Source organism: Psittacula echo (genome assembly GCF_963264785.1).
Source record: "Psittacula echo genome assembly, chromosome: 4".
NCBI lineage: Eukaryota > Metazoa > Chordata > Aves > Psittaciformes > Psittacidae > Psittacula > Psittacula echo.
The window spans coordinates 12,325,864-12,396,547 of record NC_137738.1 but is presented as its reverse complement, the minus strand read 5'-3'; the positions used below and the strand labels follow the sequence as shown (position 1 = coordinate 12,396,547).

Genomic DNA, 70,684 nt, shown 5'->3' with positions numbered 1-70,684 from the left:
CAGCAGAGATTACGTACCTCCTGAGGAATCTGAAAGGAAGAGAAAGAACCAATGTTAAAGGGCTGCTACATACCTGCATCTGTCATTAGGGTAAAAAACCCCCAAACAAACCGACTAAACAAAAAGCACAGATAAAGCCTCCTTCAGACATTTTTTTTATCATTTTCATTTACAACCACATATTGCAGTATCAGTTATACATGTAGTTCTAGCTTGTGCAACAGCTGTTCCGGAGGAAAAACAGGATCTTCATCTAGAAGAATCTATACATTTAGTTGCTTTACTCTCGATATGGTGGTGTCAATGATACTATTGGTTGGAATTATTTGGGTAAGCCTTTAAACGTTCAGTCAGGAAGGCCAACAAGTTAGCCCCACTTTGCTAACCAAAAGCAAACTAAGGATTTATCACTACACACCTAGAATCTAAAGTCTACTGTTACTGCAATATGATGAAAATAGAAGGCCAGCGTCACTAGCAATTAACCTGAGGATGAGGAGATTGTTGTAAAGCAATTACAACAAGTAACAAATTTCATGATTTGGCCCTTCCTAAACTAACTACATTGCTGTGTTAATTTACCTACGAATACAAGGTAGCTTTTCCAAAACCAACTAGTTGTCTTGAAAGCACAGACTTCAGTGAGAGCCAAAGAGAGAATTGTCCCAAGTCCCAAAAAATCTTTTGAAAATAGCACCCACACAATCATTGTGGAGCCTGAGACGGCTCCTGAAAACCTCAGGTCTTGTTCCTTAAATTTAGCATAGTAGAAGGCCAGGAGCTTGGTGATGGACACAAAATTATTGTCAGTAGGGAGTCTGAGCTGTTTGACTTACAGCATAAGTAAGGGCAGGTGGACTTAAACATCTTTCCACTTTCCCTTGCAGAGATCTGCTTTAGGTCACCATCCATGCTGTCCTAACTGGGCCTCCTCAGCCACAGCATCAGCTGCAATGATGTAAATCTATGACAGTGCATGACCCAAGTAACATGGATCATAGCTGGATGCCTAGCGGAGATAACTTTGCAGCAATGTCTTTCAAAAGAAAGTCTTTATCTTGTTAAGAGTCACCAAGTCTACCCTACTATGGAGAAAAAGTCAGAGGAGGCAGATGGGATGAAATAGATGTAAAGCACAAAAGCTCTGCTAACTTCTCCAGGGTTGTACTCAATGATACGAGCAGACAAACATCCTAAATGTGTAAATTCAGGATGCCAATTGGCCAGGCTGGTTGGTACCACACAGATGGCAACTCAGAAATGTGCTCAGTGAGAACCATTTGTGTATGCAGACACTTAGGCACTAGGGAAAACCTTTCCTAGTTTTGAACCATGCTGCACAAGATATATTAGCAAAAGTCAGCCATCCCATCTGCTCCCACCTGTGCTGGTTAATAACCTTCATCCAGTAAGAATCTATACAACATTTAATTGCTTGTCTCCAGATATGACATTGGGAATGATACTACTGGTTGGAAATTTTTGTGTTTTCTTCTCTCCTATCACATCACAGAAATTAGAGGTGATATCGTAGATTTTCCCTACATCATATTTTTAGAGATAGAAGCAACAATGGAAGAATAAAAAAATCCCTCTTTTGCCAGAAAAAAGGCAAAAAAATACTGAACCAGAACAATACCATGGAAGACAATGAATGAAAACAGTTTTTAAATACGAGAGGAAAATAAGAAGAAAAAAGAAAGTGACTACTGAGCAGTAACCATAGGCTGTAATCAGAAACACTTATCTGGAATTGCCAGGCCCCCTGAGCCTGCCCCCATTCAGATTTTGTAAGAGAAGGCTCTCAATGAAACTTGCTAAATTACTGCCTCTAGTTTTACACTGCTCTCCTGTTTAACTGGGACAAAAATTGAGCCTAAATTTATCTGAATCTTCCCATATTATGTGGGTCAGGAAGAAATGAGAGGATTTGAATCATCTTGCAAAATCCAGTTTTATTGAAGCGTAGTGCTGAGTGTCAAGATGTAGCACAGTGCTAATTTTTTCCTGCATAACTGAACAGGGACTAAAGGCTTCAAGCAGAAACAAACTTTACCTGATAGAGCGAATAACCAATACTAAGCAGAGCTTCTCCCATCTTCTTCTGTCTCCTGCGGTATTTCTGCATCAAGCCTACCAGTATGGTACAGCACGGCTCATTCAAACTTCCTTCATGGTCATCATCTGGTTCTTCCAACCGAATTTTAAACTGGGGATTGGTCCAGTATGTTGCTAAGAATACCCAAGGTGAGACATAAAGAAGAAGATTTTGATGTCATTGTAGCCAAGATAGCTGTCACTAGGATTATAGAGAATATCTCTTTGGAAGGACTTTTGCTTGGAGTTTTCCCAGCCCTTTCCGTTACGTTATATGAGGTTTTGCTGAATATCAGTTTGAGCCGTGACAAATCAAAGCACCAAGGTATTTTCTGGGGACTAATAACCAACAGGGAGGAGTTGATATCATTAATTCCAGACAGTGATTTATCTCCAGGAAACATCCTTGGCCAAGGCTGTTATTATTGCAAGAGAATCAAAAGCCAGACAGCCTCTCCTCCAGAGATCTAACCTGAGAACCAATGGAAAACAACACTGCCACTGAACTGTGACACCTCCCTGGCCTGCCCAACCCTTTGGGGGATTGCTCCAGTCAGTAGCAAAAGCCACGTAAGCAGGAAAAGCAGATAGAGAAAAAAGAAAAGAGCACAGCCATGAATTAAGTGCTTAGAGGGTTGGTAATCCCCGATGAGGAAATAAGTGTGAATTAGATCTTCATTTAGACTGCCAAGCTTTTGCTTACAGTCTAAACCACACAGAAAGAGCTGTACCTCTAAGCCCTTCCCATCGAAGCCCCTTCCAGTTCACAAGCATCTATTTTTTTTAGTGTTTTGGTTGGTATTTTCACCACTTAGCTGGGTCTCCACCTTGGTAGTTCTGGCAGCCCCCAGCAGTCGAACCCCGTCTCCACTGTCCATTAAACAGGGTCAGGTCCCATCTATTGACCTCGTTGCTTGTCAGTGTGTCAGGAGTCAAGTTGCAGATCTCAAGCCGGGTGAACTGCCTTTGAAAATCTGAAAATGCCATCCTGGCACACAAAAAGACCAAGGTTAGTCCATCAGCCTCAACAGTCAAGGCAACTGCAAATGGATGGCTCTCCCAATAGGGGAGCAAACATCAGTACTGCAGAGCTGCCCAAAGCCACATTTAATTGAACTCTGAATCTTGGAACTGGCTTTTGGGAGACAAATTTCCTGCTTCTTTAATGAGCTGTGTCTCCTGGAGACAGTTGCCAATGGCTGTTACACATATTGGGCTCAGTCATACCATTTTCTGTCATCGCCAGCAGTGGACAATCCCTTATGATCATGCTTCATTTACTAAAACTGGTGGGAAAAAATGTGCAAGGAGGTGTCATTTAATGGGAGCAAAAATTGGCCCTTATGAAAGTGTCACGCTGTAGAAGAACAGTTTCAGTTTGGTGTTGTGCTTTAATTCTATTGTTGATGTTTATTTTTAGCATTCCTAGTACGTTTGCATGAGTGACAGTCATTGATCACTTCATGCCGCAAGCAGAGGTCTATTCTCATTTCTCAGTGCCTTATGGCTCGTACAGCTGATTGCACTACAAGATGGTGGCCATTTATCTTCCCAGTCTAGGACAGAGTGACATGAGCTCAGGACTGATCCATATAATCAACTAAGTGGGATGGGCTTTCCATTAGGTCTGGGTAAACAGACTCTTCCCAAGCTGGTAATCTAAACCTTTTCATTAGTGTGTAGCATTTAGGCAAAAAAATAAACTTCAAAATGTAGAGCAGCTGAGGTTCATTCTTGCCACCTCATTAATTTTATTACCATCTGGTCTCTATATTTTGTATAAGCACTGAATTATGCAAGCTCTAATAAAAGGTAATATTTGAATAGGAAGGGAGATAAACACGAGTCTAACAATGCATGCATGTTATTATTAACCCCCTTGGTGCCAGCAGTTTCTCTCCACCCAACTGAAAGGACTGCTTAAAGAGCACACATGCATGTAAAATGCCCAAAAGGTTAATCTAAATAAACAGTTCTCACCAAAACTCTCCATCATCTACTTGCTTATCCAGAGCTTGTTTTTGTTTGGGATCAATGTAATTCCATTCAGGAGCACTGCAGACAAAACGCAAAAGCAGCTGTTCAGTTGTGTTTCATTCTACAACAAGATCAGAGGGTTAGGCTCTCTCTTTGGTTACAGCTGACAAAGGAGCATGTATTTCTTCAGCAACTAGACCTTCTGCCCCTCTCAATGGTAGTACACACCGCAACCTGACTATATGAGGCTGGAATCACATTGCAACCATATATGCAGCAAATAAGCCTTAAGCTGAATCATCACTGCCAGGAGCCAGAATGTACAAATATTTCAGACTGGCTGGATTAGATAACATGCAGCCTGAAAGTCAGGCAGAGCTTCTCCACTGTAAGATCTATTGGGATGCCGGAGAGTCTCCCTAGGGAAATGACAGAAGCTCTGCTGCTGGGGCCACAAAAGAAGAAAGCAAAACAGTGGAATTAGTACTGCAGAAAACATCACTGCTCCTTTCCCATCCTGATGTTCAAGCACAGCAAAAGCTGGCTTCTGCTCTGATCTGCTCCCATGTGTCCATGCAGTTCTGTACCTGCCACAGCAGGGTTGTCTCATGGTAAAACAGGCATAATAAAATCAGGATATGGCATGTGTGCACGCCTGAGGCATCTTAACTTGGGGCTGAGCAAAGCAGCTCTGGTAAAGGTAAGAATAATTGTAAGGTTTATTTCTATTTTCTGTCCTTAAACATGATACAACATCAGCACCAGGACTGTAGTCAGTCAGTCAGGAGAGGAAAGTGGAGTCTCTGAATGCTGCATGAAAAAATACATTGTGGCCTCAGTTAAAGTGAAATTTACGCCTTTGTATATACAAAAATAAAGAGGTGTTGTCACTGCCAGTTTCCTGGATTCCAGGATAGTGGAAACCCGGACAGTTTCTGAGAGATTTTCAAACTTCTAGGTCCTTTGCTTAGTCATCATCCTCAATTTTTTAAGATTCTCCAGTAGAAACTGGTCTGCTTTAGAGCCAAGCAACCTTAGAGTTGAAGCACAGGCACAATAATTTATCCCTGCTGTAATACCCAGGAATGGGATTGGTTTGCGTATTCTTCTAAGGTCCTGGCACTATTAGTAAGACCAACCTGAGAAAAGTTATCTTGCAAAATGATGTGGATATGGCTTGCGTTGGTCGGCTCACAATTAAAACATGGGCTGTTTGCTCTTATTAGATAGCTCTGCCTGAGGCAGGGAAGAATGTCCGACAGGCAGAGCAGATCAATATCTAACCCTGCTAATAAATTAATAGTGTTTTATTCCAACTGATCCAGTATCTCTCCTAAATGTGCTTTGTGATTGGATTAACTCCATAGTCCCAATTTAATTTTTAAAAGATACCAAAATACACTGAAGAGAGAGAAGCAGGGGCATGTAAAAACCTACTTATCACTCCAAGCTCCAGTCCACTCCACTTCACCCCAGGGATTTCTAAGCCTCACTAGTTTCTCTAGCCGTCCTCTGTAATATACCTAAAAGATCCACAACAAGCAGAGCGTGAGCACTTCCATTATTCCAATCATCACAGGACAATTGCTTTTCAGACTGGATGAAACATGATTTGTACTTGAGTGATGCAGTCAATTACAATTTGCAGAAGTTAGAAGACACATAGATACCTTCCACCCTTATTTTACATTATCCCGTGCCACCAAGCGAGCCATTAGCTGCAGCACTCACCGTTTCATATAATGACAGCAACCTGCAAGGAAAAACATCAGCTACAAAACAGCAGAATATCTGCATCCTCAAAAGCAGGAGACATCACACAACACAGCAAGGTTGGAAAGAGGTTATTTGGCATGGGCACCTCTGTAAGGATTTCGGTTTCAGAGGAGCAGGAGTATCCAGGGCTCACTGTGAAGGTGAGACTAATGGCACAGCTCCTGAAAGAGGCTTTTACTCCTTTCTCATTAGTGCTGACTGGCAAAGTACACACTCCCACTTCATGAAGTACAAACATGGGGAAAAGGCTGCCTCTTCTGTTTCTCATTTCTGTACCCTCCATTTCAGTTACAGCTTGGCCCACCTTTACATTTTGTATTCCAGTTTTCTGGTACAACACAAGTTGAAGACTGCATTCTATATATACTATACTACATATACTATGAGTATATATATACCATATATACTGTATATAACTGCCAGTACAGAGCTTCTGACCTAAGTACTGCAGGTACTTTCCTTTTACTGTAAGAGGGTGCATCAGTGAGCAACATATTTATTTAGTCAGTCACACAAAGACATCAGAAAGTTGAAGGCAATGTAGTATTGCAACCCCAAGCCGGTTGGTATGATGGCCCTCGAGAGGCTGGCTTACCTCTTCTGCTCCAGTGACAGAGTAAGCATGTCCCTTTACCAACTTCAGACTTGTGATTGCTTCTATTTCAGATGCAGATGTTATCTGGGGCGATAAAAGTATACTCATTTAGGACTACACACTGTGCATGAACTCTGCTTTCATGAGCAAATGAATATAGGGGAAGATATCCAAATCAGTATGCATAATGAATATCAATATTCTTGATGCAAAGTATATTAAATAGAGGTGAAATCCACAGCAGAAGTCCATCTCTACAATTCCAGCCCCTAAATATGCAGTCCTAGCACAGCAGAAATTCAATGTACAATGAAATCTAAATCCAATTCCCACCTCAGGTAACAGACTCAGTCACCTGCAAAGACATGTTCATGCGAACTACAATCTAGTCTGCCTCAGCTGAGATCCAACATATCAAAATTCGAATAATCTTATATGCCATGAATCCGGATTTCAACCAAGATAAGGAAACAAGATGTGAAAGGCGTGAAGTTTCAGTAACATGTACAAACATCATCTGTAACTTGAGACAGTTGGTATTACATGTGTTAATAATCCTTAGGACTGAAAACCAAAGGCGGAGTCAGACTACAGGCTACAAGAAAGTGTCTCAAAGAGTTTGTCTCTGGCAGTCGAGGGTCTGGAGCTGAAATTACACAGAATTTGAGTGAGAAATGGTACGTGGAGAATGAAAACAGAGTGGGAAGTCCACAGTTCATGCCATGTCTCTAAGTATTATCACATGCTTGTAAAAAGGGAGGCATGATGAGAGTTGGTTACTTAGAACTTAGTCCAATGTTTTTATAGCTGAAATCAATAAAATTCTCCCATTAATTAGACTTTGATTTTACTTCAGACCTTCCTACCTAAGTCTAACATTGGTCTGAGCTTTTGTTGCAGTATAGACCAGAGTCCTGAGAAGAACAGCAAGGAGAGTAAAGCAGCAGCAGGGTCTTACATCGATGGAACAGCCAAGCAGCGACCCAGCTCTCAGAGCCTTCTGGATGATTTGATACAGGTTTGAAGGAGCCCTCCGCAGTTCATAGGACTCAGAGATGCCTCCAGTAAAATCCTCAAAGCCCTCTATAGTGGACCCTCCTATGAGAGCTTCGTAAGAGCTGTTCAACCTGGGGGAGAGATGACAAGAGCTTTATCAGGGGCCATCTCCACCTGTAAGCATTGGCACTGCAAAAAGAAGGGTTTATAATTCAGTATCAGACATCAGTGTGACCTGGAGTACCAGCAGTAAAACCCCTTGAAACAGACAGTTGGCAATACCCTTTATGGACCTAGATAAGTAAATAACGGATGGAACGGAGGCTGCATTTGAGTGTAGTGCATTGTGTCTAACACCACAACCACCTCGGCAGTCAACTTCTGCACACCCAGGAGTGCTGCTCCTGCTTAGCCACCGTACTTGGCATAGGCCTTCTCCAGCAGTGCGCTCCAGAACTCATTGCCTTCCTCCGAGTGCACGAAGAGCAGCTTCCCGTTCCTGGTGGGCAGCCGGTCGTCCACCACGACGTCCACCCACTCCCCGTACTGCCAGAACTGATGGAAAGAAGACAGGAAAAGATAATGGAGGCTGGTGTGCACATAATAGCTCCATGCTACCATCTTCCTATCCCTTTGCCTGTCATCAGCTCTCCCTGGATAAGTCACTGTAAGGTTTCATTCCTGTGTTGGACCCCTCTCCCTTGTAATAGAGGCAAACCCTTCCCAGCCCTGTGGAGCACTGAGCAGGATTTTAAAGTATTCAATTTTGCTGATAGGTAATATTAACAGCCGCTTGTTGCACATTACACTTGGAACACTGTCTGAGCTCCATGGTGGCGAGTCCAGAAAGCTAGTGTGTAGTAATAGCTCTAAGTGCTGGTTCCAATTCAAATCAATTCAGAGTATCCAAATCAGAATACTCTAAAGTGCCTTTTCTTGTCTACTTTTTTAAGGCCCAATCCAATGGAAAGTAAAACAACCGTGCCCCTGTAAAATTGCTGCAAGGAGAGGTCACCCAAAAGGGAAACACTCAGTAGTGCCAATCCCTTCTGAAAATACTGGGAAATGCTAACTTTTTGCCTGAACTCTAGAAACACTCCATAATTTGATGCAGTCCTGAAAGGAAATAAGATAACTCACATAATAACCCCCTCTGCTGAGATGAGCTGATGAAAGGAATAGGTGTGTGCTCTATAACATCTGTCCTCACCAAAACACCTCCTTTATCTTTGCAGAATGAATCCATATTGCTCATGCCTGAGCCTAACCTCCAGTCAAAGCAGGTTGCCTCAGTCCCAACACACCGGGTCTACAGGTTAGGAAATCCAGGCAAAGCCACAGGGAGGGAAGGGAAGGAGAAGGAGGAGCAGAAGGAACCACATCAGCCTGAATTCACTCTTGACAGTTGGCAGTGACAGAGTTTGGCTTGACTCAAGCGGCATGATGGTTTGGCTCAGTTTATAAACCCTGTATAGCTCACCGAGCCCTATCAGCTGTAAGACAGCAGAACCTAGCCAGTAAGCAGGTGTCACTTAGCATTATTTAACTGTGGTCTTCTTTTCTTCCCCTCTTCCCCACCAATTTCACTTAAAAAGTTTAAGTCTTGAATATTTAGCGTGTGCCAAACACACACACACACAAAACAACCCTGGTTTATCTAAATACTAGAATTTTCCTTCTTTATTCTCAATACCCTGATCATATAGGTACCTGAAAATGAAAGATCCCAGCGTAGTCCTTCTGGAAACTCTGAGCTTTAGGAACAACGCGGTACAAAATGTCTGGATTCAAAGTGAGAGATGCAATGGCAGCCAGGAGCCAGCAATCACCTAAAACCGCATACGATACATGGCAGAAAAGTTCATTTATAAATAAGAGTTTGCTGAGTTGAGCTTTACACCATTATATCACGCTTCCCTCTAGACTTAAATGCCAGCGTTAAGAGCTTTGCAAGGTCCTGCCAGACTCAATATTGGTTCTGCAATCCATTCTGTTTTGTTATTTATCTCTTTTGCTCGTTTTCTACTCACCCAGACTGCACAGGTATCTTGGGTCCTCTAAGGCTGATCATGGTGGTAATTTCAAAGATCTAGTTTGGGCTTTGCTATTTTGATTTTTTGAATGAAGCTGTGAAAGTAGGCTGCTTATCTAAGCTTGTTAATACCCTCAGGACATCAAGAACATAGCCAGAAAGAGAAGGCTTTTGGGGTATGTGGGTTGTAAAGCCTGCTGGGCACCACAGTGTTAATGAACTGTGGTACTTTAAACACAAGCTACCACACCTGGGAGAGGCAAGGGCTTAGTCCAGAAGAGGGCAAAAGCTCTGGGCTGATAAAAGGATGATGGGACTTCCATTTTTATCTTTGGAGATGATTTGATGGATAGCATGAAAATTTGGGTGGCTATTCCTCCTTAGCCCATTTATCAAAGGTCTGAATTGGAACCAGCACTTAGAGCTATTACTACCGATTTGCCCAAGAGTCTAATGGAAGCTGAAGTCACCTGGGAACACTGTAGGGAGGTGAGTCTTTTCTCTGGCTCATTCCTTGTCCTGGTAAGGATGGACACTCTCCCTGGAGGCTGTGCATCCTGCAGCTGCAGCTGGAGCTGTTTGCAGGCTTAGTTACCTGCTTTTGTGGATTGGAGGTTGGATAAGTAGAAGCTACTATCATATGAAAGGTGGTGCCCCTGGGAATCTCAGTGACTCCTGGGTTTTTTACAGTGTTTGCATGCTGCGAACATCAGGAAGTACTTTTGTGATTCTGTGTTACTTCTGAGGTGTGCAGAAAGTCTGGGAGAAAAAAACTGCTCTGAAGGTCCATTTTCCTGGTTCCCTGTGGATTATCTGTGCCAAGATATAGTTTCTTTATGCATGTGCATATCCTGCAAAAGGAACTGGCATAACAGCTCTTGCTTCAGTGGAAATAAGCTAAGCAGAGAAACAGAGGAAAGAGTTTAGTCTGTAGCATCATTTAGTATCTTAGAGCAGCAGTTAACTCTTCATATTGACTTGGGCTTTATGATATAGTGCCATCATGAATATAATTGTATAAGCAAGATATGGGGACTTGCTGGTGCTCGTGCTCCCTGCTTCCTGTACTCACTGGGTGATACCCAGGTACCTCCTACAAGCTGAGCAAGAAACAGATGTTTCCAGCTGTGCAAGCAGAGACTTGAGAAACACCAGCAAAGAAGTGCCCTGGTGTGATGATCTATAACTAACCACCGGAGCTAGCTCATTGGAGTATGGGTGCAAAAGAGTGATCTACCCAGTGTGCCAGCCAGTTTCCATCCTGTACCCAGTGTTTCCCTTCTGTTTCCAATCAAGAGGGAAAACCTAGTATTAGTATATGAGGTGCTGCTTAAGCCTTGCCCCCGGATTTCTCTGTGTTATCTTGGCTGCCACATTCAAGAAAGAGCATTCAAGGTACAAAGCGGTAGAAAAATTTCTGGATTACCTCCTTCTCCCCCTCCACCTGCCTTTCTTATGAGAAGAGGCTGAAGTTTTGTTCTGCTCATCTTACGCAAGCTCAGTTTGAAGAGGAAGTGTGAGGTAGGTTGAATGCTACTTTGCAGAAAAGCTGTTTGAGCCAAGAGCTCTTACTTGAAAAGTAAGATTTCTTTTACAGGAGTACAGACAAATTAAACTAAAAGGGTTGTGATGTGTTTAAACTGGAAATGGGAAAGAGTTGCTGCTGTGCATATAGAAAAGAGAATCCAAAAGCCTCAGCCTCTAGAACAACTATGAGCAAAAACCTTCAGTTCATCTTCAACCTAATGATTTTCAAAGTTCTTTTGCATTCTGTGGGAGAGGGCTCAACGCCCTGGTCTGGAAGGTTCTTCCCAGCCTTAGGTATCTATGTATAAAATAAGCAAAATTAGGAAAGCACAAGGCGGGGGGGGGGGGGGAAAGGCTTCAAGAAACTCCCCTCCCAAGAAAATGTAGATGCAGCAAAAAATGAGACAGAACACCCAGATCTGCTTTGTATGTATTTTGTTTGGGCTTTCCTTAGTACAGGTGTATTCCTTATGCTGTTATAATCTGTCCTTTTGCTTGGAGAGATAGGAATAATGGTGATGTCTGAGGAATGACTCTTCAAAGGAGGAAGATGAAAAGCCTCATAAAGTTATAAATTAAGCCCCCATGTTCTCAACTACCCCAGACTTTCTTGCTGCCCTGGCTGTTCCTGGCATGCTGTGGAGCACAGAAGGTTGCAGGGTGGGGGTCCTGGTGTCCCTGTGGTGTCCCTCCACTCGCGGTGAGACTAGAGAAGGTCAGCAGCAGTGACAAGTTGGTGCTTTCCCAATGTGCAACATCTGTAAGGGTTTTCCCTTCCTGGTCCAGGCTAGGTTTCTACAGCCAGTGAAGGGGAAACTACTCTGGGCTTTGCTGAGGATAGTGTATGTTTAATGCACAATTATGCAGAAGAGTCAGTGAAATAAGAGGGATTTCCTTAAATACGTTATTTACTTCCCCGACTCAGAGCTAAACAACTCCAGAATCTCAACTCCATAAGATGCCAAATGCAGCGTGAAATCCTTTACAGCTATCTTACAGTATGAATTAACTTCTTGGCATCTGGGAGAACGAGTGACATTGGCGCTTCTGCCTCCTGCAAGCACACCATGCAATCTAACCTCCTAGGGAAGCATTAGGGGCAAGTCTACACAAAGTATGCATGGAAAGAATTGTGTTGGAAGAATTGAGTTGGGAAAATACGCAGAGTACTATCTCTAAACCTTGCTTGGGAGCCTAATATCTTTGGCTGAGCTTGTGGCTAAACAAGCATCAACCATCCGCTCCAAAAGGAACCAGATGGGAATTGGCTGCTGTGCAGTAACTTGATAAAAAGGAAGGTTTGCATGGGGTGCCTAGGAGCACATGGTTTGAGAACATATTTATATACAAGTGATGCATGACGTTCAAGCTCCTGTGACGAACTAAAGAGGATGCAGGAATCTGTATCAAAGAGCTTCCAGGATGGAGCCTAAACTGCACAAGTTGCCTCTTATCTTTTTGTACACCACAATGGGATCCTGGCCTACTAATAAGTTTTCTCAGCTCTACCGGATAATACATTGCTAGTTCTAAAAGAGCACAAGTTAACAGTACATGTTCCCTTCTTCAAAGTTCAGCAGCGTTTTGCCAGCAGCAAAGTTCAGTTTTGTTTGTGGCTGTGCCTACAGGACAGTGCAAAATCACAAGCTCCCTAGAAAGGCAGCTTGTGTAGAACAACTCAGACTTGTCCTGACTCAGCTGCAGGTTATGAGTAATGTTTCAAACTAAGGAAACTATTTGGTTCCTTTCCCAAAAAGTTAGTTTTTGAAGGAAGAGGAAAATGAGGCCAACTGGCCAACGAATTAAATATTTAATTAGAATGTATTTCCAATCCAGTTATAGTCAGAAGAATGCCAATATCAGAAAGCATTTCTGCTCACTGTATGTGCTTGAAGTTGTAGCCTTACAGCTCAGTTTTCTCACCATTAGCCCTGCAAGGCTGAATCACCTACAGGCACATACACTGCTTTGTGTTCAGCCTCATATTTAATGAACAGAACTTGCAGACAAGTGCCAATTACAGTGTTTACCATTGCTGCTGAATGTGCTAAAAAGAAGCCAGCTTGATTCCTGGATCTGAAGTAATTTATAGTGTTGGTAACACACAGTATTTACTTATTTATTTATAGATTGAAATAAGCATTTTTGACCTTGAGTTTTCGGTGGAAAGGGTAAATGTGAAGCCTCGCTCTTTCTGTGTGCATATATGTATACATATATATCCACATGATCTTGGAGAATTACTGTGGCTTAGTGTGCTTGAAATAAAATCACTTGCTGCTCACAGATGTACAGAGATGGCTCGTGTTCTCAGTGCTACACAAGCACCTCCTGGTTTAGAGAGATAATCGAATTGCTGCAGAGAATTCCGAATCCTCAGTGGCCTGGGAGCTGAGTGACTCCTCTGTATTGATGATGTTTACCCAAGCATGCTGCACTCACAGAGGCCAGAAAATAAATGAGAAATCTGATTAGTTTCAGTTGCTACAGAGCCACGCTCGGTTTCTGGTTTAGCTATCATCAAAGTGTCTAGACACAGAGCATATAAACTCTTCAGTGACCTAGTGATGGTGAGTTTCAGCTCAAAGTCCAAGTGTCTGGTTCAAAGATCTAACTGGGCAGTAGAATCATAGAATGGTTTGGGTTGGGAAGGACATTAAGATCATCCAGTTCCAACCTCCTGCCATAGGCAGGGATGCCTCACCACAGATCATGTCGCCCAAGGCTTCTGTCTGGCCTTGAAAGAAGTATCTCTCTTCAGACGGCACCCTGGCTTCTTGCTATTTCAGAAGGTGTTCAGAAGGGACCCAAATACTCTACTGTGTCTCATGCTTCTCTGTTTGTCAAGCAGATTTGATTCTCAGCTTTAGCCTCCACTGGAAGCCCTTCGTCAGAGCTCATAAACCTAGCAGACATCAAAGAAGCACATACAGCTTTATCATTTCTGGCAGTAAAGGTTGTTCCTGTTTTGGCATTTCTAAAGAAGGCTTCCTGAATTTTTCTATGGAAATGAATGAAGCTCTGCAGCAGTGTACAGAAAGGCAAAGGAGCATCCAGCAAAGGAACAGCTTTTCCTCTCTTTGGGGTCTCAGAGTTGTCAGTGAATATATTTTTCGAGATGTAAGGCATGTAGAACAAGGATCTCCAGTGCCCATGGGATTGAACATCAGAAGACATATTAATGTCTATAGCAAAATAAATTAACAAACCCAGGACTACTAAGCACTTTCCTGCCTATAGGAGTTCCAAAGGCTCACTCAGAAGGTATCAGATTTATCTCAGAGCTCTCAGGCTTTGGTTTGTTCTCCAATCTACCCATAATCTTCTCAGATTTGCCCTTAAGACACAAGCAAAGCATGGATGGTGTGGGCTCCTCAGCTGGTGTGAACTGGTGCATCAGTGCTGGCTTTAGGGGACTTCTTGACAGCCCAGGCCAAGGGAACTGCAGTGTCTGGAGTACCCTCTGATCCTCCTTCAGGACAAAAGGTGCCCATGAATATGAACAGCGTGGATCTGGAAAGCTAATATTAAACTGAGAGGGTTTGAGTGTGTTTTATATTATTTAAGTTAAATTTATGCCACTTGCTTCTGGAGCTTCTGCAAACAGTTCTGGGATTAACTTACTCAAATAGCTGCAAGAAAACCTCGTAAGTCACCTTTAATAACTGAGACTATGTGACTGCATTGCAAGTTGTTACTAGGCTATCAAAAAGATACGGTTCAAAGAACATTCAAAATATTTCCTCTTTCAAGTTCCCATCAAACTTCCCAAGCTGATATTCATCTAGCTTACACTGTTGTCAAAGAAATAAGTTTAATGGAGTGAGACTTAACTCTGGGTTTTCTTGTTCCTTTTGTTCATATAAGCCCAGACCTGCACTGTTAATTTTTAATATTTTTTTTAAGAAAAGAAACGTGTCAGAGAAGATTATTAAAAATAGGCTCTATTTCCCTAAAGGACTTGTTAACAGGTCACATACGTGCCTTATGTAAATATGTAATCAGGGTTCATTTCAATGGAAGTGTTTTACATGAGGGCTTTAGTAAAAGGACTTTGATATTCAAGGTACTGGATCAAATAACAAAAAAACATAGCATGCCTCAGAGATGCAAAGCAAATACCTGAGCACTAGAGGGAAAGTACCGTGCCTAAATTTTTTCTGTGAAGGGTCAGTGTGTGTAAAAGTGAATATAAGCAGCCTTGCAGAGAAAGTTGGGGCTGTTCAGCCTGGAGAAGAGAAGGCTGCGTGGAGACTTCATAGCAGCTTCCAGTATCTGAAGGGGGCCTACAAGGATGCTGAAGAAGGACTCTTTATCAGGGAGTGTAGCAATAGGACAAGGAGTGATGGGTTCAAACTGAAACAGGGAAAGTTCAGGTTAGATATAAGGAAGAAGTTCTTTACTGTGAGGGTGGTGAGGCACTGGAAAAGGTTGCCCAAGGAAGCTGTGAATGCTCCATCCCTGGCAGTGTTCAAGGCCAGGTTGGACAGAGCCTTGGGTGAGATGGTCTAGTGTGAGGTGTCCCTGCCCATGGCAGGGAGTTGGAACTGGATGATCTTTAGGTCCTTTCCAACCCAAACCATTTTGTGGTTCTATGATTCTATCTTTGATTATTTTATACTTCTATTTTTGAGAAAGAGAGAGAAAAGGAAGCTCCTAACAAAAGGAGATTTTGGGGGTTTTCTTCTAGGTTAAGGAGTAGCTTTCAGGACTAGCACTTGGGGTACTGCCCATCAAAGGCTGGCTTGGGAAAGCCTAGAGCCAGGCACTGTCCCCAGATTCAGAGGTCTGGGTACAGTACTGCTAGTTAGTTTGTGGATTTTGGCACTGCTCTCTAATGAAAGCCCATTTAGCACAGAGGACTGGGACTCCACAGAGACATTCAGGAGGTGACAGAAATCAAAAGAGAGGCTCAGAGTATTTGCATTCAGTTTTTAGGCTCAACACAAATAATGCATTGACCTCTTCTGGTTTAAGGGCAGGTAATATTTTTTCAGTTCTTTAGCTTGTAAACTGTCAAGAAAATGAGTTTTTACTTTAGGCATACAATCTTTTATATATGTATTATATATATATGTATATATACACAACAATTATAGAAACTTTCCAAATTGGAGGTGACAAGAAATGTCGCTTTTATTACTTATCTGAACCATTCCCCTAAAACATGGTAAGTGATTTCCACATCCTCTATTCCAGTATCCACCGAATAAATATTCTGGAGGAAGTGCATGATTGGGCATCTTATTTTTAGCATTTGAAGCACAAGCCCACACACCAGGGAATTTTTTAGCAATTGCTTTAATGGTGCTCTGTTTACAGGACCAGCATTGGTATTATTTATTGCCAATGACTTGCAGAAATTGTTTGAATCTTATTTGCACAATGGATGGGCTAGAAGACCAGTAAGGTCAGGAGTACTGCAGTAAGCAGCACAGGAGGGAGAAAGGCTGTTTCTCTGAGTCTAATCTATCAAATTCTCATTACAAGAGCTTCAGCCTTCCCGCCTCTATATGTAGTCAGGGGAGGTTGCTGCTGCTGTCTTCTGGAGCTGGATCTTATCAGCGAGGCAGGCAGGCAAGGAGGCTGCAGCAGCAGCTATTCAAAGGAGGGATAAAGCTCCCTTCTGGCTACTTGCATAGGAGCTCTGTTTAGACAAAGGCAGAGCTTGGAACAATTTGCTTATGGATGCTATTACAAAGTTTACATGCTCTGTTCCTTTTTACAATGCGGTGCTTGTTTATAACTCATACCTGCAAGCAGATGGGCCATCCTGTTTGGCATGAAATGGCATGTCATAGCCCCAGCCCCTGGACTAAACCAGTTCCTGCTCTGTTCCTTGGTTGTGTATTTGTTTTGTGTGAAACTAAGGCTGGAACTTCCTCTGCCTCCCAAACAACTAGGCTGCAGGGAGAACCTTCCCCAGTGCCCCTTGTTCCCTGAGTCCTTGGAGCTGCTCTTGCTGGAATGGACATGAAGCCCACTCTCTTGCTTCAGGGTAAGTGCTGTCATGATTAGATTGGTGTCCAGCTCTGCCTCAAGAGGTGAAAAGCAAGCCAGTCTTCTCCCCACAATGAGATAAGTAGCTTCCTACCTCCAGGAGATGGTTTGATGTCTCCCAGGTTTGACATAGCTCTTACAAGCCCGCATATACCCTGTCTCAGGCAGCAATGCATGAGTCCCCTTCTTAGGTATCTGCCTCTCTCCATGCTATGTCTCGGAGACAGCCAGTAAAATAGTCAGTGTATGAGGAATTTTCAAGTGAAGCTTAATTTTTATTTCTTCTTCCAAACCTGAATTCAGAAGCACTGTACATACCCAGCTCTCCTTGGCAGACATCTGTCCGAGTAGCTCCTCCAACTATAAACTGAGGGTTGGCGCATAACTCCTGAAAGACACATTTTCAAAGCATGCATCACCCTCTGGTCGGAAAAATCTCATTTCTTGTTCCTTGTTTCAGTGTTCAAAAAGTACTACAAATCTTCAACATGTCATTAAAAAGATACCCTTTGTCCTCTGTCTGATAAACGTGATGTCAGAGCAGTGTTGCCTTGTTGAAGACTGCGTGGATCTTTCTAAGGCAAACCCTGCAGCCCTTTGCTGCTTGAGACTGTCAGTGATATTGATGAGAATTTTTGCTACTGTGGGGACAGAGGTGAAAATTCAACCTCAGCATTTACATCTTATTCTACCTTGCTGCGGTCTTGGCTCAGTGCAAATGAGTTTGCGACCACTACTGCTGGCTCTGGAGCCGTGCTGAGTTTCCATTGCCACTGGCACGGAGGATGTCCCCCTACTTCCTGGGAGGCCATGCACACACATACTTTTATTAGAGACCCCCCCCTTTCCTCTTGGTGCTTTGGGGCCAGCCAAGTAGGCTATGGCAATGACTGTCCTTCTTATCCCAACGCGGAAGCCTCCAATTCATGCCCTGAATTAGGAAGTTAATGTTGCCTCTTTAGAGACAAAAGCCTTCCCTTTCTCCTCAGTGTTTTCCATGAGCTTCTGGATGGCAGCAAGAGGCAGTTTATAGGAAGCCTAACTTGGCAAGCAGGGTGAAGGAAGGCTTAGGCAGTTACTAGCTCTCCCAGAGAGCAGCAGCTGTCAGCATGAGCATCCTGTGGGGTAACTCAGAACTTCTTGTGCGTGACGAAGAGCCAGTTTGTGATTCTCCCTTTGCAATAGGTGTGATCACAACTGCATCCTTTTTGCTTTTGTGGTTTCCCAGCTGGTGAGCTGCCTCAGTGGATAGGAGCTGTGAGAGGTTACCGCCCTCCAAAGCGGTATACCTGGTGGCAGCCAGTTGTGTACAACTGATTTGTCACCCTTCGTCCTTTCTGAGCCACTGCAGAGTGCCTCATACACCTTGCACACAACTGCATTTCCACCTTCTCCCTTTCTATAAGCCCACTGTTGAAACCAGAAGGTAAGTCTTTGATGGCAGTGTCTAACATTCACTGTCTGCACACCAGCAGTCACAGCCTGGGGATAATGGCCTTAGTGGATATCTAGTTTTCAGGGGGTGTTTCTCCAGCAGATCTGCTCCAGATTGCTCTCTGGGTCCTGCTGCCTATTCCGAGTGCAGGCAGGTAAGTGAACAGTGATCCCATCAGCCTGCAATCACAGGAGGAGAGTTTGTGACTGTGTCTCTGCCTGCAGCAGGCACAGTTCTGTTCTTGTATGAGGAGCCCAAGTCTAATTTACTGAGTTTTCTGAGGCTGCTCTTTGCCCAGGGTCAGCAAAGCCAAGAAACACATCCAGGGTACTTGCTGCTGAAACATCCAAGTGCCAGAGAGGGATGCTGAGGGACAAACAGGGTTGCCAGCATAGAAACTTGGAGTTACTAAACCTGCAAGCTTCTGGTTCTCATTTTTCAGGTGAAAAACATTATAAGAATGCAAGCTTTGATATTCTCCCTGCTTCTCACTTTCCCCCATCACAGGAAGGGAAGTTGTCTGGGGGGTTTCCTTCCTTCCTGTTCCTCAGTTTTTCTTGATATCAAGGGGCAAAACAACAAAGGAGGAGTAGGGACAGAAACAAATGACTGGAAACTGCGTGTGCAGAAAAATCTCCAAAGCCTTGATTTTGTGGTTTTAAAAAAAAAATAAATCAGCATCTAATCTTTTCTGATGAAAATGACTTTTTTAAATGTAAGGCCTTTTTTAGGATATAACAACACTAATAACAGTTCCAGTCAGTTGCTCTTTAACTGTTATAGGTAGCTTGAAGAGAGCAAGAGGATTTTGTTTAAGTATTAGCCTGCTTCCCTGGGGTGCACAGTGGGAAGACCTTGGTGTAGGTACTGTTACAATTGGTTCATGGCTCCTGGGGTGCCCTGTGTTCTGTCTGGATACACGCAGAGCTTTTGTACCCAGCTCTGGATTGCACCCTGGACTTGTAGCTCTGTGGAGATAGGATGAACAGGGAGGAAGCAGGTTCCTATGAAGCAGTTATAGGACTCCTTGCTTTATAAAGAGTTTAGAAGATGTTGATTTCTTTTTTCCCTATCCCCTTTTCAACCTTGCATCTGCTATTGCAAGATAGAAGAAAAAACCAAAACATACGGATAGTGGATATTCGTGGATATTCACCACTGATTTAGCATGGAGGTTCAGGTGGAATTTGATTAGAACTGAACCCAGTAAAACAGGTAGTTATAAAGCACTCTTACCGTGGGGCGCTTCCAGACTATCCCCTGGGTTTTGAAGGAATACGGTCCCAGATCCCGGTAGCCCAGTGTGGAAGGACAAGCTGGGAACTCCTCATCCTTGAACAGAGTGCCAGCCTGCAGGCACTGCTGCTTCAGGGCTTCGTAGTCCTGCTTCAAATACTTGATGGCATTCCTGTTGGATCCCAGCCCGTCTGCAGCCGCTCTTTCTTGGCACAGCCTCGCTGCAACCCTGGACATGACTGGCTGCCCTCCTGGCTCTCTTTGCCTCCTGGGCAAGAGGAGGTGAATACAGGCAGGTAATAGGCTGGGGTGGAGCTGGCAGCTGCCCTAAGTGCTCCAACAGCCCTGGAGGGAGGAGGCACCAGAAAAGCAAATATGTACCTAAAATGTACTTGAGAGATGGAGGCTGGGGGCTGCTGCTGGGCCTCTGGCACTGCCTTGTGTTACTCCCACCTCGTTCGCTTTTTTCTGCCCCTTTTAAAGATACACTTCTAACAAGGAGCAAGGGAAAACCAGTGGTTTTGCAGACACACCTATTTACACATGGGAAGTAAGTGTGTGTGTGTGTGCGCGCGCAGTGTGCTGTGTGCTGAAAGTCAGGTTTGAGTCCAGATGAGGATGATTTTAAACTCCTTTCCTTCCTTCTGAGATCAGGCTCTATACTGTTGGAGGGGGTTACACAGCCACAAAGCCTGAAGATGGGTATCTATAGCTGCAGCTTACCTGGCTATGGAGACACCACTGAGTTTTAAAGTTGAAAAGTTGAACCCACTTCTGGCTTAAGTGATCTTTAAACAAAAAAGTAAAATCTCTTTGGTACTCCCAAAGCAGTATGATTTCATGAGTTAATTTATTAGCAATAAAAGGTGTGAGCTTGACAGAGCTAGAGAGGGCCACGTGGCTCTATGACCTGCAGAGGGCAAGGATATGGTCCTAGCCTAGGCCAAAAATGGAGAATTGTATCATCAGATAAGGAGGCAAGCTGGTAACCCCTGCTCCCCATCTCCAGTGTGACCATGGGTGAAAGTCACTGTACCTTCCCCATCTATAAAAATGAGATCTTATCTCCGCTACTGAGAAGTTAACCATAATGTTTACAGTCTTTCGGTGGTGCTTCCTGCACATAAAATACTTACAAGCAAAAAACAAAGCAAGCTTCAGGTGCAGAAGGCTTTTTAGACCTTAAAAAACAGTGATTCCTGTTCTTGTAGTAGAAAACCTCCAAGTTTCTACCCTGGCAGCCCCAGAGGTGCCCATCTTCCTGGCAAGGTGGCTGCAAGTGTCTGTAGGTTCAAAAACTGAAGCAGGAGCAATTTTCCATGGAGCATAGCTGCTCTCTGCTGTCTTCCTATTTAATGGTCAGGTTTCCCCAGCGAAGCCCCCTGCGTGTCAAGATAAGAGCTGGGGAAACAGCGGTTTTGTTTGCCAGAGAGTACGTTTGATGACTACCCCTTGGTAAGTTTAGAGAGAAGGTGTGGGGAAGGGAAGAGGGAATTTTTCAGGACCGAAACCTGTTGAGATAAGGAGTCCAAACAGAGGCTAGCCAGGTTGCTTGTCTGCAAATATTTGAAGAGCGTGAATGCAAAAGAGGAAACAAAGTGACTTGGCCAGTTTCAGGTGGGCATAGGTAGAGAAGGCTGGGCTGAGGGTGTTACTATACTGCTTATTCACAAATTCAATTAATACTGTTGAAATAGAGTAAAGGAGGAGGATGGCCAGAATTTCATCTCTCATTTCATTTCAGTACTTCTAGGTGATCCCATGTACTGAACCAGAGTAAACGGTTGAGGGCAGGGGTTCTTTCTTTCTAGAATGCATATAGACCCACGCAGAGGTACCCATTTTCTCCGCTCATGAGGCAGAACACTGCTTGCTTTCCCTCCCTGCACCAGCCTCCTGTGCTGAAGTTTCCTTCTTCCTCTGCTCCAGAGGCATGCTCCCACTTTGCTGTAATTGCTCTAACCTGCAAGCTCTGGCAATATTGTTCATGGGTCTGGGGCGTTTGGCTCAGGAATCTTTTGTTTCCCATGTACTCTTTAGACATACAGTTGATACGCTGTGTGCTCTGTAACTCCAGCTGCTACCGGACACAAGCGGGCACAGAAGGGGTGAGCCCTTGTCCAGTGTGTTAAGGTGAGATACAGAGGAAACACAATCAGATTTCAATCTTCATACACTCCAGTAAAATATGCCATAGGATTTTTTCTGTGCTATATACCTCACATTTGGGAAGAGGCTGAGGACAACCATTTTCTCCGGTGAAGGCCTAGACTAGTTCAGCACCCAGTGTGCTCACCACAACCCTCTCTTCCTAGTGATCAGCAGTACAGAACTCCAAATCGATTCCCAAGCTTGATTAGTAGCAGCATGATTTATTTTGTGTAGAAAGTGATACACAAGCACCATCTAGAGGATACAGAGAAGAGGAAAATGTTATGACTGCAGCTGACTGCAGCAACAAATGACAGTTGTACTACGGGGGGAAAAGTTCTCAGGTTCCCCGTGACTCCCAGGAAGTGCTGCTGAAGGCATTAACCCCAAGGGAAACAGCAACCATATAAAAAGTTATAACAGTTATTCAGATTTCTGTTCCTTTTAGGATTTCCGTAGTTTTGCCTGGCTCTGCCTGCTTTCCTTCCCCTTTCCCCCTTTCTTGACGACAGCAAGATGAGAGAAATGGCAAAGAACCAAAGAAACCATCATCTTGGTTTCAAAGTCTGCAAATTCCATGAAATCAAGGCTGTTCTGCATCTGTGGAAACCTTTTAGAAGAAAATAACCACCAATTATCTAGCAGTTCTAGATACATTTTTGCTGTAGTGTGTTAGAAATAAAATAGCTCTCCCACACTGCACCACTTTGCTAATGAGATTTAAAGCTGCTTAGCTGTATTTTAGACCCTGCAGCGTGGAAAGGGATTACTTTGATTTAGAATGCTTGCCTTCTCCTATTCCAGATGTATGGGCATCTACCTACCCTATTACTGTGAAAATGGAGTGACTACTAATAGGCAGACTAGTGTGAGCTATGACAGGTCCTAAATGTTTGCCTATAAGATTATTCGTCTAGAGGTTGCAATATTTTATCTAAATGTTTGGGGAGGGAGTGGTTGCTACAGGGTGCAGCCTAGTGGGTTCCCTAAAGGGAAACACATCTGAAATTAGCCATGATCCTGTTCATTTGTTTTATAAAAGCCAGAAAAGTGTTGGTGCCTGATGAGGAGGAAGATGACATTCTGCAATGGTAATGCCTGCACCTCAGGAGTGAAGCTCCGTAACACAACCAGGCTGATCCACAAATGGCTCTTCAGCACCATAAGGAGCTAGGAAGGGTGGATGCATTTTGCAGGATGACCCACGTACAGGGCAGAGCAGCTCTGAGCTGCTCACAACTGCTGACAGTGGTGTAAGGAAGGAGAAGCCCATCCTGCCTGGGACTCCAGGCTGAGAGTGGCAGCTGGATGCTCCTCATCCGCAACCAGCATGAGCTGCTGCAAAAACAGCTGAAGACACTTTACTTGCAAAATGTGACTTTTTTGAAGAGCTGCAGGTGTGCAGGGAGCTTAAAAAAGTCAAATTTCATTTTCTTTCTAAAGTTGCCTACTTTTAGGGGGATGCTAGAGGGGAACTATTCTTCAGGGTGCTAATGGTGGGAGCATTACACTGGTCTCACAGTCGAGTGGAAATCACTCCTTTCTTTAAGAAAATGAGCGTATGTGTGAACATGTAGAAAATCAAGGGACTGGCTCGTGAAGTCCTCAGAAGAACTTCCTTCCCTCTAACTGCGGACTCACACCCACATCTGCCAACTAACCTGGCTACAGAGGACTTTGTGGGTAGGCTGTGAAGACGGCTGCTAGGACAACCAACTTCCCATATAATAGGAGAAATCCTGTCTTACGACAACATATCTTCGTCTACCCTCAAACCACGTGGGACAGTACAGCCCCCATATGTTTGGGACCAGTTTAACAAGCCATGGTGGCAAATAAACCTTTTCTGGGCATTCCTGCACATACCTCTCCCACTGCCTACTTGAATCCTTGCTGGCTCAATTTCCTTCTGGCTTTGCTCCCTTCTGTTCCTCTCCTTTTCTGTTTGGCTCTGTCTCGAGCTCTGTCCCACCACAGAGACACTAAGAAAACTCCGGTAACTCTGACTGCCCGGGGCAGCGGTATAATGTGCTTGTACACACTTGATCTTCTTGATGGTTGTCCAAGTGGAGGCTGTCGGCACGCTGCCAGCAGACCCTAGAGTGGTCTGTAAATATCATCTATGGGACACAGGGGAGATTCAGAAAAGCAAAGCGATTATATGACAAACTGCAAGCCAGCTTAAACTTCTCCATTGGCTGGAAAGTGGCTAGAGGAGTTCACAAACCAAAACCGGGTTTGTGGGCCACTGACAATCACTGCTTTGAACTGACACTGGCTTCCTTTTACTGTGACTTGGGGAAAAAGTGAGAGAAGCCTGTTCTTTGGCAGCTGTACAGCTTTGAGCCACTGCGTGGAGCCAAACAAACGCCTTCTGAGCAGCTGTACCGCTCCTGGATCTGCCACATTAGGATGCAACACGGTTTCTTGTGAGTTAAACTCCCAAGTGGTGAGGTGCTGCTGTCTCTTAGTCTCCTGGTTCAGTAGATGGCTTTCTTGCCTCAGAGATAATTTTGCAGTGCTTAATGAATTGAAATAGGCAAGTAAAACCATTCTCCTGTGTCCTGCTAGAGCTTCAGCACAGCCATGCTGGAGACCTTGGCTAATGGTGTATCAGTGATTGAGTGCATGCAGCATGTACCAGCATTTACGGCATGTAACATTATTTGATCCACTCCCAGTTCTCTATGTGTGACTGATTTCCCACATGCCTCAATAATCTGCTAAAAAAACCATTATTCTCCTTATGAAGGGAGCCCCTCTGACCCATAAGGAAGAGGAGACACCTTCAAAGCAGAGTGAGGTTGGTCTGCACGTGGCCAGTTTTGGACACCCTCAAAGGTGAGGTCAGGAATGCTCTCTTGCATGGCCCTATCTACATAGACACTGCTGGCTGGTGGGGCTCATACCACTCTCAAACCCTAACTTCAAATGGATTTTGGGACCCTCTTCTGCTGCATTGTGAATTGAATAGGCAAAGCTTATCTTGTTTTCTTGTTTAATAGTAATAACTTCCTATCTAAGTGTCTAAATAGGACCTGTGCTGAGTATAGGCAGAGGAATCATGTGTGATTGAAGTCCAAAACCACTTAGCAAACGGACAGTGTTTCCCAGTGCATCAGGGCACTGTGTCTATCAGCAATGAAGAAAAACCTCTGATTTGTAATTTTCAAGGAAGAGTTCCCACCACATCTCAGCAAATGGTACAGCTGGGTACTTTATGGTGCTTTAGGCATTTTTTCAACAATAACATTCATTTTAGTCATATAAGTTGGTTCCAAACAAGCGCTTACTGCATCCAGGGCTTGGGATAGAACAGAGACCAGGAAGTGCCTCTACTTCCAAGGCAGTAGTGCAGGCAGGGGGTGCAGTACTGCCCGGGAATGCTGCCTGGCACCCAGCACATCCTGAGTCAGACCTAAAATATGAAGCAAATGGCTTGAATTGTCCCTTGGAGAGCTGCCATAGTACGTGGGTGCCAGCAGCAGCGTTTCAGACATCCCTGGCAGCAGCTCCCTGCTGAAACAGAGACACTCCCTGCACCGTGCGGCTGGGGTGCACATCGGGGGGAGCTCGTTGCATATGGTTTGGGCTGTGCAGGGGAGTGTAGGTGGGTGCATGTGAGCGGTGACAGCAACACGTGCTTTGGTTGCCACCAGCAAATCAAGCTGGAAACATTTCTGTTGCATGTAGCTTTCAAAGCTGTAACAGGATGACAATACAGGGTACGTATGTAGCATATTAGTTTTTGAGCCATATTAGTTTTTCCTCTTTCTTTGGCTTTTTTCTAAGCTTACAGATTTGGACATGGATACTTCTGGGTTTTATGCAGGAAATACCAATTTTTTAATTGATATATACATAAAATCATAGAATACAAGATTGGATGGGAGCTCAAGGATCATCTGGTCCAGCCTTCTCTGGGCAAAGCATGACCTAGGCTAGATACCACAGCACCCTGTACAGCCAAACCTTAAACATGTCCAACACTGGGAAGCCCACCACTTCCCATTATTCCAGTGGCTGGTTGTTTTCACTGTGAAAAATCTTCCCCTAGTGTCCAGTCTGGATCTCCCCATGAGTAACTTGTGCACTGGAACAGGCTGTGGAGTGTCCCTCTCTGGAGACATTCCAAACCCGCCTGGATGCATTCTTGTGTAACCTGCTCTAGTGACCCTCCCTTGGCCGGGGAGAAGGACTAGATGATCTCGAGGTCCCTTACAACCCCAATGACTACGTGATAACCCCTCCTCTCTTCCATGTGACTACATAAAGAGGGAGTCTCCGTCTTGTTTGTAGCCGCCCTTTACAGAACATATGTGTGCTCTCGGTTCATTAGGACACGCTGACCGGTGGGGCTGTTCTTTCACACCGGTGAAGCGGGGCTCCAGTGAACCGGGGACACTCGTGACACCCACCAGGGGTGGTGGGGGTCAGGCCGGCCGGGGTCGAGCCGCGGCGGGGCGCGGCGATGTCGGGGATGGCGGCGGCGGTGGCGAAGGAGCGGGCAGCGGCGGCGGGAGCGGGGCGGCACAGTCATGCCGTGCCCTACCTGGGGCAGGACTTTGGGGCGCTGCGGCAGCAGTGCCTGCAGGAGGGGCGGCTCTTCCAGGACCCCTCCTTCCCCGCCGGCCCCGCTGCCCTCGGCTACCAAGAGCTGGGGCCCAACTCCTACAAGACGCAGGGCGTCGTCTGGCGCAGACCCACGGTACGGCGGGCGTAAGGTGGGGGGGATGCTCGGTAGCATCGTTCAGCAGCATCACCGCGTCTTTCCACCCCGCTTTCCTTTCCTTACCCCCAGCCTGGGTTTGATTTAATTCCGCAGGGCTGTGCCTGTGCTCTTTGCGCTCCCCTTTGTCCTCCCTGGCTCGTTTCTCTGCTCCCAGACCCGCTCCCACAGCCTCCCCCAGCGGTACCGGGCGGCTGCAGGTCGCGGGGCGGCCGCCCAGAGCCCCTGGGATGGGTGTCCCTTTGCGCCGGGTCTGGGCTGGCAGGGGACATGCTCTGTCTGGAAAACCAGCAGCAACAAAGCCGTTTGCCTCTCCATCCTGAGAAGTCCCGGTGGACAGAGTGCTTGTTGTGGGGCTGTCACTTCAGATCGCTAACTCTTTCCCTTAGCATAGATGAGCTGGCTGTGATGCGGAGGTTTCCTTTACAAGCCCTCGCTCAGCCTGTGCTTGTGGCTACCAAAGCAGCCCTGTCTGGCCACGGGAGCCATCCATCAGGTCAGATGGATCCGGAGTGCCTGGATGTTTCTTAAAGGCCTCGTCAGTGGCGGGGAGGTAACAGCAAAGTGGAGTGTGCACATGTGTAGAAACACAGCGGACCTCCTGGCACATACTGTGAAGTGAGATGGCTGCCTGCAACTTTTGTCACTGTCCTCACTGCTCTTCACATGTCTGGTGCCTGCACTCATTCCTGGCCTGCTCCATCTCTGTGGTGTTCATCTGCTATGGTCAATCCCTTGTTTAAATCTGCTGCAGGTGGGGTTCTGATCCCTCCCTTACCTGTGGATATATGTAACAAAAGGCTTGTTTTGTTCCCAGGAGCTGTGTTCCAGCCCCCAGTTCATAGCTGGTGGAGCCACTCGCACAGACATCTGCCAAGGGGCATTAGGTAAGGTGGAGGCAGAAAGCTGAACTTCCCATGCAGGTGCTACCCCAGTAGCACCCAGTTTATACTAGGCTGTATGTAACTCACTCTGTAAATACATCCTGTCGAAACCTGCCACCTCTCTTTATATCAAATCAGACCTTCCTTGCCCCTCCTGGGCATTTGCAGGTAGGGACAGTGTGTGTTTGGCCACTGAGCACAGCCTTGCTGTGTGCATTGAGCAGGGATGGCACAAACTGGTTTCCTGATGGCTTTTCTGATTGCTTCTAGTTTCTTTCACATTCACATCCGTGTGCTTGAGAGCAACCTGACCAACCTCTACTTCAGAGAGCAGTTGCCTGTGTGGTGAGGCGTTTCTTTCCCATGGGAGAGAATTCCAGGAAGGACACCCTGAAACCTGGACGCCCAAGGGGACAGCCAGAGGCGCGTGGCATAAACTGGCTGTGTGTGCACAGTGCACAGCTATCCTGGTCTCAAAAACTCTCTCCTGCCTTGTCTGCCAGTGTTTTTAGGCAAGTGCCTCCTCTGTCCTCCCACAAAGCAGCGTGAAGGCTGTAAAGGAGGACAGCTGTGGGGATGCTCAAGGAAGTAAGATGGGGTGGAAGCAGTGAGGCTCCTATTTATTCTGTAATTGTAGGAAGAGGGTGAAAACCCTCTTATCTAGAGATTAGAGTGACAGCACGGCTGAGGGGAAGCCCTCAGAGTACGGAAACATGACTAATACGTGCTGTGTGTTGTGACTTTGCAGCAGGGTTGGCAAAGGAATGAAGTTCTATTTGTTTGCTTTTCATTGGCATAGTATTAGCCACATTGCAGCTTCTTAGTTTCTAGTCCTGATGCTGCTGTTTGTGTTTTCATGTCCAAAAATAGAATGGATAGGGAAGCTTATTCCATAAATTTTGTGCTTGCGCTTTCTTTCAGAAGTTACTTAGGTTAGTGCTTTAATAGCTAGACACAATTTGTGTAAAACATCCTGACAATAAATAATACAGAGATTGTGAATTTAGTTCTCCTTGTGCCCCACTAGCATCTGTGACATGGATTAGGCTCCACTGTGTCATCAGTGAAGTCCTTGGCATGTCAGCAGCTTCCTTTGCGTGTTCTCTCTGTCTAGTATCATGTCTCCCACCACTACTCTTTTGGTATAAGGCATGCCCTCTTTTCTTACTGTGAAATTTTACTGCTAAGGAGTTGTTCAGCTTGAAAATAGAGTTTATTTTAACGCCATTTCAACATCTGGCGTTTTGTAGAGATCTTGGTTTCTGAAAGCACTTAGTTGCTTTCTGCAGGCTTCCAGCCTTTCTATCCAGATGTTGTGGCAGCAAGACCACTGGAATGAAAGATTTGTAACTTCATGTTCGCATTGTGGGATTGTTGCTAGTGCCAAACCGTGATTTAAATTGATGAAAGCAATTGTTGCCTTAATGGTCTTCGGACCAGTCAGATGCTCTCATGAGGTTGCATGCTATCACCAAAGGGTATGAAGTGACTCCCAGTTGTTGTTTCAGGAGGCTGTTAGTGTTCCAGGTTGTATTACTGCTTTCACCATGACTAAGTACTACAATGACTCACCCCACTATCTTCTTATGAATCTGGCCAGGATTTTGGTATTGTATGACAGTTTAGTGGATGCTGTTGATCTTTTCTCTGTATAGCTATTGAGTTACTGAGAGCCTGTATTGAATCTCTTCCTTTTTACACAATGAGGATAGCAGATGTGCTTTACAAATGCTTTTTTATTTTTATTATGTTGGTTTTTTCCATAGGAAGCTTTTGTAGTCCTATTTATCCTCCAAAAAGCTTGATGGCAAAGCAGCACCCCTGTACCTACAGAGTTTCATTGCTGTTGTTAAGCCTTTCAGAACATCTTCGAGTGCTGCAGGGACTGATGAGGCATTCCAAGCACATATGCCCATCACTGCTGCAACTAGTTTCTTGGCAGGTTACAAACCAAACAGCCTGGCTGATAAGCAGTGGTACGCATGGTCCTTTTAGCTCAAGAGTCTTTGGTCTGTGGGCCAGATGCAGCCTATACATTTGTTTCATTGTTTGACCTAGATTATATGCATAAAAGGCATAGCTGATCATCAGGGCAGAAAAGGTGATCTCCTCACCAAGGCGGCAGCTCGCTAAGTTTTCCAGACACCAAAATGCTGCCCTTGGTCTTTGGATTATCCTCTATTGTGTTTTTGTTCCTTTGTAGGAGAAACTTTTAAAGTTGATTATTTGGAGTTAGTTTTGCAGTGTCAGATCTGAGGGTATTTGGCTCAGAATGACAGCACATGGGATGTGGTGACTCATGACAGCAGAGGGGAGGAACCAAAGCCACTGGGGAGAGGAAGCTTGTTCACCCTTAACCGCCTTCTTTGGAGGGGATGTCACCATGGTATCACAACACTGGGGTGTACACAGCGCGGTATCTCTGCTCTGCTGTTGAGACATAGGTGTCTCCTCCTTACATAAAAATGTGTGGAAAAATAATGAATAGGATGAATTTGGAAAACTAGATGTACGGTTTTCCCATGCTGGCAACCACTCTGCTGTAAATGAGTTGCTGCAGCATCATGCTTCTAACCAAAAAACTTCCTGGAGTCTCTGGAATTAATGTAAATGCATTGAGTAGTCGTTATTCTGTGAGTGTTTTAAAATAGTTACATGTCTAATGGGCTGATGTACATTTTTCCTTTGACCCCACAGTCTCACGTGGGCTGTGCGGTGATCAGAAGAGCTGCCTTTTGCTTACGGTTCTCCATGTGCTTCATGGGATACTTTGCTTGTGTTTGCTTTCCAGAATGTCAATTTTAAGCCCTTATGGCTATTCTTGCCTTGCAGTTGATTTTTTTTAATGTTCTTTTTTACAGCTGGAGGTTCGGTAATGCAGAGATAGAAATAGAAATAGGAAGTAAAACATTGATAACAGCAAAAAGGAAGCATGAAAGGAAAAAAATAGTATTTGTCAATATAAATAAACTCACAGCCTGATAATATTCCCTTTTCTGATAACCTTGTTCTGCCTATTGTATTGTGCACTTACAGAAGTTCTCCATGATAGACCTGGCTTTGCTAACACCCCTTTCAGTTTCTTCATATAAGTAACCTGTTTGATAGACTCCTCTTGGACTTTGCTTCTCTATCAAAGGAAAGTCACTGTCAAGAGCTTTACAAAAGTACCAGTTCTTACAGTTAAGACTATTTGGTAGAGACCCTGCTTAGGCTTACTTAGTGCAGGCTAGAACTCCAGGTGTCATCACAAGATCTGTTCTAATCCAGGCTTTGTCAGGTCTGCTTTTAGTGCTCAATGTTCAGAAAGGGAGAGATGATATCCTGACATTTGAGCACTTTTAAATGTGGAAACCAGAGGGTGGTGTGTCTCCCATATATGCTGCATCTGCCTTTTAATCTCAAGAAGACCTTGTCCGGAGTTGTGTGAGTTAAGATCTGTGTTTGTCTGGGTCAAATTCTCCTTAGAACTCAGTGTAAAGTTCAACAGAGAGATTTTTCAACAGACTGTACAGATTCTTTCTCTTATTTGCCTTAATGGAACAGCTAGAAAGTAAAGGAAATTCTTTATAAATTCTGCGTATGTGCTTAGAGGACTTTTGGGGGTGTTTCTCCTCCTTGAACCTCTCTGCTTATCTACAGGGGAAGTCTGACTCAAAAGATGTATTACAGCATTAAACGGTGTATGCTCTTATCTAGATGCCTGAGCAGCTTCTTGACCAAGACTTCCTGAGCTAGTGAGCTTGTGTTGAGTTGTTCCATTACTCTTTCTGTGCTGCTCTCTGCCTGCCCAGCCCCTATCTTCTTTATGGAATAGAAAAGCTAACCTCTCTTTGGAAGAAGAGTGGGACAGCTGCCCTCTGGGCCAGCCTTGCTACTAGGTTAAATCAGCGCAGTTCTTATGAGGTTAGTAGCGCTAATGTGAGATGCTCCAGGGTTCTCTTGGAATGGTTGAGTTTGTCTGATCGAGCAAGACTGTGCAATGTGAACTCTGGTTTATGCTGGAGGTTGAGCAATTCAGTGAGGAAAAACACCTCCACAGCTGACTGCAAACAAGCATAGAGCATTCCTTGGGCTGTTTCCACCCACCCTACAGAGCATGCACAAAGGGCCTTCAGCTCTGCCTGCATGCAGCTTTGTTGCCGAATCTAAGGGCTGGATGGCTTTACTCAGCTGTGCCGTAGGACATATAATGTAAGATTCTGAGGTTTTGAAATTAGTCTGCAATTTCACATCTTTCAGCTTCCTTGCAATGTGAAAAGGGCCATGGGACAAATGGAATTCGTTGAGCTGCTGCTGGGGATCAGCTGAGAAAAGCGAGGGGCAACAAAGAGGGAATTGCAGGTTGCCCCTGTTCCTCCTAGAGCTGTCTGAGTGGTGATGGGTTTGGGCCTGAGGGCGACCCTCAAAGAGCCACTTTAGAGTTAAATCTGCTTAAGAATTTCTCCCATTTGGATCCCAACTTCTCACTTGTGAGCTTTTGGCCCTTTTGTTGACCCTTCCTTCTCTAGGAGGCTGTATAGAGCCTGCTGCTTTGCTGGCCTTTAACTTGCTAGCGGCCATGGATGGCTCATGGCTCTTGAACCTGCAGTCCTATACATGCTGTGGGATGGTTTTGTGGGATTTGATGTGTAATATCGACCTCCCTGTGTTCATAAAGCAAGGCAACAGCAGAGCTGATAAAGGGAACAGGGAGGTTTATGTTGGGCTTTGGGAGTTGAGATCTGCTGGGTCTTTATATCTCTAATCATCTTGCTAATGGGTTGCGGGAGGCCCATGGCTGAGCAGGAAGGTAACCACTCTGTTAAACACTGGTTTCTGAAAATAGGTACAACAGATGGAGGTAATGTTTATATAATTGTGGTCTCCTCCCTCTGCGTGGTAGGAGATGGTGTGGAAAAAAACTGTCCAGACAGCCTGGGGCACTAACGTGCAGGCACTGTGTGTGCTGGCTCCATCCCAGGAAGGGGGAAGAGGTGTGTGGGACTAGGGAACAGTGCCTGCCTTCAGACCTTTCCTGACTTTCTGGTGACTAGTGCCAGAGAAGAGAAGTGGGACTAAACAGAGAGGCCTCAGCAAGAGGCTCCAGAGATGCGTAAAGTGAAAGGAGCTCCTGTGTTGTAGGATGCTGGCAAGAGACCTTAAAGGGAGCTTGTCCATGGGATAGGTCTCTGGATGGCAAGTCAATAGATGTTTATTAAACATGGAGGAGGGAAACAGCCTATGTTTGGGGAGACAGTGGCCTTTTGGGGAGAAACCACATTCTTGAGTACCTGTGTATGCCCACAGGCCCTGTTCTTTGCTTTTTCCCCATGCTGCTTCCTAACCTGCAGACACCCCATTGAATATCGAGTTTTCTTTCAAATAGTCCCAGCATGGGACTGTGTGTTGGTAGATCGTAGAAAGCCTGCCTTTGCTTTTCTTTTATTACTTTGGTTTAGAGGAAACCTGCCCTGGAGATGGTGGGGGTTTGTGTTTGTACATTTGATCTGCCTTATGAGGTAAAGTGATGGGAGGGATCATCCCACCACAGCTGAGGTGGCTATTGGCTATAATGGATGAGCCCTGTGCAGTATACAAAATCCATAGAATAAAGTTTGAATAATGAATAATGAACAATGTCTCTTTTCCCCTTTTTTTCATTACAGGGGACTGTTGGCTCTTGGCCGCTATTGCCTCTCTCACCCTAAATGAAGAAATTCTGGCCCGTGTTGTTCCCAAAGACCAGAGCTTCCAGGATAAATATGCAGGAATTTTCCACTTCCAGGTAGGTGAAAAACAGCCTCCCCCCTGCCCCATGCTGTTGGCCAGGAGCCGATGTGGCTGGCTGTGTCTGTGTGGTGTTTGCTGGAACTCTTTGAGGAACATCAAAGAGCCAGGCAGAAAAACAGGCATCGAGGAAGGGTGATGGTCCATCAGCAGATCCAGCTGAGAACATACATCCCTGAACAGGGTGGGCAAAGCTGGCTGCAAGGTGCATTGCTTCTCCTCTAGGAAATGGATGTTTGAACGTCCCGGTGACCTGAGCATGCAGCATGGGGTGGTGACGAGGGGTTTGTGTTCTCTTCCAGTTCTGGCAGTACGGGGAGTGGTTGGATGTCGTGGTGGACGACCGGCTGCCCACCAAGAATGGGAAGCTGCTCTTCGTGCACTCAGCAGAGGGCAGTGAGTTCTGGAGTGCGCTGCTGGAGAAGGCCTATGCCAAGTGAGTTGAGGCCAGGGTTTTACCCCACTCCCATCTCCCAATGCCTCTGCTTCCCCACAGCATCCTCACCTGCATTGACACATTTAAAAAGTCAACCTAATTTATTAGTCTTTACAACTTCTGGGTTATCCCACAACTGCTTTAGTAAAGCTTTGCTGACAGGTGCTTGAGGCACATAGACAAAAGTATTGGCTTTGATGCTAGCCAAGGAAAACAGCTCTTGCATCTATGGCAAGGCTGTTCCTAGAGTGCTGTCTTCTGTCACTGGGGCTTGGAAAGCTTTGTTTCATGTGCTCCACATGCCTGTGAGGGCTTCCAGCTTCACTTCAGTGTGCAAAGCCCACCAGTCCATGAGTCCAGGTCTCCGTTGAAGGTGAAGATGCACAAGTCAGAATTTCTGGTTTTAGGATGGGCATGGAGGAATTCTGCCATCTAGCATTGCTATTTTCAGTTGACTTCAGAAATTGAGCTAATTTAGATCAGCAGAAAATCAGACCCATACTTGTTAAAGGGATTAAAAGACTGTAGAACTAGAGAGGCGAATTGTTGGGGTTTGATTTGTTTGAATTGTTTCCTTTTTCTCAAGTAGTGTCCATGATTTTTGTCATTGATATCCTGTATACATGGTAGTATAACATTTTATGCCGGGCTTTCCAAGTAGAGGTCTAAGAAGCAATGGAGGAGGTGTTCATAGCTGCTGGTGGTGCTGTTGAAAGTAGGAAAGCTGTGACAGTTGGCACAACTGGATGCCTCTCCAAGAGAAGATAAGAATAAGGAACCTGATGGTTGTATGTGTGAGAAGAGGAAAATGGGGAGCTTGATGGCTCTGTATGTGTGTGTGTCCCCTTTCATGCAGGCTGAATGGATCATATGAGTCTCTCTCTGGTGGCACCACCACTGAAGGCTTCGAGGACTTCACTGGAGGAATTGCAGAATGGTATGAGCTGCAGAAGGCACCACCCAACCTCTTCAGGATCATTCAGAAGGCACTTCAGAAAGGCTCTCTCCTTGGCTGTTCCATTGATGTGAGTTGGTGGGCTTATTGCTGGACACTCTGCTCTTGCTGTGCTTGTACACAGCTGGGGGGTGGACCCGTGCTCTATCCGCAGGAGGTACACAAAGGATGCGGGTCCCCTCTGCTGTGGTTCTCTGCTTTACTTTGTGTCTGGAGAATTTGACCAGAGAGTGTGACCCCGGCATGTGCCCTTCTGCAGGGTTAAGTTGAAATGTAGATTCATTAGTTTGTGTGTAAAAGCTCATTGCCTCCCCTGTGTGTCCTCCTAGAGACCTAGAGCTTTTATTGTTTCATAGGTTGATACTGGCAAATCATACAGGGAACTCATGAGGGGTCCTGATGTACATCTTTGTTCTCAAGAAAGCCTGTGGCTTGGCAGCAGGTCGGTACAGGCTGAATGGGTTTGAACAGAAAGCTGCTGGTAATGGCTCTTGCAGTCACATACTCAGAGGTGGCAACCTCCATCCCTGCTGTAGCCTGTTTGTCGCACAAATTGTACCAAAACATTCCCAAAGCAGGGAGGCTCAGGCTGTTGCCAGGCTTTTAAAAGGCTTTATGGGAAAACATGCATCAGAAGCTGAACCTGTGAGAAGGAAAAGGAGCTTTGGCCCTGCCTGCAAGGATTCAGAATTGCTTCTAGCCTTACTGAAATGAGCCTAACTATTGTTAGTATAATAATCACCCTGCTCCCAAATGAACATCTTAGCTATGTCTAAAGGGAAAGTAAATGGTTTACAAGAACTCCATTTATAATATAAATATTATATATATATAAAAATTTATAATAGAAAACCTTTTTTAAGCTTCAGATATGCTTGTTTACAGATCACCCACTTTCTGAAATGGTGGCAAGGCAATGACAACCGTATGTTTCACAGAGGGTTAAGCATTATAACAGGAAGATGTCAGGCAGGCTCTTTCTGACAAGAAGTGACTTTTCCCTGTAGTGCTTATAGGCCAGGCTGCTCAACTATTGTAATGGCTGTGGAGAAGTGAGAGGGTGATATTCCTTCAGGTATGAATGGCATTCAAAGTGCAGCCTTTTCCCTTGCTCACCTACATGACAAGTCTAGGGTGGTGGTGCTGGGGAGAGGAAGGGGAACCTTCCACCCTGCTGTGGAGTTGAACAGGGTGTTTTGACCTCAAAGCAAAGTGCTGGGGTCTTGGGGTGTGATCCCTGGGCAGCCTCAGGCTGGTCACCCCCTGTGTTCCTTCTGGCCCCTCCAGAGCATGGAGTTCATCGTGTGTACCCCCTTTGCACACTGTTTAGTGTGGTGCATCCGCTCTCATACATCTCCAAGTGTTTTGGAGCCAGGAAGGATCTCTGCTGCAGTGCAGGGCTTCTGACATGCACCCCATGCCATAAATGTGGGCCCTAGGACTCCAGCATCGCCACATGCGCTGCTGTCCCTACTCTATCACATGGATCACCCTCATTTCCTCTGTGCAACAGCTAAACCATCCCTGCAGCCTCCCAGTGAAATCAGAGCTCTTGGAGGGGGAATCCTGGATCCCCTGTGCACGGGAAGCACGCTCATTGACTTTCCTTGCCCTTCCAGATCACCAGTGCAGCGGAGTCGGAGGCAGTCACTACCCAGAAGCTGGTGAAGGGACACGCGTACTCGGTCACTGGGGCAGAGGAGGTAGGTGTGCTGCCCCAGGGGGGCAAACTGCAGCAAGACTTGTGCGTGGTCATGCGCAGTCACAAACGCATCTTCAACACTGCAGATTCTTGAGTATCACCCTTTCTGCTGAATCGGGCTTTGAGTGTGTTCTTAATGAAGGCACAGTGAATTAAATTAGTTGGTGGGTTTTGGATGAAAACTTGACTTCTTTGGGGGTTTGCACAAAAAAATCGTGGGTTTTGGCCATCAGCACTGCTGTTTCCCAGTGAGCGGGGCCATAGGAAGCTCTGCGCAGAGGGCACACTACCCTCTGCTGGTGACTGGGTCCTTCAGCATGTTTCTCTATAGCAGGCAGCACTGTACCAAAGAGCACAGCGGGATGTGCGAGAGATGTGCGCCAAGACAAACAAACATTACTGTCCCTTCAGTGTCTGCTGAACACCTTTCAGCAGGGCGCAGTGCTGGAACACAGCGTGCCTGTCCAAGAGTGCAGGCGAGAGTGAGACAAGTGCAGACAGAGGAAGTGGATTGTGGTGTCCTTCCGTGTGTGTGATGCAGTTACTTCTCCACGAATTGTTTCTGCAGTGATTCCTGGCACTTCAGGGTGAGGTGTAGAGAGATGCTGACATGCTGCACTAAGGTGGATGCTCTTAATGGGCACGTTTACCTGTGTGTGCGTTGTCCTCTAGCAGCAAAGGCAGTGAAGAGGGACTTTGTTGACCTTAGTTCACAAAAAGCACAACTTAGCCAGGCTTTTCCTTTGGTGATCTGTGCAGGCTTTGTAGGGATATTCATCATCAGGCACTGGGGTGTCGTGTCTGGACTCTGTGCTGCTGCTCTGTGCAGTTTTCTTGGCTTCGGGCTGTAGAGGTGCGCCAGCTCCTTCCTCAAATTAGTACCATGTGTTCCATGTAAGTGCTGGGTGTTCCCACTGGAACTCCTACAGCTTTGCTTGGCCTGGCCTCAGTGTGTGCAGAGATCAGCACGTAACAAGCCAGGGCCTCAGGTGCAGTGTGAGGAGGAGCTGATGCTGCTGTAGTGTGAGGCATTCACACGGTCAACGGGGTTGTGGCCAGACCAAGTATCCCATCTCTTGTAACAGGCTCATCTTATATAGGGATAGGGAAAAGGCATCTGAATGTGAAAAGGCAGTTCATATATGGATGATGAGTTTAGAGAAGTATCCCGTTGTACCTGCTTTTTAGCAGTCCTGTAGCAGCTTTATGTTCCCTTTGCTTGAAATCATATCAGAGGTAGGTTTTTTAGTGGCACAAAACAGACATTTTGGTTATCATGAGCTTTGATTTGTGCATGCTATAAACCTTCTCTGGACAGGCTTGGGTGTGTGGAGCTCATTGAAAATCAGTTTGATTTCATGTCTTTCGGACCAGATGAGTGCATACATTCTTACGTATAGCACTGAGATACTTGCTCTGTCATGTTCTTTAATTCCCATAGAGAAGGTGGGATGGAGCACAGTGCTGAGTCCCTGGGTAACTCTCTGTATACGCTTCTGATCCCATCAGGTGAAATTCCGAGGAACCATGCAGAAGCTGATCAGAATCAGAAATCCCTGGGGGGAAGTGGAGTGGACTGGGAAATGGAATGACAAGTGAGTCGATGGCTTGTACATTGCCGGGAGGCTTTTACTGCAGGGATGCAACCGTGTTTCTGCCTACCTTAGATTCCTCTGTAAGTCACATCTGGATGTGAGGTTTGCTCTGAGCTATTTCAAAGCAGCATCCCATCACTGTCATCTCCCATGTGGGCATCACAGTATGTGGCGCCCTTCATGCAAACATCTGCCTTCCTGTAGCATTCCATGATTTGGCTGGTGATTCCTAGAAACCTTTCAGTAGTTTCTCCTTATTTAACAGCCCGGATTCAGTGGTGGGCTTCCTTGGATATGTAAGAAGTGAGGTGTCTGATATCCTGTGTATTTTAATTCTGCTGTGGCTTGAGAGCTCTGGAGTTGCTATGAGCTAGATATTGTGCAGTGTTACAGTCATGTGGAGCTGTAAGAAGGTGAAATCCTTGTGCCAGAACAGCTACATTAGGGTTAAGCTTCACCATACCCTGTAGTTGATGTGGGGTTGTCTTTCAGCTGCCCAAACTGGAGTGGTGTTGACCCTGAGGTGCGGGAGCAGCTGACCAGGAGGCATGAAGATGGGGAGTTCTGGTAAGTACCACTGGATTTGTGTGCAGGCAGAAGGGGATGTCTTTTCCTATGTTCTTTAGCACACAAAGTAACCTCTCCTGCTGCACTCTCCAAGGTGAGTGAGCAAATTCATCCCAAATCCTAGTACAGGAGAGAAGGAGGATAGACCAGGTGGTTGTATGGGAAACGTGTCCATCCTAAGCAGACATTGCCAGTGGCATTGCTTCCCACAGGATGGCGTTCAACGACTTCTTGAGGCATTACTCCCGCCTGGAGATCTGCAACCTGACTCCAGACACCCTGGCAAGTGACAAGTACAAGAAGTGGAGCCTGCTGAAGCTGGATGGGAACTGGAGGCGAGGAGCCACTGCGGGGGGCTGCAGGAATTACCCAAGTGAGAGACACTGAGAAACCTTTTACTCATCCAGTATCTGAAGGGGGCCTGCAAGGATGCTGGAGAGGGACTCTTCATTAGGGACTGTAGTGATAAGACAAGGGGTAACGGGTTCAAACTGAAACAGGGGAAGTTCAGGTTAGATGTAAGGAAGCAGTTCTTTACTGTAAGAGTGGTGAGGCACTGGAATGGGTTGCCCAAAGAAGTGGTAAATGCTCCATTCCTGGCAGTGTTCAAGGCCAGGTTGGACAGAACCTTGGGTGACATGGTCTAGAGTGAGGCATCCCTGCCCACGGCAGAGGGCTGGAACTGGATGATATTAAGGTCCTTTCTAACCCAAACCAGTCTGTGATTCTATGATCCACTTGTACTTTCTCTAGGAGCTTCTGGGAGCTGCTTTGGGGTGGCCTATGGAGGAGGATGTACCTGGGATACCCAAGAGTGATGTTCAAGAAGTGCAAGTGGGAAATGTGGCTCCCTGATAGGGTCTAGTTGTGGTTGTAAAGACTGGGGGGAGGCATGTTAGCTTTTCCTTCTTGCAGCTGATTTTGGAAGACAGAGCCCCATCTGTTCTAGCTGACAGGTCTGTATCAGCACAGTTGCTTCCAAAGAAGCCTCTGAGCAGTTCGCATAAATCCACTTTCCAGACACATTCTGGACGAATCCACAGTATTTAATCAAGCTGGAGGAAGAAGATGAGGACCCCGATGATCCTGAGAGGGGATGTACTTTCCTCATTGGCCTCATTCAGAAGCACCGGCGGAGGCAGAGGAAGATGGGAGAGGACATGCACACCATCGGCTTTGCGATTTATGAGGCAGGTTAAGGCAGTCAAGGTGCATGGGAGGAAAAGGAAAGCTCTCTCTATAAACTGGGGTAGTGCAGTTCTGAGACTGGGCGTTGCATCAGAATTGAGGCAGGTTGAGTTAGACACCAGCTGCAGCAAGGGAAATTCCTCCTAGGTGTTTAGGAAATTGTCCTCCATAAAACCAGCAGTCAAGCACAGGTACCCAGAGAGAGGATGGAATCTGCATTCATTATTATTATCATGGCGATGTTCAAACCTAGGCTGGACAAGGCCCTGAGCAACGTCATTAACTTCAATACTAGCCTTGCTTCAGGTAGTGTGTTGGACCAGATGACCTACAGAGGCCCTTTCCCACCTATATTCCAGAATGGAGGAACAGAAGAACTGTTTAAAAGATCAAGATTAAAAGTGCAGAAATCTGGTCTCTTCTTGTCAGGGTTGTGAGCAGCAGAATGGGAGCAGCCATGGTAGGGATGTGACCATGGTAGGATGTGACCCTAGCTGGGAGGCCTGCACTAGCTGGGGGAGTGTGAAACCAGCAGCAGAACCAGGCAAAACACCTGTAAAACCCCTGCACGATAAAGGGTTAGAGATGTGTTACTGGTAACTCCTGAAGCAGGATGTTTTGTGCAGAGCTTCAGAGTAGTGGTGCTTAACTGGCAATGGTCTCGCCTGAGGGATGCTCTGTATCTGTAGGCAGTGTGTGCAGCTGCTTGCTTTCCCAGTGTCCCAGCTTTGGAAAAGCTTGTCAAAGAATCTGCTCCCTGTAGGCAAATGAAGTTTAAAACAAAGCTGGGTCTCCTGAAGACATAAGGAAATGGAGAGCTGCGTTATTGTCTTGCCCAGATGGTGGAGAGGTCAGAGGGGTGGGAGGGTGAAAGACAAGGAGGGAAGAAATAGTTTGGAACCTGAATCTCCAGAAGATATCACTGTGGGCTGCAGGGTGGAGGGGGTCAGCAGGGAACCATGACCCTGGCCGTGTCTGTGCCAGGCTGTGCTCATGCTGCCTCTGGGAGGGATTTGGGAAGCTGAGCAGTCAGCATTGGGTGACATGGGCTCAGTGTTCACTTCCCCCTCGAGCAGAGTCTTTTTATCAAGAGCATGGGTGTTACCTGCTAACCAGTGGTGAAAAGGAATAGCCTTGGAGCTGATTCAACCAGCAGATAACTCGCTCTCCTTTTCTTCTTGCAGGTGCCCCCAGAGGTATGTAGCATGCGTTGGTGGTCAAGATGCAGAGCTGGGCTGAATGGCTTGTGGGAAGAAACAGTTCAGAGGGATCCTCCTTCACTGCAGACAATACTGGCTGTACAGTCCAAAGTTTGAGTCTATTTATTCTGGATGAGGCCTTGAGCCCGTGATGCATTTTCAGGGTGTCTTGGGTCAGGATAAGAGCAGTCTGTACTGCGGAAACTCACCAGAGCTGCTCTTCCATGGGTCTTCTCCCATCCCAGACCCATGCTTGCTGCCCCAGAGTGCAGCTGCTTTCCTCAGGTTTGCACAGGGTTTGTTTGACACACAACCAATATTCCAAGGAGGTGTTTTATTCTCATTTCCCTAGCACTTTTTATTGGTTTCCCTCTGTTTCTACCTGCAGGTAGCTAATCACATGCCCTGGAGATGAGAGAGGTGTGCAGTGCAGTGATACCTATGCAATATGAAGCAGGGCTGCAGACACGTCTGAGCTGTTGCTCCTCAGAGGAAAGAGTGAGGCTGATCCTGTGTAGCCTCAGAGCAGCTGTGGTACCTTGCAGTGCTGGAGGCTATGCCAAACCAGCTGCTCTTATGTAAAACATGGTTTCATCAGGAGAGGAAATGGTGCTACCAGTTGATTGAACTCCTTATGTACCTTCTGAATGCCTGTCAGCTGCTCAGCTTGGCACCATAGTGGTCCGAAAACCTCATTTCCATAAAAAAGACTCCAGCTACAATCCCATGACTTTTCCCCAAAAGGTGGAATTTTATCTCCCACTGTGGCAGCGGGTCTTACAGGTTCTGCATGCTGAAAAATCCAGGAGGATGGGAAGTGGTAGGTCTCTGAGCCTGATGTTTGCTTCTAGAGCCGAGATAACCCACCTGTAAGACCCTGTGCAGGAGAGTTTGTTCTGAAAGATGTTACACTGCTTTGATACTGCATAAACTATTGTTCTTGGAGCCCTCCATAAGCTGGCTCTTCGCTTTAAGGCAGCCTGACCTGTGAGGCAAGAGCTGAGCTGCAGTGTCCTGGTGGCACCAGTTTGGGGACCAGAGGGACGGGTGGCATCTCACTACAGAAAACCAGTTGGTAAAGAACTTGGCAAATGTCTTCACACGCCCATCACCATCTGCAAAACATAAGCATGACCTGAATGGCTTGTTGAGATGATGAGCAGAGCTGCAGCTCAGGAGTACCATGGTGGGGTGCAGCCACCCCCTTTCTCTTCCTTCATTCACTTCTATTGAAGTGACACAGCTAATTGATGTATCTATTATATTGTTAATCTGTAATGCAAATACGTGCAAATAATGGGGGTTTTTCTCTCTTTCTTTGCTTTTCCCAAGTTTTCAGGCCAGACAAACATTCATCTGAGCAAAAACTTCTTCCTGACCAACAAAGCAAGGGAAAAATCGAACACCTTTATCAACCTCCGAGAAGTGCTGAACCGGTTCAAGCTCCCTGCAGGGGAATACATCGTCGTGCCCTCGACCTTTGAGCCCAACAAGAATGGCGATTTCTGCCTGCGAGTCTTCTCAGAGAAGAATGCCAACTCCACGTATGTAGCTCTTTCCTAACCTGAAACTTGAAGGAAGAGCATCAGAAAAGGGACTTGATTTTAATACTGATTTCTTTATCTTTCTAGGGTTATAGATGATGAAATTGAGGCCAATTTTGAAGAGGTATGTCTTAGTTTAAAGCACTTGAGTTGATTTTGTCATAAATAAGTGGAGTTGGAATGTGTCTGTTCCCTGTGCAGGGCAATGATTTTCTATAGGCATTATGAAGAACTGTTGTCCCTCTCTGGAAACAGATCTGTCAATATCCATAGTTGAAATGGAAACATCACAAGCAGTAATGGAAACACATGTTGTCCTTTATGCAGAGTGGTGAGCTTGGGCTTCCCAGGACTCTTCCTGAGATCAGGTACTGTCAGCACAGATGATAGGAACCACAGAAAATTAGCAACCTTTGCTCTCCAGACATCTGGGAGTGCAGCCCTTTAACCAAAGGGATGGGTTTGACGTGATATTGTTTCCATGAGTAAGTGGTGGCTCCATGTGTTTAGCCTTGCTGGAGCTGAGGGTGTTTTGCCTATTAATGCATCTTCTCCCCTGGGTGATTTTTTTCCCCTCAAGATGAGAACTTACGTTTTGCTTTCTTTGCTTTAAATTCAGACGTGGTCCAACAGTAATAGTAGCAACAGTGAAGCTCTGGATTTGGCAGTGATTTTTTAATTTAATAAATTTTAATTTCACAAAGAATTTTAGATTCTGAATTCCTGCAGTATTTGCTATGCCAGCATTTTGAATGAATGAAAATAACACAGACTTAAATCAAAGCAAAAGTACTCTGTACCTTCAACTTTGCCATTTAAATTGTGTTTTACTAGGGGCAAGGAAATGCATTAAGTCCTTCTCAAGCACATTTCTTCCTTTCCATATTCTCTGTTTCTCTCTTGTAGACCGAGATCAGTGAAGATGACATTGAACCCAGCTTTAAAAAGCTTTTTGGACAGCTAGCAGGGAGTGTGAGTGTTCTTCTGTTAACATCTTACTGGTAGCATGAATGAGTGGGTAAGAGAAATGCTTCCCCCGGGATGGAGTTTAATCCTTGTGCTGACTCAGATCTCAAGCATGTGCATAATCGTGCATGCAAAGATGTGTGTAGTTACCCATCTGCTTACACAACAGGTTTGTGAGCGCTCCTGGCAAACAGTCTTTGCTCTCTTTGAACTTCAGGCTCGACTCTTATCTCTGTGGGTCCCTAATTCTGTCCTTTGGGCAGAGCATTTGGTGGATGGGGCGAGGGCTGGGCTGTGCCTTCTCCCCAGGCTGCTCTCACCTGCCTGGGGGCTCAGTGTGCTGATGCCTGGGAACTGGAGGTGCTCTTGGGAATGGGAGCTGGGGAGAGCTTACCATGATTGCATTTTCACCCAAGGGAAATTAACTCCAGGGGGTGTTTAAACTTGGCCACCTCACCCAAAGGAGTCAGAGGCTGCTGATGGGATAGATTCACTGCAGCTCACAGTGAAAAACCTCTCTCTTTCCCCAGGATGCAGAGATCTCTGCCTTCGAACTGCGCAACATCTTGAATAAGATCCTGGCTAAACGTAAGTCCCTTTTCCAGTGGCAGCTTTGGTTGACCAGCAGCAGGCTTCCAGCATGGCTGTGAGAGCACGGAGCACACCATTGACCGGGGCAGAGCAAAACCCTGGGCTCTGCCACAGTCCTGCAGCTTAGGGCCATATGGCCACAGCCATGTGCTCTCTCTGCTGCTGCAGGGGGCTGCAGACACACTGGAGCTGGAGCTGTATTTAACAGGATGCGTGCTTTGGCAGCATGCATATGGGTGCCTTTTACCCCCGCATCTGCTACTGGGAATTGGTTGCCAGGAAGATGGATGGATTTGATTAATGCTTTATAATGATCCAGAGAAGGTGTTGCTGCTCCTTTAGTATTGAACCAGTCAGGATTCAAACTAGCCAGCCAAACAAGCCCAGCCAATGGTCTGGGGTGACCCTGAGGAGGAGGAGAAGGAACTTTGAAACTCTGGGCTTCTTTCTCTGTGTAGTAATTCAGAGCTTGGCTCTGCATTATTTTCCCTTCCATTAAACAGTGCTCAAGAAACAAGTTCCTCTTTAAATCTTAGCCTGGTAGCCAGGACTGTGTTGTATGTCTGTGTGCACCAGCCGGTTAGCAATGGTGTATTGCTGGTTACCATGCTTGATGTTCATCCGTTGCATGAAGCTACCTGCCACTGATGTCCGTAGGTCAGAAGTCCATGCTCCCCTCAAAAGCCCACCCTTGTCTTTGCAGGCAGAAAATAAGGGCAGGAAAGCTTCATCTCCATCTCTTGCTTCTGCAGCACACCTACAAACTAGACTAACTGGGCTGTTTGCTTGGAGAAACATCACAGCTAACGTTCACCCTAAGCCTCTGGTTGCAAAGGAAGCCTCTGATGACACAGAGCAAATGAGGGCTAATGTGTGAAGTCTGCTTATAGAGCTCATGAGCTATTTAGGAGGGTGCTGTGGTACAGCATGCACTGATAATCCTTTTGCTCTTTCTTTACAGGCCAGGATATTAAATCTGATGGCTTTAGTATTGAGACATGCAAAATAATGGTTGACCTGTTAGATGTATCCTTTGAGGCTGTTCCTAGATGATACTCTTCTGCCTGTGCTGAAGTAGGTGAGCTGCCTTTGCAGTGGTGGGTCCATACTGATGTACTAATGACTCCTGAGGTGGAGAAGCTGGTTTTACCCTGGTTCCCCTGAATAAAAATGGTAGGCCTTGCTGTTACTACTGCTCATGGCACATGCATTCTCCCATTATCAGGCAGGACAATGTGCCTTGAGGTCTTCCCTGTTGCATGTTCTGGTTTAGCTGGGGACAAAGTGGTGTTTGTGTGGGGAAAAGCCACCTGGCTCTCAGCACAGTGTGGATAGCCTTGACTGTAGAGTTGGAACATGGACATCCGGGTGTATTTCAATGCTCTGTTTGTCTGGAGTTGGTAAGGGCATTATAAAGCTGTGAGGACTTAGCAGATAGAATATGAGGAGACAAACACAGGAAGCAGAGACTTGTTGGATTTTAGGAACTTTTTTCCCCTAAGAATAAGGGCACAAGTGTGGGATGGAGGATCAAGTCTAAGAGTAGTTGTGTTCAGCTTCTCTGTGCAGTGGGAGTTGAATTGCATAGTTGGGAAAAGGGAAACTTACCAAAACAAAGCAATGCTCCGCTGTAATTTGTTGTAAAATCCAGCAGTCTACAGGGACTCCTGAGCGGGTTTTGGGAGCAATGCCATGACCAGGTTCTTTTGTTAGCTCTTTGTGCAGGTTCAAATAGCAGCCTTGGTTGGGGCTTTTCCTGTTTATAATCCAGACTTAGGATTCGTGCTCCTGTAACTGCAGGTGTTGATCCAACTGTGCAGAACAAAATGGCATCATCTTGGCTGTATAATACATGTGCTGGGAATCTGGAGGTACCAAAATACCAAAGAAGGTGCTTGTGAACAGTTTAACCTGCATCAATCATCTTGCTGATTTAGAAAGACATCCTAGACAACAACTGTGCATTCAACAGGATGAGTCCTTCAGAGAGGACCTGCATCCTTTTCTTGGCTGTAGTTATCTTGTTTAAAGTATTAAGTCACAATTGCCTATGTAAGTAAAGTCAGCACAGGGAGGGAAAACCCCTTTTTGTTTGCTCCAAAGAGATTCCCTTAACTTGAAGAAGAATGACGGGAGTGGTAAACTGGGCCTGAAGGAGTTCCACACCCTCTGGACAAAGATTCAGAGATACCAGGTAAGGTACAACCTTCTTGGGAGGTGCAATCAGATGTAGAGGTTGCTGTAGGCCGGTTTGCTTCAGACAATGCATACAGTCACACGTCCCAGAGCAGGGACTTTCTGCTCACCATGCATTCGTGTCCTCAGTCTCCTAGGTTTTGTCCCTTGGAGTCCTGGGATGTGACCGCTTGTCCTCAGGTGAAGGGCTGAAGGAGAGGCTGCTCCCTTCCTGCCTTTGAGTGGTTTCTGTTTTAACTCAGGTCCAAGTATGTTGAGCCTTCCCACTTAACAGAGCAAGTTTGGTGTCAGCCTTGCTGCTTTGGTAGGGATAGTGCCATTTGGCGCAGGCATCCAAGGAGTTCTTCGGTGTCTTTATCTGCTTTGGCTGCTGCCTTAAACTGAGTTTCTAAAGCCCCAATTGGGAGATAAGTGTAGTCCTTCAGACCAGTGTTGCAAACATTCCTAAGTAACATGTGGGCTGTGTTTCAAAATGTTTCACTTCTGATGAAAGCCAAATCATGCTCTGAATGACTCTCAAGTTTTGCCTTTGGGTTTTGTGTTCCACAGAAAATTTACAGGGAAATTGATGTGGATCGATCTGGTACCATGAGTTCGTATGAGATGAGGAGAGCGCTGGAAACAGCAGGTATTTCTATTGGTCTGTCCCTTTTTAGGGTCTATCAGTTTCATACTGGGTTGATAGATGCTCTTAGTTTCCTGTGTATCACTTGTAAGCTGTAGTCCCAGACCTGGAAGGCTGCTGTTAACGTCGCTGCTCAGCCTGGGCTCTTGTCTTTGTGTGGCAGTGTCTTGCCATGCAGGCTCACTGAGAGCATATCAAAGGAGTGACAGATTTGCAGTTATTGTCTTCAGTGACCAGCTTTTGGAGAAGCACAAATAACTGCAACAACCTGATCTTGTAACAGCAAGACTGTTGTCTTTCAGTGAGTGTCTCTGGGTGTATGGGTGTTTGGCATAAGCCTTGTAAAACCAGGATACTGTGACCTAGAGCATGGAAGTGGCTTGACCAAGGGGTGATGCTCACAAGAGCATCATCATTAAGAATCAATTTGGTACTGCAACCACTGTTGCAAACCTGAGTTACGATGGTGAGCAACGAGACGGAGGATATCGCAGAGCCACATGATCCCAAATTAACTTCCTGATCTGGGGCCATTGTAATGCCCGCATTAGGGATCTCTGGAGCTTTCCCTTCTTGTCACCATGTAAGATGAGCAACACATCTTTTTGTGCCAAAGTTGAGATACTCTTTGGAGATAAGAAACCCACATGCCCACAGAAAGCCAATGCTTCATCTGGGATCTCTGTGGGCTGATTTTGGCAGCCACCTTGTTATACAGGGAAGGACCATGAGTTAGAGCAATTGGCTGTGTCCCCTGGGAAACAGGAGTTCAAGTATGGGAGCACATGGAGCAGGAAGAACACATGTAACTTAGTCACAGCTCTAAGTCACTCCCAGTACAGAAAGGGTCACTGGGAATTTCCCAAGCAGAGTCAATATTCCTTAAAGTTAGAGGATTTAACGAAAAGTAGCTAATTGAATTTCTGTCAGTGTGTAAGGTTGGGGCTTTGTTGGGGAGAGCTTTTTGTGTTTTTCTTCTTCTTACCTTTTATATCCTTGCCATCGTATTTTTAGGGTTCAAATTAAACTGCCAGTTACATCAAATCATTGTGGCTCGTTTTGCTGATGAAGACCTCATCATTGACTTTGATAACTTTGTCCGGTGCTTGATTCGGCTGGAAACACTGTTCAGTGAGTACATGCTTTATCACCAGACAGACACTATTGCTTTGTGTTTTCAAGTCCAGGATAAGTTATTCAGAAAACTTTGTGCTGGATCCAAGGCAACTTCAAGGCTGAGCTATAAATCCAGCAACCCAGTGTGCATGATCCTCCTACTCCTAGATCTAGGAATCAGTCAGGCCGGACTGCTGAACTGGAGCCAGGCAGTCCTTCATGCAAACAACTAAATGTTAGCTTTAAAAAAAAGATCTAAACACTTACTTACAGATTGACTAATATTACAGAATGAGGTATAGAAAGTGATCAGTCCCATTCTTGCACATGAGCAGGTGATGACTTTAAAGTGTCTCTTTCTGGTTTGGGGTGTAGACTGTTATCATAGTTAGACTCTGGGACTAAATTGCCTTTTGATCCTGAAGCGCAAGGATGGGGCAGGCTTTCCAATTAGTTCCTATATTCATCCTTGTCTGTCATCTCTCTCCTATCACAGAAATGTTTAGGAAGCTGGATACTGAGAAAACTGGAACAATAGAATTGAACCTTGTTAATGTAAGTTCATTTAGCTCTAAACTGTTCTCTGCTCTTTTTGGGTGGGGAAGGCTGTGAAGAGTAGAGCCTGTCCTGCTCCATTCTGACTGATCCTATGTATTCATGTAAATGCTAGATTTATATAGCTTGTGTATTTGTAAGCAGCCTCAACAAAGGTTACCCATTTTAAAATGTACCAATATCACAGAATCATAGAATAGTTAGGGTTGAAAAGGACCTTAAGATCATCTAGTTCCAACTCCCCTGCCCATTGTTTTCTCTAACAAACCAACTTGAACCCAAAGGCACTCATCCCTTGCAGTGATTCTGGCTGATGTGTATGCAGGCTTCTTCCCTGCCTTTTCTGTCAACAGCAGCATAAAATGCAGGTGCAGTAGTGACTCACAGTATTGACTGTATCTGCTGCTTTCTGCACCATGTCTGCCCTGGAGCAAGGACTAAGTTTGGAGAAATACACTTTCCTGCATGTCTTTGACTTGCTTATTACCCAAACATAACTCATTTCTGGACCTAAATGAGGAATGTGCAAATCATCCCAAAACTCTTCTGACTTAAATGAGAGATAAATTTAAATCATTCAGGAAAGATCCTAAAATGACTTTGGTAAGAACAGACTTTCTTCCTCATGCTAGAAATGGGAACGTGCATATTTGTGAGGTATTTTTACTAAATTTAACCTTTGACCATTCTCCTCTCTCGTTACAGTGGCTGTGCTTTACTGTCATTTGAGGCACCGACATCAGCTTAAAGAGAGCTCAAAAAGAGCAACATCAGGTGAAGATAACTGAGCAAAGATACAAGTAATATCCTGAAGGGAATGTGCCTTAACTTTTACAGGCAACTTTTGCACGTGTTTATAAGAACAAAAGTGTTCTACTTCAACAGAAGTATCTGCAACCTCATTTTTAAGGGCTTAGCCGTTTTTACTATTATATAGCCTCTGTACAAAAACTTAGTATAAAGCCTCAGTGCTCTGCTGGTATCTTTGGATTTAAGGTGTTTTACATGACTTCTGGAAAAAAAGCTTATAGCTTGACAGTCTGGTTTAAGAAGTGGTTTTTGTATAACAGCTTCACTCCTGCATATCTAAAACTGGAAAAGGGATAGCGTTGCACATCTGACTACGGGCACTTAGGGATTTCTTATATACTTTCTGTTCAAGCTCAGCATTACTCTGGTGAAATGTTCCTTGAAGAATTTGAGTAGCAAGTATGTTTGATCAATCTGAAGGACAAGTCTTTCCCTCCTGACCATTTATGTGCCTGGAGTAGGAAGCTGCAACCAGACTCTTCCAAGAGAAAGCCCATGCTCTCAGGTGGAATCTTGAATTCCTGTATCTTATTTATCTTTGTTTGAACTAACAAGAAAGTATTTATATAAAAACAGTAGAAATAAAGCTTGCAAGACTGCTATTTCTTCTGAAAATAAACACACTTCTTATAGATCAGATGCAGAGCCTTTTAAAGGGATAAAACAGCATTCTGAAGCTGATGAGGCACTGACAGGCACTCTGGACATGTGTCAGTTAATGGAACGTTAGATAGCCTGATACTTTAAAATATTAATGCTTGAAAAACTAAAGGTTTCCAAGAAAGGTAATTGATTCTATGTACCCCATACCTGACCTATTAAAATCATGAGACTGTGAGGAATTGCTTCCTCTTTCCTACAAACAGTTTCTTGTATTTACAACTACCTTTTCAGAAAGCAATAAGGATTTACCTAGTAGGAAAACTTGAGCCTAAAGGGAGAAGCAATGAGATACTTCATAAATATCCTTAAAGAAATATCTGATCCTCTGTTAAATAGTGTTTATTATCAAATGATTATCTATAAAGGATAGTTCCAGGGAAAAGGCTTTATTTGGAAAATACTTGTACCAAGGTTTTTTTCTTAAGTCTGCCCCTCTAAGATTAACAAAGATTATCTGCAACTATCAGATTCAGCTTAATTTTAAATGCAGAAAGACTGTCTTGAACAAATGGGGGAGGAGAAGTTCACTTTAATATAGAAAGTAGGTGAATGTTAGCATGATGTAGAACAGCATCGCATTTACTGCTAACAGTTTCAGATAGTCTAATAAAAACTTGACACTGAAGTACCTGGAGCTAAGGCTTAAGGAGACAAAAGTTTAATAGTATCACAGTCAAGTAAAAACAAGTTATCAAGGACTACAGAAAGTTTCTACACTTAGTTTTCAAAGTACAAAATACAATAAATACATGAGGCTCTCTGTAAAAAGAGGAATCTAAAACTACGTTGTCTGTTACAGCACATAATATTTTGAATACATGGAATTCCTAAGATGCTACAGTATTTTTAGAAGTTATTGCTTAATGGATTGGTCATGTGGCTCTCACTGTTCAGACGCACTTCGGTTTAGCTGCTTTAAGGTTCTGCTTCCAGCAATAACCATTTGGGTGCTGTGCACATACTTGCTTTAATTTCTCCCATCTGGAAAAAGCTGCAGGATAAATTTGGACAAAGCCAAGTTGTCCATTTCATGATGATTCCTTCAATGGTAAATTGAAAAGGTCCTTGTAGTTAATGAAGAAAAACGTGAAATTCTTTCCTGCCATGTTTGAGGAAATCAGAGTGGGTACTTGAACATAATGGCTTGCTTAGACCAAAGGCAGCAGAATGTCATTTGCTTGTATGCATTATTTCATCTTGGAGAATGCCCTCATCCATTTGCTAATGCATCAATCCTTCATTTGTTTTCAAAGCACATTCTTCATAGCTTTCAAATTACATTGTCATTGAAATAAGTCTCATGATATTGGAACCAACACAAAATGACTTTTTTTCGTAAGTCATCCATGATTAGTACTTCAAGAATCTGGCTTCTGTACTAGTTCATGCCAAGCTTCTTTGTCTAGGTTTAATCCGTGGATACAGCTGAGGGTAAAACAGAAATGAGATTTATAATTTTAGTGCTTTAAAAAGTCCATTTATTATTAAAAAATAAGTAAAAGAAAAACCTGGCTGATGCTACAATTCTAATGTACTCTCTAGTAGAAAAAGCATGGTTGTAAGACACACCCAGAGCAGTAACAAATACAAATCTAGCATTCTTAGGAAAGCTTAAAAAAAAAAATACTAAATCTTGTCAGCACAAAAAGAAGGTACTGAACACCACGTAATTCAGTACTTTCAGCTCTACCCACATGGGTGGGGGCTAGGAAATGCATGTGGCTTTGTAAGTCAAGAGACACTTGTGTTCAGTGAACCGCAAGATTTTTGCGTGTTATATAAATGGAAAGAGACAGGTATTAAAGCCTGTTTTGCTTTCTCTATCTCAATGTCCATCAGCCTTTATGTATCTATAGCCTTGGGCAAGCCGGAAACACCTGCCTGCATAACAACCATGGAACTGTAGGAGCTGTGCTTTACTTGGTGCATACTGGGTGGCCAGTTAAATTCATTTAGCCACTCACCAATCAATCAGGAGATGCCACCCTGCAGCCCTTGAGCTATGTGCTATTTACTTATTCTGGCTGTGCACACAGCAGTACAGAAACTGCCTTGGCCACAGGGTGACAAACTGATGGGACACAGTTCAAGACAGCAGTACCAAGATGCTCGGGAAGCTTTTGGCTCCCAGTTGCAAAGGGCTTTGGGATCAACTACTGGTCTGAAAACCTGGCATCTAAAACCAAAAGGGAGGAAAGATGAATCCTCCATGCTCTAAACAGCAATGCTCCTTAAGGATGCTTTCTTCTGAATAGTCAGCTAACAATTAGGAAAAGAACCAGCTTCATCCCCAAGCTTTGTCTCAGCCTGCTATGATTTCACCACTAGCAAAGATGAAGTCAGTCAGTCAGTTACAACAGCATAACACCTGACTGTTTGGTATTAAGTCAGCATATTGACAGCATTATCTTATTTGCATTCAGTTCTAGAACTCTCATACAGCTTAGGGAGCTAATGAGTCACTAAGAAGGGTAGAGTACTGATGCAGACAATCTAATCCTTGTCTTCATTCAGTGCACCTAAGTGGCAAAAGGATAAGGCAGTTATGATAAAAACACAGCTTAATATAAGAATATATTAAACTAGCAAACATTTTCCTCTGTGCTGAACATCTTAGCCTAGATTTCAGCTGCTATATTAGGAGTCCAGTAATTGCTTTTGAGAATAACTACCGAATACTTCAGCAGCAGCACCAGAATGGCTCAGTAGAGAAGAGTGTAACAGTTAATAGTGGGGTTGGGTAGTTTTCCCCAAAGGTTCTGTTCACACTGGGTTGTACTTAGATGAATGAGTTGTGTTCCCCACTTCAAGCTTTTATTACAGAAGCACAGATGCTCCTACCTGTGCTCAGGCTGAGTGAGCTTGTGAAGAAGTAACACACAAATCTTGGGGAGTGGAAATAAAAAGCAAACAAACAAAAGAATCTGCTATCTCTAACCTTTCTGACCTTATTGTGCAGGGCTCATTGCTGCTCTTGATCTAGAAAAGTTTATGTCTGGAGAGCAAAAAACTGAGCAGAATTACCATGTTAGGGAGAATTTTACAGTATATTGTGGGTAGGCCTGAGTAAAGTGATGCAGAAATGAAGACTGATTTTGCAGTAGATAGAGTTGCTCTGCAAAACTTAACCAGTTTAAGAGTAAGGATTATCTGCATGAGGAAGGTGGCTCAGCCTTTTTTAAGCACCATACATCAATCAGGTAAAATTCACAGTGGTTAATCTTTAGCATTGGCAGAACCTCATCTCCAGCAGCAAGGCAACTGGATATGTAGAGAAAAGCTTAATGGGAATTTTTGTACATGTGTCCATCTGTTACAGTTTTCTAGCAACTCAGCCAGAAGGAGAAATATGGGGACATAATTGGAAGTATCTATTATTTGTACACAATTACGTTTAATAGAACAGGTAGCACAGAAGGTGATGAGGAAGGGAGAGGCTGTTCATTTAAGGCCTTTGATATACGGTTAAATATTACTTAAAAAGCATAGGAGAAAACAAAGATCTGCCCTTATTTGGAAATTAAGTTTCTTCAACACTAGAGAAAAGATAACCATAGAATTTTACAATGTTTGTCTTAAAGCTCTTTGTGAAATCATCTCAGGCCACAAGGTGCCCTGTATACACCCAGACAGGGAGGGACTCATGACTTCATGAAAGTTTCAAGTTCTTAAGGCCCTTTGTGCCAGTGTATCACTTTGTGAAAGAGGGGAAACCCAGCTCTATTCACATGCTCAACAAAACTTTATGCACAAGTCATATTCAGATAAAAGCTTGGTTTTTTTTCCTCTAAGATGGTGAGACAAGGTTGGTATTAGAACCTGCTATCGATAACAGGGTGGTGATACATGTTTTTCTGTTATGCACCCATTAACATAATGGGTGCATAATGGGTGTTAGGTACCTAACAGAGGGTGTTAACCCACTCTGCCAAGGTATTCAACTCCCCAAATGAACAAATGAAGAACATCAACTCCTTCCTCTTGACTTTGAAATTGCACCTAACCTAAATGCATGAGAATAGTGCTGTGTAAATTCCACATAGTGGGCTGGGGTTTTTAACTGGAAATAGCAAGGACTCACCCCTAGTAGGTTGCGGGGAACATATCCTTCCTTGTCATTCAGCCGTGCCCACCACCACTCAATTTCATCTTCATCTTCCCGGCGCAGGATTGTCATGCAGTCTCCTTCTTTCATCGAGAGCTCATCGTCATTCTGAGCCTCATAATCCCAGAGTCCATAAATCACTCCTTTGTTCATTATCCCCATTTTCTCCTGGACCCCTGCAACATTAAAAATACAGAGCAGCTACAAGTAAGTGAAGAAAACAAAAAAAGGGGAAAAAAGCCAATAGTTGGAAAGACTGCTGTACTCTTACTGAAGTAACCACACAACCAGCCTCGGTTCCTATCGCACTTAGCACCTTTCTATCATCAGCCTGCTGGAAGCTGGTCCCAGAACAGGTGGCAGTGTGAAGATGGCCTCTGCACACAGCAGACAGATTCCTTCCTTAGACATGTTCAAAAATACAAGGTAAATGGGGAGAGGAACATCAGTTGATAAAAGGTTGTAATTTTGTGCTAGTGTTCACACTTCCTACACCAAAGTGATGAGCAAGAAACACTTCTTTGTACACTCAGTTCATTAGTAATCTCTTTCTGTCAAAAGGGATAGTAATACCTCCTTATGTTGACCACCATTCTCATTTTGATGCTTGAGGTGTCATTTGGCACCTGTGTCACTTCATTTCAGAACTTTCAAACAAGCTGCATCTCAGACCTGTACCTGAAAGGTTTGTCTGCTCCCCACCAGCTGCTTTTGGTTAACTCAAACACTTATCTCAGCAGTTCTTAATTTCTGCCACTATTTCAATTCTTTTTAACCACTGACTTCAGAAACCCAGTTCTGTTGAATTGCTTCTCAGCCAAGGTGTTTTGGAGAACATACATACACCCTCCTGCAGATGTTATTTAGAACTTGCTCATTTTACAGCTGTAGCCAAAGATAAAATACTATTCTTTCTGTATACATTCCTCAGCTTCTAAGCAGGAAACCAGAAAAGGTATCTTAACTATTATACAAATCTTCTCTTAGGTAATTATTCCACTTCGAAATACTGAATCCTACTGCTCCTGGCAGTATAAAAACCAAAGAAAGAGTACATTGCATGTAGTATTGTGAAACTCTGCATTTCCCTTTTCATCTCTTACCTAGAACAACCTATTGTATAGGATTCTTACCTACATTTGCTAAAAGAAGCGTCTGCTCAAATCAAGTTCTTTATTTGTGCATACCAGCTCATCATGTAGAAGTAATTACTTCCACTGCATGCTTAGTTCTACTCAGAGAAACTCTTTCCTTGCTTTGCATTTGGTATAATTAAAGGTTTGGCAAAAGCAATGCTCTGCACCCACATGTGCAGCAAGAAACAAGATTTAACAAGTGAATGAATTTGTTACTCTAACTAGGCAATCAGAAACGGTCTTAGCAATGGGATTAATTCCTAATGGAGCAATATAGAAATTTGATAGCTGAATTTCATACTGTATCAAGAGATACCTTAGTTTCAGTGATTTCAATTTGGAAAAGCTGGCTATAAACCAAAGCCTTACAGTGCTTTCAGAACCCACTGAAAAGTATCTTATAGCATAAAAACCAAAAATCCCAAGTCCAACAAAAACCAGAGTATCCAGTGAGATCACCAGATGGTGGGTCCAAAGAAAACCCACAAAAAGAATGTGCTTCTTTATGCTGTATATAACAAAGCCATGGAACTCCTTCCCACAGGGGACTGTGGGCTGTTTACCTGAATTTAAGAATTAGGCAAATTCCTGAAAGAAATCTTTCAAGATCTATTAAACACAAAGATACCATGTCTTAACTCATATCAAAGTTAAAATCAGTACGATATATTGGACAAGTATTATTATTTTTAATCTAGTCCTACAATATTCCTCGGGCATTTGCTGTTGATGACCACCATTGGAGCCCAGATACAAAATTAAATGGAATTTTACTTAGCCCAGATTTTGATGCTAGTTAAATGGGCTTCTTCCCCTCATAAAGAAAACTATGTATTTGGCACCAAGAGATACAGTTTTCAAGCTTAGTGAGGACAGCTGGACAGACTGTTTTGAAATATGCTGGCTGAGCAGCTTACAGAAACTCAGATGTCCCATGTTCCACAAAACCAGAAAGGCTGTATTACAGCTTTTTACACTGTATTGCATTGGTATTACTTGACAGTCCAGCTGGTAGGTGCCTAAGGGACAAAAGCTACATACAAAACACACAGAAAGGTAATTTAAAACCTCAGTGACTAATACTCATCACACCCTAGGGGGAATTAATTCTCTCCAATAAAAGATGGTTTCTCTGTAGTCTTACTATTTGAATAAAAGTAATACGGTATTCCTTTTTAAATGCAAGAGAAGAAAAAGGCCAGAAAGTAAAGTCAAATTCAATGCTTACTAAGCTCCATAAAGGTAGAAACTTGGCAATACCTTTCTTGGCTCTGAAGTGCACGGTAGGAAACATTCCTCATTTAAAGGCACTAGCTAACAGACATGAACTGCCTACTGAGATATCCATACCACTTTTGGTTTTATGTAGAAGTACTTACGTGGCAACATTCACCTAATCACCACCTCATGCAAATGTATCTGTCAATGCACACACTTCAGGTTTTTAATGCAGGGAAAACTCGGATTTTCTCTATAGATTGAATATTACAAAGTTAGTCTCGATGGACCTCATTCTGTGACAAGAAGCTGGCTAAAAACCTCTCCTCAGAGGAACCTGAGGCATGGGCACACAACCTGAATGTGCAACTTACATTCCTCACCCAAAAACAGTTAAAAATGCCAGGTGAGTCCCTAGCATGCTCCAGAACTCTGCCGTCATCACTTACCATACAAGAACTGGGAGCACTGTGTGTAGCCTTCCTCCATTTCCTCACACTTGTCTGCAGCTGTCTGCATGTCACTGTAGGTCATCGCAAATACAGCTGCCCCCGACTCCACCAGGAACTTGCACACCTGCACATTATTGCAAGATGCTGCACAGTGTAATGGGGTCCTGCAAGCCAAGAAGAAAAAGAGGACACTTTACTTGTAAGCACTGCTACGAGCAGTATAGACTCCTGGGAGCAAAGCACTTTCATGCATGACCTCCAGCAATCAGTACTACATCACTGAAGACTTCCCACCAGAAGCACTTAACCCAGGATGTCAAGACCAATTGCTTTTCAAAGATAACAGGAGTTACCAAGAGCTGCTTGAGCCCTAAAGCTAGATTTCCATATGGATCTCTAGTTATGCTACCTTTCTATAATCCATTAACACTTTAAGAACATGAAGGCACTAAAAATAATAATGAAAAAAATAAATCAACATTCAAGATCTTCCTGACATCATGTTGCTTACAATTACCTCAAGACTTAACTCGATGACAAGTGCAGGTAATTGAGATAACTACTGAAGGTAACAGACACATGCATCTTTATTCAGTCTTTGGCCTTAGACACTTTTGTTGTAGGCATAAATAATAGTAAAATCACTGCTCCCTGCCGCAGCCCCTTGTAAATAAGCTCCCTAGCTACCTCTAAGGATATGTAACCCATTATCAGCTGCAAGCCTGGTTTGCAGGTTTTGGTCTCCTGCTTTGTTTTGAAGTTATCAGAGTATTGAACAAAGAACTGAGGAGAATTTGCAGGGCTAGATACTGCCCATAGCATATGTAAAGCTATAGGCTCTCAGAGAGAGATTGGAAATTTCAGCAAATGGTTCATTATGCATAAGCTGTCTTCAGTATTTTGAGGAAACAAAGCAATTTCCTGACAACTGTATCCACCCTCCTGGGCCTCAGAGAGAATTTTTTCATATAGGGAATATTAGTATAATTTGGCTATTTTCTCCTCTGTGCACTCACACATGATGTCCCACAGAGAACTGCTGCTACTCTACTGTGGAAAAGTCATTGCCAGCTCTATAGAAGCAAAGTGAGGACCTGTAGCAGTCCCCAAGCCATAGCTCTTTCACAGAAAGCCTTACCATCCATCACTATCTGCAGCATTCACATTCACACCAAACTGTACCAGGAACTTCACAATTTCTGTGTGCCCAGCACACACAGCGTTGTGCAGTGCAGTAATCCCTTCATCATTGGGCATGCTGGGATCTTCAACCTATTGAGTCAGAAAAGGAACCATTCACATTCTGGTGAAATTTTTTACAATAAACATCTCCTCACACAGAAGAATGAGTTGTCTTAATCTGCAATTTGATTTTGAGCCTTATTTTTATGAAGGACACGAGAAACAGGCAGAAAACTACAGCAGTAACTAATCTCACAAGAAGACTCACATATAAGCTTGCAGTCTCCTTTTACCAGTGAGAACCTGAAGTAGTTCAGAGAAATAGTGTCTTGATAACTTAGTATTTGTAACAAGTTTCTGATATTTGTCTATTTAATGATAAGCAAAATTCATGTTGATTTTGGTTATCAAATTATTTGATAACATAGATAGGGGATAAAACACTACATAAAACATAAGGAAAGAGTTGTTCTGCACATTTATAGCATCAATGCTAAATACCGAGCGTTGATTTGACACACTTTTAAAATCAGCTTCCAAGTGGCCATGTCCTGTTAGGGCTTATCTCCTCAAGGGCGGATCTAGGTTGTCCACTATTATTTTAGCTTCCCCACTGCAGAAAAGCTGCAATTGCCCTGTTTGAAGCAGGACTGCTTCACAAGTTACAAGTTCATATTTGTACCTCATAAATTATTCTCTGCACGAGGTCAAACTCTCCCTCCAAAGACGAATCCAGAAGCAATGCGAGGGGATTGAATTTCACTCTCATTCCATGCCCAATTCTCTCAGAGCCGGTTTTACGCAAGTTCGTCCTCTTCCCCTGTGAAAAGGTAACATGAGTTACAGGCATTTTTCTCCCTGAGAAGAAGAAGAATACAGAATTTCTGATTTGGGAATGACAGCAGAAATGGCCAATTAAGGCAGTGTTTAATATGAAATTTAGACTGTTTTCAACCAACCCCCTGACACATAAATACTGTAGGTTAGGCATGCTGTGAAAAATCTCTCCCTATCTCTGGACAAGGTCACTATTCAACTCAAATACAGAAGCCACCTTGATCAAACACATCAACAAAATAATAAAACTCTCAAATCCCTGAAGATCAGGAAAAAAATGCCTTTTTCATTAAAACCATTTTAGCATTAGCTCTCTTAAAGGTGTTACACAAACCAAGTAGTACACTCCATGAAGTACACTACACCTTTTAAGCACCCATGTTCAGTTCCTAGCATTTTCCTAAATTTAGCAGAGGTTAGCAGAAACAAACAGTTACAGAAAATGGTTTTGGAAAGGATATACAGCCAAACGTAGAAACACTTCAGATGCTCCCAACAATACTGGAAAGCAAGTATTTCTATAGCTGAGTTTGTACTCTTTCCTTCAGAGAATATGCATGCATTAGCTCAGCGCTCTCCCCAGCTGGCTGTGCAGCAGCAATAAACACTATTCATAAGGGTATGTAAATTTCTTACAGATGTCCAGGAGCAAATGAATAGAAATGACTCATGTTTTGCAAGAGCAAACATGTAAAGATAAGATACATAAGAAGAAATTCCCAGAAAATACTTTTTTGCCTGTTGATTTATACATAATATTAAAAGTATGGGCTTTTTAAAGAAAAAGCCTCTCAGCACAACCCAAGTATTTAAATATGAAATCAAGCAGTTGGGCTGGTTTCTTCTCCATCATCGCAGAATTGAGAATTGTTACAAAACCAACCAGAAGAGAGTTCTTAGAATTTAAGAAATCCTACTACTCGAGTTTCCTTGTAAAAGAGAGCAAGGTCAAAGACTCTAAAGCATGAAAACTAACATGCAATAACTATTTAACACACATTTAAAGCTTTTTAACTCCTCTCCCCGTAAGTGACAGAGGAAAAAACACTTTCATGTATCAAGTCATTAAAATTCTATTCATGATGGGTTTTCAAAGGAATTCTTTGAGGAACTGAAAGCAGTGAGCATTTCTGTTCTATGACAGTAAGATATAACACCATACCAACCACAGATACAAACTTGCAAAAGAAGCAAGATGGTAAAACTCTGCCTACCCTTAGCCCAAAGAGACTTTATTTTGATGCAACTTGAGAATGGACTGATGTTAAATCAGGTTCCAAAGCAAAATTCAGAATGCACTTCAGTAGAAGTACAAGTCAGATGTTGTCTATAAATCAGTTTTTAGAGCACAAATTAGTCCATTTCCCCTTTTCAAGTAAGGCACTTTCACATAAACAAATGCAATCCAGGATTAAGATAATTAGTTTCTATCTCGTAGTGGGAAATGCTTGTGAAATCTGTACCTGTGCCTCAAAAAAAAACCCACCATACTTTAATTTCTCCTAAGAAGAAAGTACAGTCTGGATGTAGTAGGGAGACTTCTCTAAGGAATGTTCTTTAAAGCCCAGAAGAGTTTTACTATTTGTGCATAAAGTTCCATTTAAAACTTTTCATCATATTATTAATTCTAGAGACAACAAGAGACTTGTCATTACTGTCATTCACTCTGCACCAGACAAAAAGAACAGACACCCACAGAGAGACTTCTGGACTGTTTGTCAAAGCTCTGCAATACAATGGGCAGGATTTATGACATCGAGATGACTTACTGACATAGCATCCAAGTTGTAGGCTAGTTAGTACTTACAGGAGGCAAGGAAAACTGTCCAGTAACTTCAGGAGGCCTCATACTGAATGAGTCATCTCCCAAACTCTCCGGTTCCCCAGATGGATAGGGTGGTGGTGGGTATGGAGGATACTCTTCCATGTACACCTCCAGTGGCAGTGAAGCTTCTAGGCTTGGTTCTTCTGTCTTCGGCTGCATGAGTTCATCACCATCTGATACTCCCTCAGGCAGAGTGTCCAGAGCTATGGAGGGAACAGCAGCTTCACTCTGATCTGCTGGTGTGTTTTCTGTTTCCTCAGCAATGGTTGGCTCTGGCATAGAAGCAGCTGTTTCTTTTTCTGATTCTGCACTTAGATAAGGATTTGGGATTTCTGATGGGCTTTCAGGACTGGCAGCTGATGCCGTCTGTTTGGAGGGATGTGATGGCGCTGAGATAGTCTCCATTGCAGCCAGAGTGGTCCTCTGATACAAGAGCTTCTGAATATTGGGGCCATTAGGTCCTTCTGGCTCAGTAATGGAGCTACGTTTCTTCAGTGGTCTGGGTGCATTGGACAGCTTCTTCCGTAGTGCTTCCAGGTCAGCATCACTCTGGTTGCGGTATGGATTGGATAAGAAAGGCAGCAATTTGGTCGGGCTGAGGGGACGGGGTATTCGCTCAGTTTCATGGTTTTCATGAGCAGAAGCAGCTGTTTCCATCTCAGGCTCTGGACTGCCTGGCTTGCCTTGGAGGTTTGAGTAGATGTTCTCTGTCTGTGGCAGCTGATTCTGTACACCAGCTCCTGCCATCACAGGCTTGCCATACACTGCAAAGCAGTTCAGGGAGAGATGGGGAGAAAGAACAAGTGTGAATATTTGATCAACCAACCTAAAACCAACACACAACCTCATTCACCTAGGTAGGGCAAAGAAGCAGAATAACACAATCGGCTACACCGAATTGATCTGATAACCAGGATTACCATTAAATTATCTTGTAAATGCCAGACAGATATTCTGCACTTTCTGTTAACACCAATATACAGCACATAAGATCTACCTAACAGTCTTACAGCTTCACTAACCTGCCTAATTCCACTGAAGAACAGCTTTATACCTACAGACCACGTGGAAAGTATACCTATCTGAGAAAAGAGGTAGAAAGCCACATGCTTACCACTTGGGAAGTGTGGTCCTCTGGTTTGTGCCCTCGTCAAAGCACTCTGCACTGCTTGCTGGAAGTTCTTGCCAGGAGTCTGCTGTTGTGTATACATGCTATAAATTGAGCTTGCAGCCACAGTTTGAGGCTTTCGAAATGGTGGGAGTGAGCTCTCTTTGGATGGCTGAGGGGTAAAAGGTCTCACAGCTGCTGCTGGGGGACTCTCCTGTTTGGAGGAGGGAAGAATTTGGTCCTGGCTAGAGGAAGAACCTGCAGGTGGTACAGAAATTCTTTGCTGTATCTGCTGAGAAGGATGGGAAGGCTGCTGTGCCACTGTTTTTGGTTTGTTCCCGATAGTTACAACAGCCAAAGGCAGCTTCTGCAGGTTTCCATCCAGCTTAGTATCAGAAGGTTGCAGGTGACTGGTTTGACCAAAGTAAGGCAAGTTTATCTGTTTTGGTTTAGTGGGGACAGGTGGTGGTACCTTTGTTACATTTTTATTGGCTGTCTGCAAGACAAAAAGTATTAATTAAGATTAAACAGCAAAATATGTTTTAGAAGTTCTGTCCTGAAGATCTAAAGAGCCTTAAAAGATGACACAGTACCAAACACTTCTACTGTTGCTGCGCAGTATTTACAAAATGATGAAACATTTTATCATCACAGTTTTCTATACCTTGAACCCATTCCTTCTGTAGCAACTATATTTATAACATCAAATGAGGACAGGGCACAGTAATTTTTCTAGAGATAGCAGAGGCACTTAGTATCACCTGCAGGCAAGAAGCTTGTTTTCCAACAAAGCACTTGCCATCCATCCCCAGGTATCCTATGCTACTTCACCCCTACCTGACCAAATTGTGCTCGTGCCTAGATTTAGGTGGGAAGTCTTGCAATCAAACATCTGAAGGGCGCTGCTGCATTAAATAGTGAAACAAGTGTGTAAATGATTCTAAAGAAAATTTAGAATACAAACGCCTTTGTACAGATAGTCTTTGGGAAAAAAACCCATTCACATCACAGTGACTGTAGGGAATGATTTTGAGTTACCACCTGCCATTAAAGGTCTAAAATACATCTATTTTCCTTAGGAGTCGTCCCTTGAAAGACGACCTAGGTCCTCTTCAAAGAGCTTTCCAACACCAACACTGGAAAAGTGGTGTAGTAATCCCCGTCAGATGGAATGAAGTAGTTCAAGAGTTTCCTGCATACCTGTGCTTCTCGCAGGAGATCTTCGCTGCTCTGGTTCTTTCTCAGTGTGCCCAGCCCAGCAGACTGGTCCACAGAGTCAAACATGGAGAATGGACGTACTTTCTTCTCTTTGTCTCGTAAAAAAGTTTCTCCTTCAGCTGCTGTTAGACAGAGAGGAAGACTTTCAAAAGGGACAACAACTGCAAGAAGAAGTGTCCTGTTCCGTGCAATATTCAAGACAGTGTATGCATCCTACCCCTGCGCGAAGGGACCCAAAAGCCTGTCAAATGCTGTGCCTTGCAACAGAACATGAATGCATTAGGATCTACTTCACTACCCGAAATGAGGTGGGGTTTATTGGGTGTCTTTTCTTTGTGGGTTTTTTTAATTGGTTATGGGAGGTTGGGTTTTTGCTTGGGTGGTTTTTGTTTGGTTGGTGTTTTTTTAAATCCCCACAACACCACACTAAAGCTTATATTCCTTGATTTATCTTTCGTTTGTTCTCATATAAATTCTATATATTTACTGAAGCATTTAGAAGAGACAGGTATCATTAACTAGATCCTCCACATATTAACATTATGCCAAGCATGTAAGAACATACCTTGTCCTTCATTAGTCACAACTGCTTTTCCTGAAGTCAAGGCTGATCCTTGACTGATATGATTGTCTGCATTTGAACTACTCCAGTCAGTGGCAGATGGGGCAGATTTTGCACTGGGGACCACAGAACCTGGGAGAGAACAAGCAGAACAGATTAAGCTAAAACAGTGGTTTTCTTGACTTATTTACAGGTAGGGGATTTTTTTAAGACTCAGGTCTAGACACTGTACAAGTATCATTTGTAGGTTAACTGCTATAAATCCTACCACTTTAGATTCTCTCATTTGCTTGTTTTAAAAAGGGAATGCAAAACCAAGCTCAGAAACAACTATCAAAGCAGCAGCAAAACTATTTGTTCTAGCACACAGCTGCACTTACAGCATTCAGACAAACTGCTTTAAACTGCCCTCTTTCCAGTTAGTAAGAAGCTCTCCTTGGACATTTACAGTAAGCTAAAAGTAACAGGATGTCAGCAGGTTTACTGCTGTTTCTGTGCTGCAATCAATTGTCTCCTTCATAATACTTCTTGTAATTATTACTCCTTGGTATGTGTCATGTCCAAAATGCACGATCAGAAAACTTGCCTTTGCCAGTTTTAAGTACAGGCATCATGGTTGTTACCACGTATATCCTAAAAGTGCCTCTAAAAACTCAAACACTCTTGTATAGCTTTTAGGAGTCTTTTAAAATAAATAAATGGATAACTATAGGTTACAGGAAAACCCTTCTACATTCTATGCTGTATAACAACTCAAACCGCTCACTGAAAGTAACATATTGTATAACCTCAGTGCTTACAAAATACATTCACTGGTGCAGGAAAATTGCAAGTAGTAAGACTGACGTTGCAAATAACACTTCATTATAAAGCAAAGAGACAGAGCTCTTAGATAAGAAAACAAAACATTTCTGGGAAGAACTATTAATTGTAAGCTATTACCTGCAGGAGCTTTAGCTTGTGAACCGCTCCCAGCTCTCATGTTGGGCAGAGTCTGCGTTTTTAGTGGACCATCAGGCACCTGCAAAGCTTGTGTCCCATCCGAAAACGCTGGTTTCACCAGAAGTTCAGGTCTGGAAGCAATACGTGGCATAGTAGAGGACTGGATATAAGGACCTACTGCTGCCACTCGACTTGGAGCAGAAGCTGCTGGTTGTGGTAAATTCCCATCTGAAGAAACCTTGGTGGAGGGAGTGGGACAAAGAAAACAATTTAAAGAATGTTATGCCACAGTATCCATCCATCACAGTTTGAAATAGAAGTCCAAAAGGATAAAACATTATACCAAATAATAAAAAGGGCTTAAGACATATGAACCTGAAGTAGTAATAGAAAAAAAAAAGTATCTAAAAGAAAATCCACAACAGCGTAAGAGTTCTTGTCCATAAAGAATAAGTAGGTTAACACCAACGTACCATGAAAAGCACTTTAATAATACAAGACTTCCACCACTTATGGATAAAAGCAACCAGTCTAGCATCTGCACAGCCTTCCCCACAAGCAAGTTTTTACTTCAGACTGTAGGGACATAGATGAAGTTATTTCTTTTGTTATTAAATATCCCACACTTACTGGTACATTCTCCTTCTGTTGCAGAGCTGCCTTCTTCTTCCACAGGCGCTCTCGCAGCTCATTAACACGCTTATCCATGACTGCCACCTCCAAGTTGCGCTTGTTCAAACACTCCCTCTGTTGCTGCAGCTTGGCATTCTGCTCCTGGTTCAGTTTGTTCCTCAACTGAATAAATTCACAGAGCAGGGGGGGAAAGGGGAGGAGGGAGGAGAGGAAAACAACAAAAATAAAAACAAATAAACTTTGAGGATGGGGGACAGGAAACAGTTACAAAGAAAAACGTTCTAAAAAGTCAAGTCATGCTGGCAAACTCAGATTATTTTCCCTGGAGAAAATGTTGGTTATTCTCCAACAGAAAGGAAGAGGGATATACACTGTGTGCTCCTTTTCCTATTTACCTTGAACCCTGTACAACTAACCCTCCATCCTCAGCACAGAGGCAGCCACGCAGCTCTGTCAGGAACAAAAGCAACATGATTTCTTTCTGACAAGGCAAGAAACAACCCAACCAACTTTTAGCCCTTAAAGTTACAGGTCACAAGCTGGCTTTCCATTACCTGTAGCTCCTTGTACAGGCGGTCGAGCTCTGCTACAGCCGACTGGTTGTCGTGGTAACCATCAATTCGGCCATTCTTCAGCATCTCTAGTTGCCTAGTGAGTTCCTCTACCTTTGACACCGCCAGCACCAGTTCACGCTGCTTTTGCTGGAACAGGCTGTTCATCTGTTCAATCTCCTCCACTGGAGAGGATGAGAGAGCACAATAGCTGCCCTGAGAAACAGCCGAGAGCGTGGGCTGCTTCCAAGGCAGCAGTTAAGGGGACAGAGTGCCCTGCTGGCCTCCAGAGCAGTGCTGCACCGAGGCTGCGTCCAGCTGCCGCAGACTCACAGTCCCTGTCAAACCAGCTCATCCTCCAAGTGTTTGTAAAAGCAAATGCACTAGCAAGGTTATGTAAATTTGGTCTACTTAGAGCACTGATGGTGAGGGGAAAAAGAGTATCTTTTACTTTCTAAAGTATGGAAACAAAACTACATTAAGCAGATGAATTTCATCTGTAGAAGCCTAAAATCACTTAGCACTGAATTCAGCAGGAAGACACACACTTAACAATAAGGCATATTTATGATATTCAAAACTCTGAATTTAGGTTGTAGGAATTCAAATGACAAAACACTTGGGCTGATACATTACACAAAAACTCAAAAAGCTTTTTAGGGTCTATCATAAATGGCTGTCATTAGCTGCTCCCACTGCCAAAACTGTTGCATTAGAGAAGAGTTTACAGAATCAGTAAGAGTTCAAGCAAGTACCACAACCAGATCTGCTTGGAAGGGTGCAGGGATACAGATCTTGTTTTACTTTACCATCCTTCCATTCCTTTAAACTGACATTTGTTCTGTGCAACAGAACCCAAACAAAAAGTGCATTCTCCCCACCAAAAAAAAAAAAAAAATCAACACTTTTGCTTTATCCATAAAGCACAATGCTTCCTAATAAAACAATATATCTGTATTTTACCTTAATAAATCAATATATTTTCATTTAAGTCCAGCTAGAAATGACAAGTTCTGTACAATATGTATAGAGGCAAAAGAATGTGTGTTGATATTAAGTCTGAAATAAGTATTTAATGTTGCATCAACATGCAAGCTCCCAACTAATACTGTAGCAAGCCAGACACTAGTCAGACTTCCATAATTACAAAGAAAATACTCAGCAACTTTGGCCATTAAGTTACCTGTTGCATAAGAGGCAACATGAGTATCAGGCCAAGCTTTAGAGGCCAAGAAAACAACACTAAATGTGTGAGGCATTTACATCAAGGACGGAAAATGTTACTGTGGTTCACAAAGGTATTTAAGTAAGGAAAACACCTACACTGTAATTAAAGAGTACATGTGCTAGGCTTAAAACACAGGGTGTCCTTATGGGATATTTTAAAATACAGTAAGAAAATATATTTTGTTCTAGGTCATTCAGGAGTTTTCTCAGTAAATACAAGATTTGAAATTGTTAAGATTAACGTTTACTGAAATGCCGCAAATAACTCCTCTGCATCACTGAAATCATGAGAAATTTTAGGGTTCCAAGAACCATACTCCATAAAAAGTCACAGGCTACTTTCCCCAAGCAGCAACTCACCTAATTTCCCATTGCTGAGCCTTTTTTGTTCCACATGGCCTTTCAGTGCTCTCACTTTCTTAAGTTTGGCTTCCTGATTCTCAGCAATTTCCTTCAATCGCTTCAGTTTTTCCTGTTCAGCAGCTTGCTGTTGCTGTCGCTGATCCTGCTGTTTCAGGAATTTCAGACGTTGTTCCTGCAGCCAAGACAAGGAATTTTTTACCTTTCTTTTTCCTGAGTTAATTTATGGTAAGGTACTGCCAGAAACAGTCCCAAAAACGATCACCACAGCAGCTCTGATCAGCTTTAGACCAGTATTCTTTCTTCTCTGAGTGTCACGGGAAGTCTGGGGCAACAGAGCAAACAAGGACTGACTCTGTCCCAGTGCAATCCTTCCAGTACAACCATTCTGTAGAACAAGTACCTACTGAAACAGAGGTGGTATCTATGTCTAACAGCCCTTGGCAAGTTTTTCTTCCATAAATTACTCAAAATCCCTTGAAGCCTAAGAAAAAATTTAGTATTTATGTTCCATGACATTTGCTAATTTCAGCTACTTGGCTCTTGACTTACAACAGCTGGTGATTATTTCCTCTTTACCTTCTCCATCTGCTTCTATTTTACAGATCTCTATTACATGCCACACTTTAAACACAATTTTAAGTCATGCTGGAAAATATTAGATATTCTTTCTACAGAATATATTGCATAAATTATGGATCATTTCCATCTCTCTTTGTACTTTTACTGGTTCTGCTAAAAACTCCTTTGAGGGGGGATCACTGCACACCAATGACTGAAAATTGACCATTTCCTGGTAATGATCACTGCTATCACAACACAGGAGGACTCAAGACACAGGAAAACCTTCACAGGGACCTGACCAAAATTTATACAACAGACATCATGCCAGTGGAAAGGATCCTTTTGCTTCTCTAAGAGTACAAAAGTGGTACACTATTAGTTTCTATATACAGACGTCTATAGTTTAGAGCTAAAAGAAACCACTAGAACACCTACAGAGACTTCCTTTAAATCACCAGCCATTACACATGGCTTCCAGTTCTGGAGATGACAGGTTGTTGCAGTGGTAGAACTAAGACTTTCTCAAGCACCCACTAACAGCCAAGACTACAACTGCTTACTAACATTAGAACTCAATACTTCATCAAAATAAAAATCACCAGTCATATAAACCCAGGCAGCACCCACAGCGTATGCGCTAGTTTGGAGTCCATCCCACACAGGAAAATGTCAAAAAATAGATATTACAGCTCATGTCTAAAAAGAAAAGCGTATTTTTTTTCCCCCTCAGAATCTATTTTTAATATTGCATCTGATTTCAGAAGGCAGGAAGGAGGCAATGGAAAGCTTCTCTTTGAAAGGGTGTCTAGGAAAGCAGGTTTGTTCTAGAGAGACAGGTTAAATGAAAGATTCTCCCAGTGGGACACCCACAAGGCCACTCTTCTTCAAACCACAGGCAGCAGACACCTGCCTGATGGGTAACTATCCAGACTTAAACTTGTAATTTAAAATATATATTCTTTAAAGTCTTGTACAACTCCCTTTACAGTAAATATATATAGTGTTCCCATTTCTGGTTTCATATATATAGTGACTACAGTGTTATTGATAAGACCAAAGTCTATTTCCATCACCTGTGAACGAAACAGACAAAAGTTATAAACTTTCAGGCTTCTCTCTTTTATATTTAACTCATGTCTGCTGGAACTGAGAAGACGACAATATTCTGCCTTGGCAAATTAATCAGAGCAGAATAGGTGTTAACTGTGCTGCTAAATTCCTGGTAAAAAAAATATAATCACCTGGCTGATTTCTTACATTACAGTTGCACCTTCTTTATACCTGTTCTTACTTTAAAAGAGAAGCATTTCGACAGGCCATAGTATCACTCTGCAGGTGCTTCAGAACCATGAGAAAGCCATGTTTTAAAGCGCTTCCCCAAGATACAATTATTGAAAGCCAAGGGAACCGAACAAGATGCTAAATATATGGGATGGAGAAAAGGGAGAACCTAGCTGATCTTGAGAGGAGAGGGAGACAGGGCTTCTGACAGAGAAAGAGTAGTGAAACAAAAGCCTCAGAGCAGCCTCCTTCCCCAAGTAAAGCATATTCTGAAATGCATGGGAACTCATCCACCCAGACAGCCAAGAGCTTTTCAGGACGGGCTCACATTTAATGATTCTCTGCCAAAAGCAGCATTTTCTGTTATATTTTCAAGAGCAGTGTGTACAAACAACACTTATGTCAAATATGAACTCTATGCCAGCATTCTGCAGATGCTGAGTTATTTTTTCTCCCTAAATTATTAAGGAGCACCCTGAATAATAAGCATTTTCTAAATCACTCTCCTAGCTCCTTTTCTCACGTATATGCCATCTTTTCCAGACAGCTGCCCCAGGAAAGCAGGCACACTGAACTCTATCAGGGGAAAGCAAGATATCATTACAGGACGGCATTATACCCTGAAACAAAAGCGTTGTTCAACGATCAAACTGGTGAATTGCTGCTCACCACATGGAGCACAAATAGAGCTGGCAGAGCCATCAGGATAATGACAATACATCAATGCTACATCCTCTACCCTTTCAACAACCAATATGGTCACTTCCATCACTGGCATTATTTTAATGTTTTACTACTGGATATTTGCATAGATTGACTTTCAAATTAAAAAAATAGGAAGCCAAAGAAAGACACCCCTCTGCGTAAGAGGGAAAAACCCTCAAATCCCCTTCACCTCATGCAACCTTTACCATCTTTATTCCTTGCTGTAAACAATCTCATTCCAAACCTACCTTGTTAGCCAGCATTTGCTGTTGAGCCTCAATTTGCTGCTGCTGGCGTGATGCCATTTCCTGAAGTTCAGCCAGTGTCATATCCATCCTTGGAGCACTGACCTGTCAAAGAAAATCCAATGCATACTAAGCCTAGACTTTTAATTTGGCTAGTGTGTAACTCAGTAGAGGTACTGCAGAAAAGTACGATATAGGTCTTTAAAAAACTCTAACAATAACTAGGTATCCAATTCAATAAGTAGAAAGAAATGGCACATTTCCATGGCAAAAGAATAAATAGTTGTAAACTCAAGACACATGCGTAGCCCAATCCAGCAACACACATAGGTTGACATCTCTTGAAACTTTAATATTTGTAGCATTTTAAAGAGTTGTTTCAGAGCCCTTTGTATAATTAAGCTCAGCATGAATTCGCTTTGACTGACTGAGCCCAGAATGCTCAGCACATGGCAGGATGGATCTGTGGTCGTAGCTGTATCATCGCAAATGATAATGTAAGTTGAAGAAAATGGAAAGTTTAAACACAGTGTGGGGAAAAGCCCTGCCGCTCTCAAAGGTAACGCTATTATTACATTAGTTATCTGTTCTCATGTTTCTTGAATGTAGATTCAGTCTTAT

The 70,684-nt window shown here is 43.8% G+C and overlaps 3 protein-coding genes across 4 annotated transcripts in view; 1 reads left to right on the top strand and 2 right to left on the bottom strand.

Moving 5' to 3' along the window:
- The window catches only part of LOC308220725 (calpain-8-like), a gene marked incomplete at both ends in the record, with an annotated part of 29,967 nt that extends 10,059 nt beyond the window's left edge, over positions 1–19,908 (bottom strand). The window contains 10 exons of the mRNA XM_080617081.1: positions 2,057–2,232; positions 2,925–3,085; positions 4,078–4,152; positions 5,512–5,597; positions 6,446–6,529; positions 7,404–7,572; positions 7,863–7,996; positions 9,152–9,270; positions 17,319–17,388; positions 19,672–19,908. Of these exons, the coding sequence (XP_080473207.1) occupies positions 2,057–2,232; positions 2,925–3,085; positions 4,078–4,152; positions 5,512–5,597; positions 6,446–6,529; positions 7,404–7,572; positions 7,863–7,996; positions 9,152–9,270; positions 17,319–17,388; positions 19,672–19,908 (1,311 nt within the window). The remainder of the gene's footprint in view (positions 1–2,056; positions 2,233–2,924; positions 3,086–4,077; positions 4,153–5,511; positions 5,598–6,445; positions 6,530–7,403; positions 7,573–7,862; positions 7,997–9,151; positions 9,271–17,318; positions 17,389–19,671) is intronic.
- A 6,277-nt stretch (positions 19,909–26,185) lies between these two features.
- LOC308220037 (calpain-2 catalytic subunit) lies at positions 26,186–49,835 on the top strand. The gene is made up of 21 exons (XM_080615815.1): positions 26,186–26,530; positions 27,369–27,438; positions 33,084–33,202; positions 33,507–33,640; positions 34,497–34,665; positions 36,215–36,298; positions 37,807–37,892; positions 38,385–38,459; positions 38,672–38,832; positions 39,480–39,649; positions 40,832–40,843; positions 42,179–42,390; positions 42,478–42,514; positions 43,297–43,362; positions 43,887–43,944; positions 44,909–44,973; positions 46,073–46,141; positions 46,693–46,771; positions 47,783–47,899; positions 48,381–48,439; positions 49,145–49,835. Exons 1-21 carry the CDS (start codon positions 26,294–26,296, stop codon positions 49,166–49,168), a joined length of 2,103 nt encoding a protein of 700 aa, XP_080471941.1. The 5' UTR covers positions 26,186–26,293; the 3' UTR covers positions 49,169–49,835.
- Positions 49,836–51,295: 1,460 nt separating this feature from the next.
- On the bottom strand, positions 51,296–70,168 carry TP53BP2 (tumor protein p53 binding protein 2; the record flags this gene model as incomplete). 2 transcript variants are annotated; one of them, XM_080616547.1, is made up of 14 exons in its annotated part: positions 70,067–70,168; positions 67,269–67,443; positions 65,685–65,866; positions 65,128–65,292; positions 64,498–64,735; positions 63,559–63,687; positions 62,976–63,115; positions 61,782–62,271; positions 60,650–61,431; positions 58,688–58,825; positions 57,962–58,095; positions 56,821–56,987; positions 53,994–54,193; positions 51,296–51,337 (listed from the first exon to the last, which is right to left on the bottom strand). In XM_080616547.1, the coding sequence occupies exons 1-14, from the start codon at positions 70,151–70,153 to the stop codon at positions 51,296–51,298; spliced, it is 3,069 nt and encodes a 1,022-aa protein (XP_080472673.1). In that variant the 5' UTR covers positions 70,154–70,168. The 2 variants fall into 2 exon arrangements, with proteins under 2 accessions (XP_080472673.1, XP_080472674.1); XM_080616548.1 differs by having other exon boundaries at positions 62,976–63,112.
- Positions 70,169–70,684: the final 516 nt, after the last annotated feature.

Bases quoted from the DNA above. Each gene is read 5' to 3' on its own strand.
- LOC308220037 (XM_080615815.1), top strand. From the start codon at position 26,294: ATGTCGGGGATGGCGGCGGCGGTGGCGAAGGAGCGGGCAGCGGCGGCG. The intron at 26,531-27,368 runs GTACGGCGGGCG...TTTTGTTCCCAG, and splicing joins TCGTCTGGCGCAGACCCACG to GAGCTGTGTTCCAGCCCCCA. The intron at 48,440-49,144 runs GTAAGTTCATTT...CTCTCGTTACAG, and splicing joins TAGAATTGAACCTTGTTAAT to TGGCTGTGCTTTACTGTCAT.